Raw genomic sequence first — 67,292 nt, 5'->3', positions numbered from 1 at the left:
TAACATATCTGCTTTCCCTTATGAAAATTATCTTGCAAGATTGAAGAGATTAGTAAAGAAAACCATCATTTGTCTTGCAACAGATAATTCGACGCCTTTCAGAAGGTTTGCATCAATTTTAACTCAACAAAGGAATTGAACAGATCAATATTATGTTGAAAAAACTCCATTCTGATGGGCCACTTCCATTGCAGTTTCAACCTTGTCATACAATACAGACAAATTCAAATGGAATCATTTTTTTCTTTCGACAGAAATGCAAGACCGATGCATCAAAGCCCAACATGACATTTTTTCATTGTTGAAAATATTGTTGAAGTTGGTTCTGATATTATCTTAATATGTAGGAAATTCCTGCGTTTGAGTGATTTCTTCAGTTACCCCCTTGAATCCAAGGTATTTGGAATTTTTGAAGTTTCTAAACTTTCTGATATATATTGTTGTGTGGCATTGTCTGATGTAGTTACAAAATGTGTTATGATTCCACATATGGCCAGATTTGTAGCAATTCCAATGACACAAAGGTTATTCTAATAATACCATCTTGGCAAGTCTAATTGCCGTAAATAATTCTAAAATAGTTAAAAGGTTTGATTCAGATTTTCTTTAGAAGGAGGGTGGAAGAATGTTCCTATTTGATTTGCATTTTATTGATGGTTCCTGTAGATTTTTTAATTTATTCCCAAACCATTATAATAGTTTTATTTACTTGAGCATTGCATTTTGATACATGAGTCATTTCCATCACTTTAAACAACTTTACATTTGAGAAAATCTAACACTACAAAAAGTACATTTTTGTTGTAAAACAATATATTATCAATCTAATGGCTATTCCAGAAAATGTTTGTTGTCGCCATATTCACCGACGAAAGTGAAGTAGAAGTCATTCCATGAAATGGATGGTCGGGAAGACTCACTGTTTGTGGCCCCATACAAAAGGCCAGCCAAATCCGGACAGGCTGTAAGGTCTTGTAAAGACCCGGACCACACATTCAAGAAATACCCATGCCGAGTCCTGTATCAGGTGTGGTGAGTTGCACACATTCATGATAGAATAACTCAATTTTGCAAAATGTTTGTATCTGAATTAAATGCAAATTAACAAAATCGATACAGTTTCAAAATATGCAAAGCATTATATCCATATCATTTCTTCTCCGCACAAAAAATAACTTTGTTCCTATCGTTTATTTGTTAATTTGGATATGTGCATTCATTAATCAATAACAATACATAGTGTAGTTTCTGATCACAATCCAATAAAAATACAGATTAAATGTTGGCTTCTCTCAACATAGCATCTATGAAAATGTCACAGTACTGGTGTTGATCATGCACCTGAGGCCCATTAGAAATACCATGGTATATCATATACTACAAATTTGCATCTTTTTTAATTAGATACTTATGAAAAAGCTCTGAAGAAATGCAAAATGGCAGAGACTACATCAGACCTGCAAACAGATGAGGAAACAAGCCATGGAAAACGCAAAAGACGGTGAGTTCAGATATAGCCAAATATATCAAAGTTTCAAATTTCAATCAATTGTGATTAATTACATTGGAAAAGTATATAGTTACTCAGATATTAATGATATAACAGGTTAAATATGTCTGCAAGTTTAATTCACATTGTGTAATAGACTGGAGTGCACCAAATTGTTTGACATCATGATGGTTTTGCTTATGAAGTCACAATGTTAGCGCTTCTATCACAATGGTCTGTGACTTAGTTATGACATTATCACAGCGATATTGTTACAATTTCATGTTCTCTGTGTCGGCGAGTAATGAACAGTATATTTTTCAAAAATTCATCCAAATGTATAAAGCTTGCTAGTATAATCAGTTATTGAGAAATGACACTCAGTTTGAAATTTTCAGACCTACGTTTCGCTACCTGGAGTCAGATACTGACAGTGATAGCACTCCATCAAAGCGCCATAGAGATTCAGTCATTCCCCAGCCACCACAAGCTCCTTTGCCACCACCAACTCTTTTGCCACCACCAGCCCCACTGCCACGAAGGAATCTATTCCCAGATTCTCCTAGCACTTCCCGGAATCAGACGTTTCCAACACCACACTCAAAGAGAGGTAAATAGTAACATTTATATATCATTCCTGGTAAATTAATTCATGTTGAGAAATGGACCTTTATCTGAAATATACTGGGGATGTAGCAAAGTGGTATATCGCCCACGGGAATAGAATCCAGGGCCCCGTTTTACAAAGCTCTCGTAGGCCTAAGATCTCGTAACTTTTCTCATAGCATTCGTACCTCCTATACTGTAACATAGGGAGTACGAATGCTACGAGAAAAGTTACGAGATCTTAAGCTTACGAGAGTTTTGTGAAATGGGGCCCTGGCTGTGCCATACCAAAAGACATTAAGGATTTGAGATCATTGTTGCTTTCTTGCTTGGTTCTTAATTTGCTGGGGTAAAATAGCACAATACGGAACTGCCTGTGGGGACCAGTAGACCCTGATGTACAAGACAATTTTTTGTTTAGAATTTCGTGCTTTGACAAAAAGTATTTTGCTACTCTGCAGTTGACGAGAAGATGCTCCAACTCCTGGAGGAGATACGGGATCAAAACAGGACCAGCCAGAGACTACTCACTCTCATTCTGAGGAAGATCTCCTCAAGCTCAAGTGAGAACATGGATGTGCTCCCAGATGGGATTAAGTTTCCCCTAGAGACTCCCCAGGAACTGACAGCCCTGGAGGAGAAACTGGAAGACCAAACAGTAAAGGATAAAGTGGTACCTTTTTATTCAGCATTAAATGAACTAGCACTTCATCATTTTGTCATGTTTGCAAATTCGGATGGGGCAGTGCAGTGTGTTCAACTTTGGATCATGAGGTCTGGGGTTTGAATACCTCCAGAGGCTTGGCTATTTTGTTTCTACATGCAGTAAGGTTTGGATGCAGTACTGCATTGATATTCAGTGCAGTAACACTATTTCGCACACTGGAGTATCTGTATTAATATGCACCCACCTACAGTAAACAGGATGTAAAGCAACAATTTAAATAAGCACAGGTTCTCTAATAAGCACCTTTTGTGACACATACTTTAACTTAGTACTTTTAACAACATATTAGTAAATTGTTTGCATTTATTTGAGTTGAAGCTTTAAAGCGCCAGACCTAAAAATAGGGGCAGGATCTCGAGGTCTGTTGAATAATAAGTGCCCTGGCCCTAGTTAGAGGAAATGTGATATTGCTGCATTTGGTTTGGACATGAAAACCTATTTAAAAAGCTTAAAAACAAATACATTGGTATAAAGTGTTCCAGTTCATTTTTTTTTTGCAAACTACACAGCCAGCCAGTCTTTATTTTGCAGGTGCAGGTGCCTTACATATAAATCTTGGCAGTTAACCAACATGAAACGATGTAGCACAATCATATTAGCCATAGCACTGACCAATTCCTGGGTGTTACTCAGTTTAAACTGGGTAATTTTTATGTTTGGAAGCTCCAGCTGAACCATCAGTTATGAATGAAATATGCCTGATTCAAATACACAATAATACCCAGATTTTTTCCAACACATGATGTTTCAGATCCTAAACAATCATAAATGGAGACTCTTTCAGTGATATTCCATTATTATTATGTTTCAGTGTGGTCATCTCAGTTCAATTGGGGGAACAAATATCCCAGATGCCGTCAGGCGTATCATGAAGTATGTGCTGGGCCATGCTCTTTCTACAATGTATAACTGGGTGGGAAAAGGAGGAAAGAAGGCAGCTTTCAGCTCATTGTTTATCAAGGATGTCATGATCAGTAAGTTTGCAAAACAATGACACTTAGTAACATTTAGTACGTATAGTACTATCTGGTTTAATAACTTTACGTGAGTGTCAGTTACACTGCTGTTTCCATACACAACTCTCTCTAAGTATTCATCTTTACAACCCAAAATCGTAAGCATCATCATGCCAGAAATATATGTTACAGTCATAAGTTGTTAAATGTCTTATCCAAATAAAACATGTAAAATACTACGTCCTTTTGCGATATATTTCATGTCTAAAATAATGATATCTGACAGTTTGATGATGGAAGTTAAATGACAACGATAACTGTTAAGGGTGAAGCTTGATTGTTTTCATGAAATGTTGTTGTTTTATTATTTCAGGAGCAGTTCGAAAAAACATGCCAGCTGCTACAAATGCTGAACTAGAGCCAGTCATGAAGGACTGGCTCAGATATGCCAAAGATCGGCAAGGGGGGCGGAATGAAAGAAGAATTAAATAGTTCACTTGACTAACTTGTTTTGTTGTTTATATATGTTTCTGATTCCAGAGGTCAGGAAAGAGCTAAATGTTAAAATACGGTTGTGCCAACATAAGGCCAACTAAATCCCTACGTTGGGCCAAGTATGGGCCATGGTTTAGTACAAAGGTCAAGATAGAGCTAAATGTTGAAACACGGTGGTGCCAACATAAGGCCAACTAAATCCCTACGTTGGGCCAAGTATGGGCCATGGTTTAGTGTGACTTTCCATTCATTGGCCCAACAATGAGCCAACATGATGGGCCAACGTGGACCCGATGAGCATATCCAAGTGGGCCCATCGTCCGTTTGCCAACCATGGGCCAACCAAAATGGTGATTATGGGCCAACTATGGGCCAACATATCATTGCTATCTGGGAAGCGTGTGCTCGTCACACCGAAGGGGCGGTGGGGTAGCCTAGTGGTTAAAGCGTTGGCTCGTCACGCCGAAGACCCGGGTTCGAATCCCCACATGGGTACAATGTGTGAAGCCCATTTCTGGTGTCCCCCGCCGTGATATTGCTGGAATAATGTTAAAAGCGGTGTAAAACTAAACTCACTCACTCACTGTAAACAGTTAAGTCTGGGCAAGAAAATCCAGTGAGTGACATTATGAGTATCTGTCTACGCAATTGGGATACGGCGAGCCGACCACCTGATGTTAGTGGTCTTTTACAAACATGGGTTGCTGAAAACCAATTGAAATGGAATGCCCCGAACCGGGTATTGATGGTACACAGATGACTGCATATTGTAATTAAAGTTAGGATGTTTTCAAAAGTACGTATTTATCAGATGCGGAAATCGTCTCAATTATACTATTGTAATCCTCCACTCTGCGCGTCACAATATAACTCTTGTTTAAAGCGTCCGCTCGTCACGATGAACACCCGGGTTCGATTTCTCACATGGGTACAATGTATGAAGCCCATTCCTGGAGTGCCTTAATGTTGCTGAAATATTGCTAAAAGCGGCGTAAAATCATACTCCCTCACATCAAAATACAATTTAGCCTGGGACAATAATGGGAAAGATTACCGCCCGTAACCCCCGTTTTATTTTATCATTCTATACCTAAGAACAAATGTTTTTTATATTTAAAAAATTAACACTAACCCTTACCCTAACCCTAAACCACACCCTAACCCTAAAACCCTAATCCTAACCCTAAAATCCTGAAATAATCCTAATAAATAGAATACATTTCAAGTTCGGGTTACGGGTGAAACTCTTACCATTTTAATAAACTACTTTCAGGGCAAAAGGGGGGTGCGCACCCATTTTCAGTTTTCTCCACCGTAATATTGCTGGAATGTTGCTAAAGGCGGCGTAAAACCATACTCCGTCACTCATTAATAATAGACACAAGGATTTATGTTAGATAATTTATTACATTCAACCACACAAGAACCTGCCTTGCAATAAATACATTCATACCATTCTGTGATAACGATCATCGCGAACATAAATATCTGTCGAAGTAACTGAAGTTGACATATTTTGAAAGAAACTTTAAAACAGTTCAGTCTTGTAAACAGGAAAATAAAATTTTGTACTATTCTCCAAAACATAAAATCTGATAAAACGATAACATGGAAACGAAGTACATGTGATGAGTGACTTCAGTAGTCCATGGACATATAGCCACTCAATCTTGAGACTGTCTTCACAAGCCGAGACCTCCCATGTTAGGAGAGCCAGCGTTGTTTGAAGGGAGTCCACCTTGACCGAATCCTCCGTTCATTCCGGAGGGGAGTCCCTGGTTCATTCCCTGAGACAGTCCGCCGCCCAGTCCCTGGTTGAATCCACCTCCCATTCCGTTGTTGCTACCTGGGTTCTGCATGCCGAGAAGTCCCTGGCCGAAGAGCTGGTTCTGGTTGGTGAATGGGGTGGTTGCAGGCTGACTGTCGAAGCCGATCTTGCAGCATAGAGGGATGGCGTCCATGCAGGTAGACCCAGAGATCTGGTGAGAGGGACACAGAGCCAGACCACGACCGGTCAGCTCCTCGAAGGACAGGTTCTCCACGGTCTCGGAGGAGGTGGCGGTCTGTCCCTGGTAGATGGTGACGGGGGTGCCCACGATGCCGCGGGGAGTACGGGACTGGCTCCACCAGGAACGGTCGGTCAGGATGTCGCCGAGAGCACGGCTGGAACACACCTCTTCAGTGCGGGAGAATTCAGTGACGACCAACTGGAACTGACCTTGGAGAGTTGAAGCAGGGTTGGAGGCGATGACAGCTGAGAGACGCAGGCTACGGGCTCCACCGAATCGGTTAAATATCGGGTTGTTGAAGTTGTTGTTGCCAAGACTGAAGGTGACCTTCATATCATCGCCGTTGGAGTTCTTGGCGATACAGGTCTGGTACAGGGTGTTGTCTTGTCTCAAATTGGGATTCAGCGGTTGGAACACATTGTTTCCCCATCCTCCTCCACCAACTGCACCAGCACCCATCCCTCCCATTTGACCTTGACCTTGAGCAATTCCAAGTGCACCAGCGCCCATTCCTCCCATTTGACCTTGACCCATGCCCCACCACTGGGCACACACCTGGTGAGAGGCCAGCCCCAACACCACACACACAGCGACGACGAGTTGATGGACCATTTTACTGAAAGACTGAGGCGGACAGTTGCAATATGAATGGGTGTCGACTCTCGGGGCTTATATACTCCCTAATCCAAGGGTGCAGGGTACTAAAGACGTGTTTATCTGCCCCCGGGGCACCGACAGGGTGCGCCGAGCACAAGTTCTCTCGGGCCTGTTCCTAACTTCCTTGATGAAGCGAACCATCCCGTCCCTTGTTAATTAGGGACCGAGCCCTTTAAGATTACAGGAAGAGTTACATATATTTTGTCGGCGCCCTTAAACGCAAACACTGTTTTATCAGAAAGGAAGAGCAACGCCTAATTGTTCAGAACACCCAGAATATCCACTGTGGGATTATATTAAATCATTAAACCTCGTGACAAATTACTTTTTCCCTTAATTTTTTGGGAAAAAGTATTATCTGGATTTCTTCAATACTGACTTGTTTTCTATTTTAATGGCAAGGATTTCTTATTCATGAGGTTGAGATAAAGAAATGAAAAATTATGTATGATATCCTTTTATAATTAAATAAATATTTTTTTGCAAATATTTTTTAGGGATATTCCATCATTATCACGGCGGGGATACCAGAAATGGGCTTCACACATTGTACCAATGTGGGGAATCGAACCTAGGTCTTCGGCGTGACGAGCGAACGCTTTACCCACTTGGCTACACCGCCGCCCTTCCTCCATGCTGTGACGAAACGGGCATATTGCATCGAAGGATCTAAATTTAATGTGTTATACATAGCTGCCAATCGCTTTGTTTGGTTTTGATAAATATAATCAGTTCCCGAAATGCTTGAGTGAAATAAATAATTCGTTTTGTGCTTTTCTCCAGAAACCGGCCTGCTGAAAATTATTCTGTCTCAAACTGAAACAAACAAATAAAAAAGACGAAAAAAACACAAAACCCGGCCAGATATTTAGGCTACTGTAGATTCACTAGACATTTTCACATGTACACATTAATCAAGCACCACCCTATTTTGAAAATAAGATGTGATGCTACAGAGAAGTTAGGGTATAGCCATCAATTTAATCAACCTATAGTTAAAGAAGCTTTATCCATTGACAGTTTTACAAATACCAAAACCTTTTGTATTCTTTATGAAAGAATATGTTGATGAAAATGTGATGGGACTGAATTTTTACCCAAAATAACTATTCCTCTCCTGCTCAAACTACACTATTAAATTAAGTTTTGACTAAAAATAACAATTCTGTCATATACCAAGATGACATTTACACATCAAGTATGCTTCAATTATGCATAATCAGGAAGAACCCGAATGTCAAAGATGCAGACCTTTTTTTCCAACAATTCAGATTATTAATTGACAAAAACTGAAAAGGCCACATTAATAAGATTTTGGAATAAATCTTTATGATTTTGAGTTTATTTTATTGAATAAACACTTCTCCTTGCTGGATACCGATAGTTACAGCTAAAATCGGTTTGTTTTGTTTGTAAAGCAACTTTAACTGCATTTTAAGATTTTACTTTTTTTTTAGTTTGACTAATTTTTCCTAAATCTTAGTTTACAACTTTCATCTATTCACAATAAATAACGAATTTATAGGCCACATAACAATCAATTATTACTTTCACTTTTCAAAATAAGGTAACTTGTTTTCGGACAGAAAAAAACCCTGTTTCAAATAAAGACAATTATCCTAATTAAAGTACATGGTAATTTCAAGTATGTTTTCGTTTTTTGAAATGTTAAATGCTTTGCCTGTATCAAATATGTCTCAAGTATACTATCAAATAGCGGTTAAGTGCATAGTTCCATATAATTGTTTGGCTTCTAAATAATATGTTGATGTTTTCTTCCAATGGTGTTCTATTTGTTTTACGTTACTTGGAAATTGCTATAGATGTTGTATATTGTTTGTTGTGTTTTTCTAGGGGGGAGGGGGGGCACAGTTCGATGTGGTTCGGGGAGGGTCTTGTTTTGTATTGAAGAAGAACCATTCATCTTGCAGGGGATGGGGCGAGGGTTTTATTTCAGACCAGTATCTGTCTTTATTTGAATGTTCCAACATAAACAACTAAAAATGACTAACTGTACATACAGTCTTCTAGAAAAGAAGACATCTTTTTGTCCTACAATTGCGATGCATTTTTCCAGTAACGCAGGGATATGATTATATTACAACCCCGCCTCAGCCCTCCACCCACGAACACACACGCACCACACCATTCGTCACTGCTCGCCCCTTTCCGTAACCTCCAAGATGGCTTGACCGGGAATAACACGAGTTGGTCACTAATGGAATGCTCCAAGCAGTCCCTTTTCGGCTTGACCCGGAATAACACGAGTTGGTCACAGATGGCTCCACACCCCTCCGAAAATCCTAATTTAGCAATGATGAACCGAGTTGTATCCGGATTGACAACAAATTGCCGTAACAATTCTTCGTATATGAAAGTAACATCCTATGTCAATATGACAAAGCTCAGAAGCTTAACGCGCCTCGCTTGGTTATCTAGTATCCATGTCCTTTGTTTTGAGGCGTGTAACAAATGAGTGATACCATCTGAAGGAAAGCATGGACACACGTGTAACGTCATGCAATCACGCCTGAGTTGATCACTTCCACAGTGCTTCTCATTCCCCTCGACCCTCGCTATTCGGCTTGTCCAGGAATAACGAGTTCGTCACGGATGGACGAATATCGAGGTGACGAATGAGCGCATGTGTGATCAGTGTCACAATCAACTGTTTGTACAGTTGTTGATTATGTTTGGAAGGCGAATTATTTCATTACCAGTAAATCACGCTTCAAATTAACTGCATTAGACCTCTTTAGTAAATAGTGTTGGCGGTTGGCGGTAGAGGTGTGAAAATAGGATATACTACAATAAGGAGATAAATATGCCGTTCAATTCCGCTATAATTTTATAATTTTAAACCTACTATTTCTTCTGAAACCATTATCGCCATTCGGGAGTTTCCAATATATTTCATGTCACCGCACATAGTGGAAAAAATTAATCGTACTTCAAATTCTCACAAACAACATATTAATTTCGACTGCAAGAGCGTTTAAGATTATACTGCAACCGATTTCTTAATTTTGGGTGTTTTGCAAGATTCGGTCATTAATTTTTTTAAACAAATAGATATATATTTTAATACGTCAATGAAGGACAGTAGCTTGTATATGATAATATTTATTTCTTACAATGTAAGGGGCGGTTGGGTAGCCTAGTGGTTAAAGCGTTCTCTTGTCACGCCGAAGGCCCGGGTTGGATTCCCCACATGGGTGTAATGTGTGAAGCCCATTTGTGGTGTCCCCCGCTGTGATATTGCTGGAATATTGCTAACAGCGGCGTAAAACTAATCTCACTCACTCACTCTTGCAAAGTAAAATTCAGTACTAAATGATACATCATCATCATCATATTTAGCTCTTTCTGGATAGGTGACGATACTGTGCGTGTGTATTTCTCCCTACTGCGCAGTTTTCAATTTTGACGCCTCTTATGTTTCAACCAAAATATAAATAGGTAACATGTATTTCATTTTTCTCGATTCCTCTTGGGCTCATGTCAACCTTTCTATGTTGGATAGGCGCGAAATTTTTATTTTTTATTTTCTTAAACCCCTCATCAGATGAAAATTTGGTATTACGTTTCTAAATTACCATCAAAGACAAATTTCAGTTCTTCGCACTCAGAAAACACACTTAGGGGTGTAACCTGAATAACCCATTCAGTGCCTCTGTTTTCAAAGGGAAAGCACTCTAACATGTTACGGTTCACTTCCGGGTTTGACAGGGTCAGCTCTCTGTCAAGGTGAAGTGAAGGGATAGCCCCAAACTCCATTATCTGTATGACTGAGTTCGATGTGACACTAGCGTTATAGTAATAGAAGAAGTCGAATGTAGAAGACGTTATGACACTTGAGGATATTAGCAAAGTATTGCCGCTGGTGGCGTTCCTGGTCCTGCAAGGAATCCAAGAGGTGAGGATATCGACATATTCAGTAATTGTCACCATTCGAAACTCAGTTGTATCATGAAGATGCTTGCTCATAATAAATATGATTCATTTTGCTTCTGAAACAGTATCACTTGCCCTGTTCTAAATAAAAAAGCATCTATATCTATGATACAGGCCCAGACTGAATTCTGAGACGAGAGTGTTTCTTTATGAGTCACATTACTGTTTCGATATACAATTCGTTTCATCATAAGTGATTGTTTTCGGACGTCAGTGTTTACTCGAGGTGTGTTGCCCGACACTGACATTGAAAATACTTTGGTAATGGCTTGTGTTTAATGTAAAGCCGTCATTTGTAAGTTAGTGACATGTCTCAGAGTTGTTGCTGCTGCATTTTCATGTATCGATAATTGGTGAGAAACAACGGATAAGCGTCCAGAATCCATAAGAGGTGAGACATGCACTATTTCAGCAAATGCAGAGTTTTACCTCGACTCACATTAAACACGGGGTCCAGCGGACCCCCATTTATTAGTTTTAAGGGTCCTTGCAGGCAATATGAGGATCCTGTGAAGTGACAGTATAGAGAACTGTATGTTTGGATAATTTCTTGGATCATATCGACAGGTGGATGAAATGGTGCCGGTAACTGCTTTGAAAGAAACAACCAAACTCTTATCAAAATCATAGATGGGATATCGGTACAATGAATAATATGGACGCAGTGAATTTTATTCTGCACATTTTCTACATTTGTGCCCATTTCTGGTGTCCCCGCGCTGTGATATTGCTGGAATATTGCTAAAAGCAGCATAAAACTAAACTCACTCACTCACTATATTTGTGTGTACTGGACACACATTTGCACGACGCGTCAAACCCTCACTCACTCTATTTGTTTGCTTGACACACATTTGCACGACGAGTCAAACCCTGAAACGTATTGCTATACAATATATTAGCAGCATAATGCGTAGCTATGTACTTGACTGTCTTTACTGACTAACATTTACTGGTTGCTAATACATATATACAACAGGTAGCTGGTATATTATGAACAGCTGTGAACAGGTACTGTAGATACTGACAGACAGATTGACAGTAGAGACAAGAGTCTTGGATATGTTTCTTATTTTTGACCTTGTAATGGCTTCCAGATAGTGAAAGGGGTCAGCAAACAGATAAGGAGGTTTGACCTAGTACTTGTAGATATTATTAGTGTTTTTCGTGTACAAGGAGCAATAAACGTGGGGTGATTATGATACATGTGACCTCTATATGGGGATTATTCCCAAAATAGGAATCACAATTCACGATTTGACATCTCGCATTACCCATACTGCATATACTAATATTACTATGGCCATACTTTGACATGTGTGATATATACTTCTCAAGAGAATTTCAACGTGTTATGCATGAAGGACACCCAATTTTAGCGTGTGACAGCAGTTAATGTCATGGCCATGGCCTTGAGTGTTCTTTAGTTAGTATATAATTATGTTGTAAGATAAGGATTCTAATTTTATCCTTCTGTCCTTCTGGATCATCAATCATGATTGATTTCTGTTGCAAAAACAATATTTTAGATTTGAACATCAAGTGTACCATGTTCCAAGTGTGTGTGTGTGTGTGTGTGTGTGTGTGTGTGTGTGTGTGTGTGTGTGTGTGTGTGTGTGTGTGTGTGTGTGTGTGTGTGTGTGTGTGTGTGTGTGTGTGTGTGTGTGTGTGTGTGTGTGTGTGTGTGTGTGTGTGTGTGTGTGTGTGTGTGTGTGTGTGTTATATCGATCATAGTAGTTAAAGCATTTGCTCATCATGCCTAAGACGGGGTCGATTCTCCACGTGGGTGCAATGTGTGAAACCCATTTCTTGTGTCCCCTGACGTGATATTGCTGGAATATTGCTAAAAGCAGCATAAAACTAAACTCACTCACTCACTTCAATGCAGCATGTAAACTACCAGTACGTATTTAACTGGTTGCAGATGGGGTTGAATGAAGCAATAGAGATCTCTTTGTGCCTTGCATTATAACGTGGATACCAAAAAACAACGACTATTTCATTTCAAATATTTCTACTCTGTGTAACAGTCAAACAACTTTCTTTTAACACTTTTTCTAGTTTCAGTAATTAACAGATAGTTTGCAACAGTTATGTAAGGACTGAATCAGTTACCATGGTAACAGTTGCTTTGAATAAAAGCTGTGGAAGTGTTTAGGTATTAATTTTTTCAGGGGTCAGTCAGTCAACAACTCCTCACGTCATGCATTACGGGTTACAGAGGTTAATCAGACTTAAGGTGTAAACAGCATGACTAATGACCTATGTGGATTTAAGACATTGCCTTTGTGTTATACATTGTGATAAGGAATATTATTATTGAGATCAATTATTGCAGGATCATTGTAATTTGTACTGTGAATGAAAACCTCAATTAACTGTAAACATGGTATGGCCACAATATTACCAGCCAGGATATGTGTATCTGAGTCTGTGATGCGATCCACCTCGTTCTAGCTGAAACACTGCAGTCTGAAAATGTATGATGCCTAAGACATATACAGTGGAAACCGAATAAGTAAAATTTCAAGGGACTCGCCAAAATTGTTTACTTATCAGGTATTTTACTTATCCAAACTTATAAAAACCTGCAAATGACAACCATATGCATGTATATATATATGCATATGTAACAATGAACAACTTATCAGGGCTGGCCTCCAGTTGTCAGTGTATTGTCAACTGCTTGACGCCAGCGAGCTGTAAACAGGATGTTTGTTTGACTGGAGACTGACGCGCCCCTCATGTCGGATTATGTGGTGATAGCTAATTTAGTTATCCAGTATCTTTTGTTAAGTAATTTACTTCCAGGGACCGTGAGAAGACGTTTAGTTAAGCGGTATTGTTTACTTTTCCGAGTTTAGTTAACCGGACTCTAATAGTGATAATTAATGAAGAAAGTTGCCGGGACCAAAGAAAAGTGTTTACTTATCCGGTCTGTTTAGTTAAGCGGTCTTTACTTAGGCGATTTCCACTGTATAATGCAACAATGTTTTATAAAATGGCCCCTTAGGCTGTTTTAATGATTGAAGTAATGAGTTATTGTGTTTGTTTTAGTTCATGTTAACAGGGTTCACTTGTGGTATCAAAAATGGCTGGCCTAATGTAATTCATCAAATAAATTTATACAATTTGAATTATGTAATGGAGGAGAGAAAAACACAGGTATATTCTTTAGCAGAGCCAGCTGGGCAGACCTAAATACAAGACATTTCACATTGCAGGAGCGAGTCTGGGGATCTATATTAACACATTTGGTCAGCATGTCCTGCAAATGTTTTGTTTTTATCATATGTGTATTAAATGTTTTAAAACCTGAGACAAAAACCTTTTTACACTATGCTTCTGGACGTTCCATCCTCTTATTTCATTATATAATGTTTTATTAATTATGAACATGCATTTTATTCAAAAGCAATATGAAAGTGAATTAGCCATGAACTAAATCAGGGTTAACTGAAGCCAACCTAACACTGTCCATAAAATATAGTTGCAGGAATGACCAGAATTCTTTCCACTTTTTTCAGTGTATTCTGAAACAAATAAAGTTTTATCTCCAGCTCTCTACATTATTTTTACAAAATTATCGGATGCTCTGTTTCTTGTTATGATGATGGGAGTTCCTGTATTCATAGTCTTTATGCCAAGACTGTGACAAGTATCACAGATTACCGCCGTCTCAGCCAACATCTCACAAAATCAATCAGCTGATCTGTTATGTGCACATTGTGACAGTAGTGTTGAGTACACGCATTGTACAGTTGACGAGCAACAGCTTGCTGCTTGTGAACATGTTGACGGTTATGTTGCATATGGTCATCACGAGCCGGTATGCGTAGCAGGTGTGGCTGTGATGTGTTGATATTTGTCATTATTCATATCGTACATACCCAGGGTTTTACACCGCCTTGTAAGGCAGTCATGATGACTCGCTATATTTTTGGGGGTTCAGTTTCTAAATTTGTGAGTCATTTGTGACGAATCGATCCCAGCTGTTTTTGACAAGCCCTGCTATGTTTACTTGGTGTTCAAAACGGTCAGTGACATTGGCGATACATATAAATATCTGCAGCTGATTGGCTGGCGTTTGGTCATGCCATTTACATGACAGAGTTGTCTTGCTGTTATCTCGTCGTTGTCTCATAGTGGAGTAGCAGTCATTTAAAAAAAAAATGTCATAAATACTTGGTTTGAAGTTAGATTTTCTATACGATTATATTTCATAAATTTTATCTCCTCTGAAAAACCTTTGCAAGTAACCTTTTTTCATGAAGTCAGGGGTCGTTAAATCCTGTTTAAAGCAGGCTTAGGGTAGTCTAGTGGTTTATGTTGGTTTGTCATGCAAAAACTGGGTTTGATTCTCATTTTTTGTATAATGTGTGAATTTTTTTTTTTTCTTCTGATTTTGGTAATCTTAGAATCTTTACCACCATTTAGCCATGTGAGCTTAGAAATTCATTTTCTGCTCTGCATGATTGTAAACCTAATGGCACTGTTTCTAAAATTTGTAGGTGCTTGCTTGTCCTGTTTGAATTAGGCAAGAAATTTAAAATATTAACAGTTACTGTCAGTTTATGAGTTCCGGTTTGGATCAATATTAAGCATTAAGGGCTTGTTCAGAATTATTGCCCTCAAATGCTACTAGCCAGACGACAAACATTGGGTTTATACTTGTCCTTGGCACAGTTAAGTGGTGTGTCATTGATTGGCACACCTAGTACCGATATATTGATGCAAAAGTATGCCGGACTATGTGAATAAATTGAAAAGAAAACCACTCAAACGTTTGCATCCTGCCTGCGTAAAATACATTCATTACAACATGTAACAAAATGGTGGACAGCTTTGAAGTCGTCAAAAAATGTGCAGGAATGTCATAATTATGGGCCTATTGCAGACTCCAAAACTCGAAGTCAAGTAAGTGTGGAGCACAATGTGTGAAGCCCATTTCTGGTGCCCCCCCACCGTGATATTGCTGGAATATTGCTAAAAGTGGCGTAAAACCGACTCAAGTTATTTTTATTCATTTGTAAATAATTAATGGATGGGAGAAAGCATGCAATGTATGATTATACTTATTGCAATACATGAATCAATATTGCGATAATTTGCGATATGAAAGTCAATACCAATCAATGGCTGACCCTCTGTACAACCTCCCTGCATGTCGTCCATTGTTGACTGAACAAATGTCATTCATACAGCCCGAGTTTCCAATTAATTATTGTCTGAATATCCAAACCAGTATTTTTAGTAGACAGCATTCTCTTCCCACAGAGGTTACTTGTCATTTCTTCCCACGAACCTCTGTTCTAATACAGCCTTTTCAAGAGGGGTGATAATTCGTGTTGCGATTTTTTGCCGCTAGGGGATTTTACGAGAACCGGGAAATATGACCGTATTAGAACAGAGGTTCGTAGGAAGAAATGACAAGTAACCTCTGTGGGAAGAGAATGAGTAGACAGTGGCAATGAAAAATAGTTTTCACTAATGATGCTGAATCGTGTTGCAAGGCTTGAATCCATGTATCGATAATTGTCTTTAATGACCATAGTTAAAGATGTCAGACACATCAGCTGATGATAGGGGATTATCAGTCTAGTATGGCATGGTCTGTTTGAAATAATGAGAAGGATTTGTTATATTTACAGGGAATTACTATGGTCTTTCTGTGTGTGAGTCGTCACGATATGACTGAAATATTGCGGATGTGACATTAAATATTAACTCACTCACTCACTGCGTGTGAGTGAACCCGTGAAGATCCGGGTTAGAATTGATCTTCAGTAACCCCTGCTTGTCGTAAGAGGCAACTAACGGGAACAGGTGGTCAGGCTCGCTGACTTGGTTGTCACATGTCATCGGTTCCCAATTGTGCAGATCGATGCTCATGCTGTTGATCACCTGATTGTCTGGTCCAGAATGATTATTTACAGACCACCAACATATAGCTGGAATATTGCTGAGTGCATTGTAAAACTAATTTCACTACTACTGCATCATCAGTGTTGTCTACTACTGTATCGTCAGTGTTGTCTACTACTGCATCATACCCATGAAGGTCCGGGTTAGAATATTGATCTTCAGTAACCCATGCATGTCGTAAGAGGCGACTAACACGATCGGGTGGTCAGGCTCGCTGACTTGTCATAGGTCCCAATTGCGTAGATCAGTGCCCATGCTGTTGATCACTGGATTGTCAGGTCCAGACTCGATTATTTACAGACCTCCGCCATATAGCTGGAATATTGCTGAGTGTGGCGTTAAGCAACAAACCAACCAAACTGTCTGGGTGAATAGCTGCGTGTTGCTATTTCCACGATTAATGTGGTCTTTTCTGCGCTTTTCTGCACAGTGGGAAAATTTTCTTTGGTAGGCCTGTAGAGAGGCTTTGTTATGATTTCTTTAAAGAGGTTGTCACCTTCACCTTGTCACAGAGCTTGAAAAGAGTATTGGAAATTCTCACCAGATTTATGTGGTGTGGTTTATGGTGCTTTAAGCACGTTTAGCGTTACTGTGTAGACTAACACTAGTTTCTAAAAATATTATATTGATGGGACCGATTAACTGTTTCAATTGGAAAGACGCCCCAGTGAGAAGGGTGATTCAGAACCTGATTAAAATCTAGGCTTGCTTTTAAGGCTTTAACAATGCAGAGAGGGCTCACAGGGGTGAAAATAACCCATTGCCCGACGTCCGAGTCCAGCGCTTTTTTCTGTCAGGCAAGCAAATTTGTATATCACGCTGTACCGGTGTCCAGCTGACTTTCCAATGTTAATAATGTTGTTTATTTAAAAAGTTAACAAGAAAACGGCCGGTATTGACAAAAATGATCAGGGCAAGTGATTTTACATGTGCCGCTGTACCGGAGTACACTAGCAATTTTAAAGTTATTTCCACCCCTGGCTCAGCAGAAGGGAAAATGATGTGGTTGAGGGACTGTGAGACAATAGTGGAGTCTTTCCGGGTGATTGTTAGTTGGATGTCATCAGAACAAGGAGTTCCATGGATAACAAATTCTTTTTTCCATACACAAGGTTTGTCACTTGTCCATCAAATGTGCATACAAACATAGCTGGTTATAATTTTAAACATTTGAATAGCCATTGCAGTGAAATTAGAGTTAACCATTAGAATGATTTCAGTTGTTCCAGAGACTGGAACGTGTACATTCTAAGTGAATACACTGTAAAAGGAACCCACCACTAGAATAGGGTGGCTGGGTAGCCTAGTGGTTCAGGTGTTGCTTCATCACGCTGAAGCCATGGTTCTATTCTCCACATGGGTACAATGAATGAAACCCGTTTCTGGTGTCTTCCACTCCGATATTGCTAGAGTATTGCTAAAACTGGCGAAAAACAATACTCACTCTTGTCTCCAGAATGATTCAGCAAGTCGTTATTCCCTGAGGTGGGCTGTGATGTGCTCCATTGGTATTATGTTGTCAAGATAACTTCACTTCTAAGGCTGAATGGGGCGGTGGGGTAGGCTAGTGTTTAAAGCGTTCGCACGTCACGCCGAAGACCCGGGTTCGAATCCCCACATGGGTACGATGTCTGAAGTCCATTTCTGGTGTCCCCTGCCGTGATGTTGCTGGAATATTGCTAAAAGCGGCGTAAAACCAAACTCAGTCAGTCAGTCTAAGGCTGAATGCTAGCCAAAAGGGTGTGCTGGCTATTAATACAGCGCATAGAGATCAATTATCATAAGCTAAATATTGATCAGTTATAGATAAATATTTGAATGGTATCTTTGAGCAAAAATGCAAAGTAAAGTCAGAAAGGAATCGACACATTTCATTTCCAATGTTAATGGTAATCAGCAATGGGTCCTGAACATAATCTAGAAGTGGCGCGTGAATATAGGGGTATGTTTGTGTATTATGCGTTTAAATGATAACGTTATTTTATCACAATACTTTATGCAAAATATTAGTGATGACATAATACAATGTATATATTATCATTCATAATTATTCCCGGGGCGGTGGGGTAGCCTAGTGGTTAAAGCGTTGGCTCGTCACGCCGAAGACCCGGGTTCGAATCCCCACAAGGGTACAATGTGTGAAGCCCATTTCTGGTGTTCCCCGCCGTGATGTTGCTGGAATATTGCTAAAAGCGGCGTAAAACCAAACTCAGTCAGTCATAATTATTCCCATCTTCAATATGTTCAATTACTGATCTTTTTATCACTGAGAGTGGGTGAAATGTATTGTGATATATAAGGTAATGTGGTGATTATTTCCCAATTGACAGACACTGGACAGGAAGGTTAATTAGGGTAACACCTACAGGTAAAATGGAACAGTCCACTGTGCAGTGAGTAGAGGAGGGTGAGCCTGAAACAGGTTCATTACTGAGAAGCTTGGTTGTGTGTAAATAGAACTTTGTGTGATTAAATGATAATCAAAAATGTTTTGCCCTCTAAGATAAGATTAATACCAATCAGTGTTCTATTTTCAAAGGGGCGATGGAGTAGCCTAGTGGTTAAAGCGTTCACTCGTCACGCTGAAGGCTCGGGTTCGATTCCCCATATGGGTACAATGTGTGAAGCCCATTTCTGGTGTCCCCCGCTGTGATATTGCTGGAATATTGCTAAAAGCGGCGTAAAACCACACTCACTCACTCTCTATTTTCAACAATATTTTCTAAAGATTTTAGCAGTTTATGCCTTTGTATAGAAAACAATGGACATTCAAGGAAGTAATGAAAAACATTCTCACATCCATGGCCACATTGATATGATGAGTCATTTTTTTACATTTATTCTAAATAGATCATAATTACGTGTACTCATCATATGTTTAATCTTGTGTGCAAAACATTTAACTTCCTTATTCCATATGAATAATATTACCTCGGTCTTGTATATGGTTTCATCACTCATAACTGGCCTGTGAAGATCCGGGGTAGAATTGGTCTTCAGCAACCCACGCTTGCCACAAGAGGCGACTATGCTTGTCGTAAGAGGCGACTAAAGGGATCGAGGATTGTCTGGTCCAGACTTCGATTATTTACAGACCGTCAGCCATATAGCTGGAATATTGCTGAGTCGCGGCGTAAACTAAACTCAAGGTAGGGTACATTTCTGTATACAGAAACGTACCTGGGGTACACATCTGTAGTACCAGTGCTGACAAGGACACCTTCGGCTAAATTTAATCCCTTCCACATAAAGTAGCATTACCATTGCTGCCAGTTTAGCATTGAACGTTCCTACCCTGTTGTTTAAAAGTTGAATAACATGTCAGGTAACCACGGTTACGTGCCTATTACTGCTGCATTAAGAAAAAGTTAGGTCATAAATTCACTAGTGGTCCAGTGAACAGATATCGGGGGTCAAAAGGACACGGTAGATTGTCACCATGGTTGGTTTTGCCAGATAGCAGAGATTACCTTTCCATATCTGATGTAACAAGGTCAAAGAGGTCAAGGTTGATTATATACTCATGGAAACAAATAAGGGAACACATGAAAGTACAAGTGTTCCTTTATTCTTTTCGAAGTTTCTTCACAAGCTTTGTATTGCACTTGGTGAAATTCTGTAAAAGAATAAAGGAACACTTGTATTTTCATGTGTTCCCTTATTTGTTTCCATAATATAATAGGAAAATGGCCCAGTAACCTCATATGTCTGAGTCATTGTTTGTTAAACCTTTATATGACCAGCTATTTATGTGCGGTTGAAGTAGACATTGTATGTTTCCTCTGCAAGCAAACTGCGGAAGATAACTGGAAATCTTTTTCAAATTTGCAGTTCCTTTTTTGTTATTTTTATTTAATTCAGAGAAATTCAATGCATAAAACAAAGCTTGGAAACCTTTTCATGTTTATTGGTTCTGTTGTCAGTTAAATATAGGTTATCTCTACAGTTAGCTATTATTAAGAGATTACTACATGACAGTTTTCCTTTCGCCCATCACATCAGTCCTAGGACCGAAGCCCCGAGCGCTGATATGATAGTTGAGGGCTGATATGATGGGCGAAAGGGAAACTGTTATTTATATCATATATCCCAACATGAGCTGAATTCGACGTTCTGGTGATTTCGACGATTGCATTGCTCGCGCTATATTGGGTGAGTACGTGTGAGATCGGAGTGCACAAACAGTTTCACTGGTAGGTCGGGTGCCCAGTCGCTGTCGTGAGAAGTTTTATTGACAATGGAAATCGGGAAGTAAAGTTATATAAAAAGCAAACAAACATCAATATTATTTACCCGAGATCGTTAATACCACTTAAGATGCAAAATCAGTTGCCTTTATAACAAAAAATAGCAAGTTAAAATTCAGTAAGATCAGTCGTCTGCTGGTGACAGGCAATATATAAATAGGAAGCCACGTGGTCACAACACTCCCTCGCAGTACATCGTCGAAAACCCCTGACACCGTGATACCATGTCAAGGGATGAAACTCCAAAATGATCTAGGCTCCATCTATTGAAGTTTCGAGCATTTGTGTGTATTCATTCCGTACCAGTTTAGTAGCCGGGCAATACAGCTGATATAGATTTTCGGCACTAGGGTTGATATGGCTGATATGCATTTTCGGCCCTGATGGTCAATATGGACATGAGCCGACATCCAGTATTGCGTGTGCAAAATGGTCCATATTATTGAAAGGTATATGGTAAAGTTATACATCAGATGACGTAACGTGTATGCGAGATGGGTCTCTCCTTATGCATTCAAGTGACTACCTGAGAGTTAGTCATATTTATTGGTGACTGTCTGACCCCAGAAAATAATATTCTGCATATCCAACACAACCATGTCTACATGTGGTATCTATGAAAATTATAAAACAATAATTAATAGTTTTACAAGGTACTGAATAACATGAATAAAAGTAAAAAGGAAACAAAATAGTCAACTTTTTTGACAAGCTTATTCATCATAGATTCTAGATTGATGTCTTTTGCTGCAGCCTTGGAGCTGAATATTAATCTCTTAGCAGGTTTAGGTCATTTGCTGGAGATTTTAATCCGAAGTGTTGTATGTACTTTAGACCAGTTCGTAACTCCCATACTTTAACATAGACTTACGACTGTCATAGCGCTACGATCGCTTTGAGGAACGGGGCCCAGGTTTCTTTGATGGGAACCAATAATGTTGATACCTGGATTGTCTGGTCCAGACTCGATTATTGATGGATGATTGGCCCACTCGTCATATGGTTTTGCAGTTGTAGCGTTTGGGGAGCGGTGGGGTAGGCTATCGGTTAAAGCGTTCGATTGTCACACCAAAGACCAGGGTTCAATTCCCCACATGGGTACAATGTGTGAAGCCCATTTCTGGTGTCCCCGACATGATATTGCTGGAATATTGTTAAAAGCTGCGTAAAACTAAACTCACTCACTTTTAATCAATAATATTGATATCATCAATGAGGCCCAGGGGATATTGACATGGATAATCAGTGATAATCAGATATAACAAAGGTGTGACACTAGCTGATAACATGTTATCATACTTACACAGTATATTTGACCGGGGTTCACTGCATCCGAAATATTCCATCCTTAATGTCTATAAATATAAAATTTGCATCCTGTAGGATGCAAAAAAATATTACTGATTGAACAAAATAAATTATTTAATAAATTTAGCAACATTGTATGTTGCATGCTCAACTTTCTAGTCTGGCAAGAAACACTCAATTTTGACTTGTTAAAGATGATTATGATTTTTCTTGAATGTCTGATGTTTTCCACATTGAAATTCCCATTTCTTGGCAGAGACATAATCGGTAAAGGAATAGTGATGTTCCTGCAATATTATTATTATTATGTTTTACAGATTAAAGATAGTATGCAGCAGAGAGGGTTCGGGTGATCCTGGCACATTCAGGCTGGTAAGGCTCATCATCAGCTCAGGGCCCTTGCCCCCTCTACACGCAGCCCAGACAGCGAATGGGACTTCTCCCAGGAAACGCTGCCTAGTCGAACCCACCAAGAACTTTCCGGAGAACATGAAGGCTCCCCAACAATGCAGCCTTCTGCATTACCAGGCGGTGGGGTAGCCTAGTGGTTAAAGCGTTGGCTCGTCACGCCGAAGACCCGGGTTCGATTCCCCACATGGGCACAATGTGTTAAGCCCATTTCTGGTGTCCCCCACCGTGATGTTGCTGGAATATTGCTAAAAGCGGCGTAAAGCCAAACTCAGTCAGTCAGTCACAGTCCCTGAACCACATTATTTTCCCTACTGCCAAGCCCTCCCTGCATTGTAGTCTATCTCACAGTCCCTGAACCACATTATTTTCCCTACTGCCAAGCCCTCCCTGCAATGCTTAAGCCCTAAATGAAGCGAGTCTAGATTCCCTCAGGTTCTGAATCTCTGTCTCCCTGGGCTCCTTTTCAGTTTAAATGGGCTTGTTTGTTACTATCAAAATTAAATATGTTCCTAGAGACTAAGTGTTAGTCTACTGTGGCTGTGATTGTTGTCAGTCCCACAGCCACAGCCATAGTTGGCATCGCAGCCACAGCCATAGTTGGCATCGCAGCCACAGCCATAGTTGGCATCGCACCACAGCCATAGTTGGCATCGCAGCCACAGCCATAGTTGGCATCGCAGCCACAGCCATAGTTGGCATCGCACCACAGCCATAGTTGGCATCGCACCACAGCCATAGTCGGCCTCTCTCTCTGGTGCCTTTTGGTATTTTTGGATTTCTGAATAAAATATTTTTTGTGTTTCCATGCCAACAAGACTGGCTACAACTGAATTTGGTGATAGTGCTCCTTTCTGGAGCAGAATGTAAAACCTTTCAATACTCTCCTTCCACTTTGCCATGTACACACCAAAACATTTGACATAATCATAACTAGTAGACATATTCATAAAGAGACTATTTTTGTCATTACGAGGGATATGGATGACTTTATCTTCTTGTTAATTTTTACAACTGTTTTTTATCAAATTTATACTTTATCCGATAGTGTTGGTAAAACGCTATTTAGCCCCTAACCCCCTTCAGTCTCAAGGTTGTGTCTACAATAGATAATGATAGTCAGCACAGCAGATGTGCTTCGGTGAAGTGCCCCATATTTGTTTATGGAGATTCGTATTTCTGTAGTGTTAATGGATTCCTTACATGTGATAGGATAACGGTAAACATTGCCATACCAACATATACAGGCATCAATATCTCGGCGCCAATCTTGGCACCATGCTCTATAGAGACAGACTAGACTTCCACAAGTTTATACGGCAGTTATTTTTGTGGTTATTTGAGTTTAAGTTTGTGAATATATAAGTACAAGTTGTCTCTATAAATGACATCCATACTGTCCTCTTATCTGCAGTTGCTTTTTATGACAACAGAATTACAATACATTCGTATTTTTACTGTAACGGCTTGGAGCAATGCTAAGATGAATATTCCAGTCTTGTCGAACCAAGACAGAATCTGCTAGTGTTATATTGTTTCACAATATATTGAACCTGTGGTTGTGGTTACTTGCTGATCTGTGTGTAATGGGAGATATAGTCAAAGTGAGGCTGAATGAAAAAAAATGTTGTGGTTGAAACCGTTCTGATTACACCTCTTTAAAATTTTGGGTAGGGAGGTAGGATTTTTTAGCATTTAGAAAAAAAACAAATTGTGTCAAGTACAAACTAATAACATATTTATCAATGTGAAATTGTTTATTCAGTCAAGCTTGAGGCCATCATGACAGTCAGGTAATCGGAACCACAACAGGTTGTTTTTTAAGGCCAAGGCCTAGATTTTCAAAGCTCAAAGTCGTAAGTGCCATACATCAACATTAACTTACATTAGCTTCGAAAATCTAGGCCCAGATCTGTATCATGGTTTAGTAGGGTCAGTTGAAGTTAAACAACGCTTGTCACGGAGAGTCCTTGGATGGGTGAAAATGTTAGGCAGTTTTGACTCCTGAGAGTTGTGTGGACTTTAGTCCTGCCCACACCATTGGTCTCACAGGTACAATGTGTGAAGCCATTTCTGGTTTCCCCTACTGTGATATTTGCTAGATTATTGTTAAAATTGTTGCAATAACTTTGAGAGGAAAAACTAGTCTGTCGAGGTCTTTTCTAGTTTCTAAGGGGTTGGAAAGGTAGCTTAATGGTTTACGCATCTGCTTGTCAAGTTGAAGACCATGGGTACAATGTTTGAAGCCCAGTTCTGGTGTCCCCAGCCATGATATTGCTGGAATATTGCTAAAAGCTTTGACATACAACACCTAAATTCAAGTAAAAACATTTTTCAGCAAGTTCATGAATGTTTGATTTAAGAGATCTCGAATAAGGAATTTGTGAAGGGGCCCGGACACACTTTGGATGTGTGAATGAATCATACTAGTTATTGCCGCATGCAGCTTTTAGTTTAAACAACAAATACTTAATGTCATGACAACTATTACTACTACTATCACATTTCAGAGTGATGCTAATAAAATATAGAAATATTTCCTGTCTTTTACCAAAAAACTACCCGTGAAGATCCGGGTTAGAATATTGATCTTCAGTAACCCATGCTTGTCGTAAGAGGCGACTAACAGACTCGCTGACTTGGTTGACATATGTCATCAGTTCCCAATTCAGGAGATCGATGCTCCTGCTGTTGATCACTTGATTGTCTGGTCCAGACTGATTATTTACAGACCGCTGCCATATAGCTGGAATATTGCTGCGTGCGGCATGCAGCTAAACTCACTCACTCATGTACCAAAAAGCAATTGTACTATGGACATGCTGGATTCTCCGCAAAAAATGTTTGAACATAATTTCTACTACAAAAATCACAAAGAGGCATCTAATGTCTTTATTAAAAGTGCAGGTCAGTTTGACCAGATTGTGGATGTTTGTAGGGGACTACACTGTTTGTGATGTTCCTCTTAAACTGGCTAGTCACCTGATTTGTTTTAGGTCACCTGACACTGCAGGGTGTCAAGCTCCGCTATGGATCGGAAACTCGGGCTGTCTACTGAGCACGTTGCTGACGTACTGACAGTTTTATTTCGGAAAAAGATCCTTCCTTAAAGGGGCATTGTTTTTTTATTGCACTGGATCAACAAGGATTTGCTTGTGTTGATGCAGTGAATGAAAATATCAGATCTCAAACGAACGTCAGAGATTCTATTATCATCCAACATCATTCTTAAACCTTGTATATTTTGTTGACAGTAATAGCCTCTGTCATGAGTGTAAGGGACTGAGATGGTGTCCTGATATAATTATGATGTGCGTCCTACTAAGGCAAGGGAGTGAGTTTAGTTTAACTCCGCTTTTAGCAATATTCCAGCAGGGCTCCAGATAACTTTTGGGGGTGTGAGTGTACTTACACATCATATTGCAAGTGGAGGTGTACTGAGAATTTTGAAGGAGTACTGACATGTTTTTGTGTGAGTGAGTTGAAGTGGTTTGTCTGGACAATTCATCAATCACTATTTCCAACCATGTATTTGTATTTGAAGACGCGTGAGAAACAACTGAGCGACTGTGTGATGCGCGAAATGTCAGGTCCGACTTGGTATAAATAGGAACAGTGTAGTTTTTATCCACTCGAAAAATAGTGACGCATATCATTGCATGGCAACGTAAGTGATTCCTAATGTCGGGGTTTCCTTATGTGTCAAATCGTGTTCCGCAAAGAAACTCTTGACAAGTATTTATCCGAAATATTTTTTTCCCATTTGCACGATACGCATGGAAATGAAATGTTAGACGTACGAAGGTATTTATGTGCATACACGATACGCTTGAAATCTTATATTGTGTCATACTTAATTGATTTTGAGGTGTACATTACGCCTGTAAGCCCCTTATCTGTAGCCCTGATTCCAGCAATATCATGGCAGGGGACACCATTGATGGGCTTCACACATTGTACCCATGTGGGGAATCAAATCATTTTTGGGTGTGACGAGCGAACATTTTGAACCACTAAGCTACCCCACTGCCCCTAACTGACTGTAAAAGTCCACTTTTCATTCTTGCGGAGCTAGGCTGTAACTGGGTGCCTCGATTGTAGAACCACCAGTGGTTATTATGAGTTACGTCCCTTTTATGTCCTTCCAATTGACCAATCAGATTCAGTGTTGCATTTGCTTCACTGTTAGAGCCCAGTTTGATCGATCTGATGATGATCAAAAACTTGAAACATGTCTTCGATCAACTCATTTGATCATCTTGATTAACAACTTCAAATGATTTAGAAATTATCTGTCGATACAAATTTGACAATACACATATTCTGCAAATTCTGCTGTTTACAGAAATCTGCACAATAGTTGCTATGTGAGTTAGTGAGTTTAGTTGCAAGAGGCAACAACAGAATCGGGTGGTCAGGCTCGCTGACTTTCGTTGACACATGTCATCATATCCCAGTTGCGTAGGTTCATGCTCATGCTGTTGATCACTGGATTTTCTTACCCAGACTCAATTATTTACAAACCACTGACATATCGAGTATTGCAGCGTCAGACAACAAACCATCAAACATAACTTCAACTGATTTGAAATCTTGGCTCTATGCACACACCATAGAGATTACAACTACCGTATTTCCTCTAATATGTGCCCAGGGCCTAGATTTTCGAAGCTCTCTTAACGCTAAGATAGTCGTAAGTTAATGTTAACGTATGGCACTTACGACTATCTTGGCGCGCTAAGAGAGCTTCGAAAATCTAGGCCCAGGAGCTTATTTTTTTAACGGACTTCCAGACCCGGCACTTATGAACAGCCCAGCGCTTTTGTGCTTACTGGGTGTAATTGCCATAATTGTTAGTGAACTGCTTTACCCCAGACGCTTATTAGAGGAAATATGGTATTCCTAATACGTTTCTGATTTAAACAGGGCTCCAGATAAGTGCAGTAATGGCATATGTACGGATAAAAAATATGCACAATACAGGGAAATAATTTTGAAAACGAAGCAGATACGCACCACAGCAATGGTGTATGATCTTAGAATCATTTACAGACGTATTTATCTGAAAAAAAGTATTGTTTTATTGTTTATTGACCTGTTTACACAAGAGTAGCAATGTATGAAACGAAACACAAGATTACTGAAACTCCATTAATTTCCATTCAGTACTCTAAATGTACTCTTTAGTTTTACCAGTACTCCTATATTGAACAAAATAAGGAGTACGTACTCCTGATGTTGAAAAATTATCTGGAGCCCTGTTTGAAGCATCACAACAGTTCTCTATCAGGCATGTGTATTGTGTATAATGCTTCCTAATGGGTAATGATTGAAATGTCAAGCTGCAGCAAAGACTAAGTGACTACATGGCTAGAAACCCATCATAAGTTTCAGTCAACAGTATTTGGTGCTGTGTTACCATGGTTACTGAATCTTGTTTAGGAGGAACATATCCTACCGAGAGGGCTGATATCAGATATCCGGTTACAGTACACATGTCAATGTTTTTAGTCACGTGTGTAGTAGATTATAGATACAAGTCGGCAAGTATATACGTCACTTGTCTGTATATACAACAGAGCCCATTAAGGGTGTGGCGTAATCATCCTCTCCGATCAGTTCTATTTGAGTCCTTCTCATTTGTCCACCATGTGTGTGCTTATTATCAACATACCAGGGGAAATGGACGGCAGGGTAGCCTAGTGGTTAAAGAGACTGCTTGTCACTCTGAAGACTTGGGTTTGATTCCTCACATGGGTACAATGTGTAAAGCCCATTTCTGGTGTCCCCTGCCGTGATATTGCTGGAATGTTGCTAAAAGCGGAGTAAAACAAACTCAATCACCCAAGGGAAAGCTTTGTAGATAGGGTAGCTGAGTGGGTAAAATGTTTGCTTGTCACACTGAGGACATGAGTTCGAGCCTCACTTTGGTACAATATCTGAAGCACACTCTGGTGTTGCCCACTGTGATATTGCTTGAATATTGCTAAAACTCCTCGCCCATTCTGTCTGTGCCAAGAAATGGGAAAAACAATATCCATAATTCCTTTGAATACCTTACAAACTGGTCTTGAATTCCTGATTTGGTTGTCATAACAATATCAACGCTAAAGGTGACTTGCTCCAGGGCAAAGGTTTGTTGTTACCATGGATGCAGTGCATAATGGTTTGGAACAAAGGGAAATCTTATTAAAGAAATGCTTAGCAAATGACTTCATTATTACAATCCATTATTCTTAGGCTTAGAACATCAGAGGAAAATGTTATTAACAAAATAATAAACTAGTAACTTCATCAGTGCAGTCTACCATAGTTTAGCCATCCATATTTTGTTTGTTTTTCATCCCATACCTCTACCAGCAGGAGAGCAGACGGGCAAAACTACTAACTGAATATATTCTCACTTTTCAGGATTTTAAGTTTTAGATCATTTGGAAGTTTATATAGTAAGTAGATAAATAGTAATTTAATTTATATAGTACGTAGATAGTTGCTTTGGAAACATTTTTGTATGTATGGATATGAACAAAGATGAGTTAGTGAGGATGGTTTTACTCCACTTTTAGCAATATTCCAGCAATATCATGACGGGGGACACCAGAAATGTTCTTCACACATTGTACCCATGTGGGGAATTGAACCTGGGTCTTGGCGTGACAAGCGGACACTTTAACCACTAAGCTACCCCACCAACCCTGAACAAAGATGAAACTGACCTGGTCTTTGTTTTAAGTGTGCAAGAACTTTTTTCAGACATATATTCCCATGAGGGCGAAAAATAATTAATTAAGTGAAAATTTTATTATTTTACAATGGAACGAAAAATCAGGGCAGGTGATAAGAAACACATAACTTTTCAGGCATCCTTGTAGTATCAGGTCAATGCAAGACGTTCTGGGAGGGGTTTATACTGGCACGTGTTGTGATTGACCTCAAATGGGATTGTGTTGAAAAATCATCAGCTACTTCAGCAATGCAGTTTATAAGCTCAGAATTTTCAGCATCACTTCTAGTTTTCTTCCCTCTACTGGGTAGCGGGGTAGCCTAGTGGTTAAAGTGTCCGACCATCACACCTAAGACCCAGGTTCAATTCCCCACATGGGTACAATGTGCAAAGCCCATTTCTGGTGTCCCTGCCGATATTGTTTTTAATCGTAGCATATATGTTATTTTAATGTATGGTATGGCTAGATTTGTCTTAATTGCTAACGACTGAAGGGATGGTGTAAATCCAGCTAGGGTCCATGCAGGAAGCAAGAGTACTGTAAGTCCCCATGGTCCCTAGTATGGTGATCTACCTTCAGTTGTTGGCGATATATAACCTGTTTTTATATTGTGTTGTTATCTATAGTTAAAATGTTTTAGTTAATTACTAGTAAATTGAAATCTGTGATACACTAGTTGTTTTACTGTCCTTTGCTGACAATTTGTTTATAATGTACCTTTATTTATTGTAAAATTAGACTGACTGACTGAGTATGGGTTACACCGTTTTTAGCAATATTCCAGCAATACGGCAGGGGACACCAGAAATGGGCTTCAGAAATTGTACCCATGTGGGGAATCGAACCCGGGCCTTCGGCGTGACGAGCAAACGCTTTAACCACTAGGCTACCCCACCGCCCCTGTAAAATTAGAACTTGTTTGTAGTCCCGAAATGGCTGACGATGTGACTTAAAATCTTAACTCACTCACTCACCCTGCCGATATTGGTGAAATATTGCCCTCTCCCTCGCGCTACATCAAGCTCCCATTCTGACCAAATGGTACTTGTTAGTACCAAAAAGTATTCATCATTTACAGTTTGCATTTTCACCTGCTGTTAGGAGTACTACCTTAATGGGATGAGGCTCTGTAACTTATTGATCTCGGTGAGAAAGAAGATGACTGATTAGTGTTTAGTGATATGGGCGTTGTACTGTCGTGTCATCACTCTTTGGGATCCAGGTAAAAGATTATTAGCAACAATCCAAGCTTGTCATTGTTGAACAGAACAATGTTTCCGTTTGTCCATGTAAGTGTTGAAACTCTGGGGCCATTATCTTATGTGAAGAGGAAATAAGTTTTACGGTGTTTTCATTGTATTCGTAGATCTATCAGTTTGTCTTTAAATTCAACATTTTATCCTTTTATCTGTTTTTTTTTCTTGATTTATTTCCGTTTTTGTTGCAGGCTTTAGCTGAAGACTGTGGGAATGGAATCCAGTAAGTATAATATTCATGTTATTTGTTAATGAATATTCATTGGAGCTTATATATATAATGTGTGGTATTCATATATATTCATCAGCAATGAAATTGTTTCCGTAATGTTTTCTGAAAAGAGTCCGTTGTATAGTTCTGATTATATCATAAGTATGTGTTTATGAATCACTATGAAACCATCATTTAAAACCAAGTTGTTAAAAAGTAAGCGTATCCTGCTCCACTGGCATCCATCATAAACACATGCACAGGCAAGTCAACTATTCACTTGATAAAGGGACATAAGATATAAGTCATAAATATATGAATTAGATATATTATTCTGTCACTGATGGATCATAGAGACGTCTGCCATAGTTCTAGCATAAAACATTTTGAAAGTTGGAGTAGACTGAACGCTGTAACTTTGACGAAACAACTCTTAACAAGAATCATACGACACTTTGAATCCATTGTGATGACTGTTGTTAGCATAGTACTCTATCCAAAGATGAATTATATATTCATACACAAAAATATAGATGTCACCCCATTCAGGATTTAACCGAGAAGATCCGGGTTGAAATGATCTTCAGTAACCCATGCTTATAAAAGGCAACTAACTGGATCGGGTGGTCAGACTCGCTGATTGTGTTGACACATGTCATCGTATCTCAATTCGCGTAGATCCATGTTCATGCTGTTGATCACTGGATTGTCTGGTCCACACCCGATTATTTACAGACCACCGCCATTTAGCTGGAATATTGCAGAGTGCGGCGTAAAACTAAATTCACTCACTCACAAATTGCAAATTTCTAGATTTTTCTAATGGCATCTGGCACTAGCGATATTTACTGTGACTGTAACAAACGTGTCACCTGCTGACTTCAGACAAATAGTGTAGTCAATAAGGATCCACAGGTGCAGAGTTGTTATGATTCTTCTGTCATGCCAGGATGGGCACAAGGATTCGATCTGATTATGATCTGACTGTTGCTTATCTGCCACCACCATATTGCTGGAAAATATTGCTGTGTGCAATGTTAAACAACAAACAAACACAAATTGACAAAACCTTCTGCAAATCTTCCACACTTTGTCATCTCTTTCAGGGGTGGTGGGGTAGCCTAGTGGTTAAAGCGTCCTCTTGTCATGCCAAAGGCCGGGTTTGATTCCCACATGGGTACTATGTGTGAATCCCATTTCTGGTGTTCCCGCTGTGATATTGCTGGAATATTGGTAAAAAGGCGTTGTAAAACCATTCTCACTCACTGTAACCTCTTTCAGCTGTTTCTCGCCCTACACTTGCTGTTCCAATGTCAAGTCCTGCTGCTACGACCGCGATGCCCAGGACAATTTCCGCAGGTCATACAAACTCCATATCTGGAACATGTGGTATTTCTGGTAAGAAAAGACAATTTTAACATTTTAGATAGACATATTGAATAGTCTTAAAATGACAATTTTGGCTTCTTAATATACGAATTTCCCCATGGGAACATCCTGTTTGGTAGTAGCACAGCGTACAACTAGAATAACAGCTTTTGTATCACAAAGTGCCATGTTTGATAGGTGGTGAAGAAATACGAAGAGAATTTTCATGTAATAATTCTTGTTTTTGTGTGTGCTGTGTTTATGACATTTGTATCCGGGTCAAGTTAAGAGATAAACAACCAGGATGACAAAATGGAAGCTCAGTACAACAGTGACACCAAAAATGAAGCGACCAGTGAAGATCCGGGTTGGAATTGATCTTCAGTAACCCATGCTTGTCGTAAGAGGCGACTAACGGGATGGGGTGGTCAGACACATGTCATCGGTTCCCAGTTGCGCATATCGATGCTCCTGCTGTTGATCACTTGATTGTCTGGTCTAGACTCGATTATTTACAGACCGCGGCCACATAGTAATATTGCTGAGTGCGTGTAAAACTAAACTCACTCACACCAAAAGTGAAGCATACAACTTTATAGATGACAACTTCTTGTTTTTGCATAGAGTAATGTTTCAATTTATCACAATGTTCCAATTACTGTGGAGCGCAATAATGCAGTGGTAAGGCTTCTACCTATCACGCTGAAGGTCCGGGTTCGATCCCCGGTGGAGACACCTAGGTTCAGGCCCCGTGGGCACATTTGCATAGTATCCTTGGACAAGATACTTAAATCCTCAATGTCTCAGTTCACCCAGCTGTAAAATGGGTACCCGTGAGGATGTGCTGGAAATGTGATCTGCATGATGTCAGTCACTGGATTGTCCCTGGTGTCCCCTGCCATGATATTGTTGATACTAGGTGGGGTAGCCCAGTGGTTAATGTGTTTGCTCATCACGCCGAAGACCAGGGTTCGATTCCCCACATGGGTACAATGTGTGAAGCCCATTATTGGTGTCTTGTGCCGTGATATTGCTGGAATATTGCTAAAAGCTGCATAAAACCATTCTCACTCACTCACTCACTCACTCACTCACTTAAAATTGTGTAAAACTCACTTGATTGCTAAATGTGGTGTAAAACCCAACTCACTTGATGATGCTCACAAATTCACAATACATTTGACCGTGAAGATCCGGGTTAGAATTGTCTTCAGTAACCCATGCTTGTCACAGGCGACTAACGGGATCGGATGGTCAGACTCACTGACTTGGTTGACACATGTCATTGTAACCCAGCTGTGTAGATCCATGCTCATGATGTTGATCACTCGATTTTCTGGTCCAGATTCGATTATTTACAGAATATTGCTGAGTGCAGCGTTGAACAACAAACCAACCAATCAACCATATATTAAATAAGGAATTTTAGACATTCTTAATTGGGCGTATTACTTTTTACACATGTGTTATATGAAATCTGAAAATGAAATGAAAAAAACCCAATGCAGACTGCCGCCATATAGCTGGAACAGGGCTTCAAATATTTTTTAAAAAGCCACTTGCCACAGGGCAAGTGACTTTAAGAAAGTAACTTGTCCTGACTAATTATCCACTTGCCCTGATTTTATGACATAATTATGATGATGTAATTATGAAAGAAGAAATCAACATGGTATTTGATGTTAATGTTTACTGGACTATTTATTGAAAAGTGATAATTAGCAAAGAAAGATAACTCTACTTTATTATCATTGCGAAATTTAATAGCTACATTTTGAGCAGATATGAAATTAAATCAAAGTTTATTTGCAGTTTGAAACCATAAGTGGAAATTATCTAGTAGCCCACGGACAAGTAAGATACCATTATTTGATTGCCCGAAATGAAAAATGACTTGTCCCGGGCGTCGGGCAATGGGATTTTTTAACCCCCTGTGGAATATTGCTATTGTTAAAGAACAACACAATACATTTCTTGGTGGTTACCCTCATAAACCACCAGGCCAGAGAAGCTAAAACTTCAGATGCTAATTCTTGTTTTTAGGGCACCTGAAGTAGCTTTGTGGTTAAGGAACAGACCTGGGTTTGATTTTCTACAAGTGTACCATATTTGAAACCCATTTTTGGTGTTCCTTGCTGGTATGGTACTGGAGTAGAGCTAAACTCAGCTTCAAACTATTGTAAAACCTCACTCACTTAACTGTTGACGACATAGCCCTGAGAGCCACACTGCCATTTTCTGTGTATATTTTCATTGTTGATACAGGTTTGTCATCATCTTCATCATGATGTCCTGTTTTGGTGGGTGCGGCTACTACCGCCGTCGTCGCATGGCAACACTTCACCAGCAGCGCCAGCGAGCACCGATTACCACAAGACGGACCAATCACATACGCAGCAGCAGCGGCAATAGAACCTCTCAGTCATACTTGGCCTATGTCGGCCCAGCTGCATCCGAACCACCAGAGATCTCGTTTCTACCTCCGCCCTACTCAGAGGTCAGCCCCTGCATATTTTATGGTACTCTGCCATATTTATTGGGCAGAGTTGCCTCCCTTAGACAATACTGTTTTCTAGTTGTCACTCATAATATGCAGACTGATAATCAATTGTAATCGTAAACCCCACCTCACTCGTGGGCAACAATGGGACATGTTGTGCAAACGAAACAGGCATCGATTATCTGTAGTCACAAGTCTAGGGGAGATAACTCTCATTTGTTTTAATTCTTGCCAGGTGCTCCATCACAAGTCTAGGGGAGATAACTCTCATTTGTTTTAATTCTTGCCAGGTGTTCCATCACAAGTCTAGGGGAGATAACTCTCATTTGTTTTAATTCTTGCCAGGTGTTCTGTCACTAGTCAAGGGGAGATAACTCTGATTTGTTTTAATTCTTGCCAGGTGTTCGTCACTAGTCTAGGGGAGATAACTCTCATTTGTTTTAATTCTTGCCAGGTGTTCGTCTAGGGGAGATAACTCTCACTAGTCTCACTAGTCTAGGGAGATTTGTAACTCCAGGTCACTATTTGTTTTAATTCTTGCCAGGTGTTCCGTCACAAGTCTAAGGGAGATAACTCTGATTTAGGTGTGCCATTTTTGTAATTGAAATGTAATCGTTAATTACCATGCTCAACGTGACTAATTAGAAGCTGTATACCACTGTTATGTTGTATTGCTGAGTTGAGAGCCGCCTTGACAAGAAGGGCATTTATGTTAATACAGTTATCGTGTAGCGAAGTGACGTAAGTTTTATTAAATACCGAGATCCTGACAATCGAAGATTGATCAATTGACCGAATACTTAATGAATCACTCCAGCACTACTGTTAAAACTTAATCATTGTTCAAGTGCGAGATTTGACTCACTTATGATATGTCAGTACCTCAAACAACTAAACAAAGTTTATTTGGACCACAGATAATGACAAAGTTTACATGTTTTTTGAACTTTCATGCAATAGTATGTGGGGTAAAATATGGCAAGTTTTCACATGCCATGGAACATCACCAGATTCAGAATTTTCTCATCATGTCTACTAGCATCCAACAAATATATATTTGTGCATAAAATAAGCACCACCCTGTGTTTTTACCAATTAATTTTGTCTGAAATTAAATTCTAAACTCTTTCCAAAAAATAACCTTTAGAATTTGATAGAGCAAACATTTAACATTTCAAAAGCAAAAACATCATTGAAATTACCATGTACTTTAATTAGGTTAATTGCCTATATTTAAAACAGGTGTTTTTCTGTCCTAAAAAAGGTTACCTTACTTTGAAAAGTGAAAGTAATAATTGATTGTTATGTGGCCTATAAATTCGTTATTCATAGTGAATGGATGAAAACTAAACTAAGATTTAGGAAAAGTTACAGTCAAACTAAAAAAAAGTAAAACTTTAAAATGCAGTAAAAGTTGCTTACAAACAAAACAAACAGATTTAGCTGAAATTATCAGTATTCGGCAAGGAGAAGTTTTTATTCAATACAATAAACTCAAAATCATAAAAGATTTATTCCAAAATCTTATTAATGTGACCTTTATCATTTTTTGTCAGTTAGCAATCTGAATTGTTGGAAGAAAGTCTGAATCTTTGACAATCGGGTTCTTCCTGATTATGCTTAATTAAAGCTTAATTGATGTGTAAATGTCATCTTGGTAAATAACAGAATTGCTATTTTTAGTCAAAACTTAATTTAATTGTTTAGTTTAAGCAGGAGAGGAATAGTTATATTGGGTAAAATTTCATTTCCATCACATTTTCATCAACATCTTCTTTCATAAAGAATAGAAAAGGTTATGGTATTTGTCAATGGGTAAAGCTTCTTTAACTATAGGTTGATTAAATTGATGGCTATTAGGGGGGCGTATTGCAGAGAATTTCCATATTGCGATATATTGCGATACGAAAGCATGTATTGCCATATGTATTGCAATATATTGCATGAAGTATTTTTACACAAAAAACTACTTATAATCGGGTTAATGCTTGATTTATAGAGCAAAACACAACAAAATCACTATGCTTGATTAAGCTTTAATAACAACTCTCGGGTCTTACTTTCCCAACCATAACCGAGGAGGAGTGCTTTATTATACATATAAACCGTCAATGATGGATAATTAGATGATCATGTAATGAAGCTACATCACAGTAACTGAAGCACTAGTAAAATCAATTGAATGACAGTAGGACTATAAATAGATAATTCAACCGTTGTTCTTTGTCGGCCCGGTGGCTGTGAGGTAGAGCTTCCGCTTATGAATCTGTATATACGGTTCCAATCCTGCTAGGGAAAACATTTGCACATTTAAGTTGATCTTTGACGATATTTTGCAATTGATTTCAAACACTAACATATCATCTGAATTTGAATGTTGATGTTAATATAGAGTTAGGAAAAAGTAAAACCTGGGAAGAGGTCTTACTTACAAAAAGTAAAACCGGGAAATAGGTCTTACTTACGAAAAGTAAAACCTGGGAGCAAACAAAAACCTCAAATGCGGGAAAAGAAGCCATGTCTAATATATAGTGAGAAGCAGCCTTCAGGTTTATATGTCTGTATAACTTGTCTGAAAGTTAATATATGCAGGTAATAATCATGTCTTCAGTAACCCATGCTTGTAAAAGGCGACTAACAGGATGGGGTGCTCAGACTCACTGACTTGGTTGACATGTCATTGTATCCCAATTGTATAGATTGATGCTGATGATGGTGATCACTGGATTGTCTTGTCCAAACAACTGACAAGTGGTTAGAGCATCCGCCTGGAGAGTGGAAGGTCGCAGGTTCGATCCCGACCGCGTCATACCAAAAGACGTAAAAATATGGCACTTGTTGGTCCCTGCCTGGCTCTCGGCATTAATGGGTACAACAAGGACTGGTCGGCTCGGAGTCAGTATAATGTGTCTGAGTGGGGTATTCATGCTTCACTGCAGCATGGTATCTCAGTGGCCTAGCACTATAAAACCAGCTTCAGTCTGGGCTAGTACAAGCAGCCGCACGTACACATACACATGCATGCATGTCGTCATATTAGTGAAATATTCTCAAACCCTATTTCACCTCACCAGACAATTATTTACAGACCACCATGATGTTGCTGGAATATTGCTGAAATATTGCTGAGTGCAGCTTTAAGCAACAAACCAACCATCCAACCAATCATTAATCCAGGAGCTAGCATGTACATAATTGTTCGGATATAGACCTGTTCACTCACTGAAGTTACTATGATACTTTGTGCAGGTATTGATGAAAGTTTTGTATTGGTGCAGGTGTCCTCGCATCCAGGCATGTATCCTGAAACCAAAGCTGACCTTCCACCTCAATATTCAGTCATAGCTGCCAACTATGCAGGTATGTTAAGACACAGCTATGTGCCACAGATTTTTCAATAATTATACAGTAATGTTAAGACACAGCTTTGTCAACTATTGGACAGTAATGTTAAGACACAGCTTTGTCAACTATTGGACAGTAATGTTAAGACACAGCTTTGTCAACTATTGGACAGTAATGTTAAGACACAGCTTTGTCAACAATTGGACAGTAATGTTAAGACACAGCTTTGTCAACTATTGGACAGTAATGTTAAGACCACAGCTTTGTCAACAATTGGACAGTAATGTTAAGACCACAGCTTTGTCAACTATAATGTTAAGACCACAGCTTTGTCACTATTGGACACCTGGACAGTAATGTTAAGACACAGCTTTGTCAACTATTGGACAGTAATGTTAAGACACAGCTTTGTCAACTATTGGACAGTAATGTTAAGACACAGCTTTGTCAACTATTGGACAGTAATGTTAAGACCACAATGTTAAGACCACAGCTTTGGTGCAATGGAGAATGGGTCTGTGGTCACTGTCAGTGGTTCAACTATTGGACATTCCTGCCTCATTCTTTGTCAAAACCACAGCTTTGTCAACCTCATTCCAAAAGTTGTGTAAATATCAAAAGATGATTCATGCTTGTTACCTCTGAGTCTCTGTCATGTCTGAATGGGGTGTATATGGTATTCTGTTGCAAAGTATCTTGCACTTTAAGATCCGTGAAGATCTGGGTTAGAATTGATCTTCAGTAACCCATGCTTGTCATAAGAGGCGACTAACAGGATCGGGTGGTCATGCTTGCTGGCTTGGTTGACACATATCATTGTATCCCATTTGCGTAGACCGATGCTCATGTTGTTGATCACTGGATTGTCTGATCCAGACTCAATTATTTAAAGACCGCTGCCATACAGCTGCAACACACCAAGCCATGACCCACAATTCTCTTTTTCCCCACAATTCTTTTTCACTTCCTCTTCCTTTGTCTCCTGACACTAAGTTATCAACCAGCTATATTACCCACAATTTAGATAGTGTGTCACATGATTAGAATCAGCTCTCACTGACTGCAATATGAACTATATGTTCAATTGCAAGACTGACCTCACTGGTTTGATAAACTCCCTACCTGTGAAGATCCAGGTTAGCATGTTGATCTTCAGTAACCCATGCTTGTCATAAGAGGCGACTAACGGGATCAGGTGGTCAGACTTGCTGACTTGGTTGACACATGTCATCGGTTCCCAATTGCGCAGATTGATGCTCATGCTGTTGGTCACTGGATTGTCTGATCCAGACTCGATTACTTACAGACCGCTGCCATATAGCTGGAATATAGCTGAGTGCGGCGTAAAACTATAATATCACTATAATATACTACCCATCAAAATTCTCACCAGTGTAAATGTAACCACTTACTTCAGTCAACTGTTCTAAACTAGATTTTGCAAAATATTCCATACTGTTTAAAGATACCTTTTTCACATAAACTGAGGTATTGTAAAACAAATTTGTAACGTTGAAAAGATAATTGTCATGAGTTCAGTAAATGATGAAACTCTGTGGAAATGGTGAATCCTTATCAAAACTTTACACCAAAACACAGCTGATCACATGCATGATATTTGCACATGCTTTTCAGCAATTTGATGCAGGGTCCATTTTCTTCTGCTCACAGGTAGCCCCACACCACCGATGGCCTTAAATGCTCAGGATCTCGCAGCCGGCACCAACAATATGCCCAAGCCTCCCCCATACAGTGAAGTGGCTGAACCAGTCAGTAATTCAGCCCCACCATTGGCTGAAGCCAGTGCTGCTCCAACCAATCAGAACACACAGCAAACACCCTGTGAAGACTCTTCAGCCAATCAGTGTTCGACCCAGTCCCCTTCAGCCAATGACAGCACAGTCAACTGAAACCTGGATATCAACCATTACACGTTTCTTCTGCTGGCTGCTCTCGTGATTGACTTTCAGTTGATATGATTCATAATTTGGATGTATATTGGATGATGTGATATTTCCAGTGATATTGCCAAAATCCTCAGTTCAGGAAGAAGATCTGATAGAAGGAAGTACTATTTACCTTAAAGCTATTTTTGCTTCATAGATAATCACCAGTCTGATATTGTCCTAATGGTGCACTGAATTCCTAGCCATGTCATGGTGAGGAATATATCTGTGGATTGTTTAAAATCCATGGATTTGCAGAATTCTGTCTGTTTAAACCTATGACATGACCTAAATTGCATTTGCATGGTCACAGATCACACAAGATAAAGCCAATCTCAGGGCGATACTATTTTTCAATTGCTTTGCGAGACCTGTCATTGCGAATGACAAACACCAAAAATGTCTTGAAAGTACTTAGTTGAATGCTACCAAATGCTTACATATATTTTAACACCAGAAAAATCTAAATAGAATAACTGCAATAGGCCAGTGTTTTCAACAAAATATTTTTTATTCAGATTCTTTCTTTATCGAGATGTATTTCCATACAAGCTCCTAACAGTGATGTTTGGTTTGCAGAGCTCACTGCCACCTGTCACAACTCCTTACAGTGCTAGGCTGCCCGCAATCATGCATGGAGCTTGATTCACACCTGACTCAATGTTATGTCCACTATGATGAGAACTTTGTACCCACTTTGTTTGGCAACTTTTGTTGGGTTTATGGGATCCATTCTGGTGAAGATCAGGGTTAGAATTGGTCTTCAGCAACCCTGCTTGTCGTAAGAGGCGACTAACAAGATCAGGTGGTCAGGCTTGCTGACTTGGTTGACACATGTCATCGTATCCCAATGCGTAGATCGATGCTCATGCTGTTGAAAATGTAAGGGAGAAATATAATGCTTTTTCTATAGGTGATAATCTTTAAGCATTCTTGGGGAACAAATGTCTGTGTGGAATATTATTGGTTTTTCACAATTCACTGATATTCCCATGGACACACATGAATATCTGGAATGTCAGGTGGCAGTAATGTAAGCTGAAGAGAAATCAATCATCTGTGTCAGAAAAGCATTTCTTTGTAATTCAACTAAAGGGAGATAATTGAGATCAGAGTTACCTGCCCTTTGTTAATCTTGCTTTTTCCGCCAGTGAATCACCTGTTTGGGAATGCATTTGGTTATCACATCCAGATTAGAAGTTCACTCTTCTATGGGATCATAATGTAATTTTTTTTTTGTATGCATAATTTGACTGGAAATACAGTTCCAATTATTTATGCGTCAACATTTCCTTAAAACCTGAAATCCATTCTCTATGATTGTAAATATAACAATTGCTTCATATGCATTTATCATGAAGTTTATCCTTATAATTTGATTGATTGTGTGATTTAACAATTACACGTTATTGATGTACACAATGTATGTTCAGTCTTTTAAACTAATTTAAGTCCTGACTCGTGGAACTATAACCTTCATATAGCTATAATATTGAGTTCAGGAAACAATGAACATTAAACATAAATAATTTGTCGAAAGCCAATTAATCTTTAGACTCATAATCCCTACTTTTAACCAGATATTGTGCAGTTTATCAATTCTGTGTTTATAAAGAACACTTGTTAAATGTTTGGATTGTAGCTTCTGCTGAATTTCTCTTCTTTTTATCTTGGTATTAGTGGTGATTGTACAAAATCACCAAATGTTTCTTTGGCATAGAGTTGCGGTTAAGGCATTCACTCGTCACACCAAAGACCCGGGTTCGATTCCCCACATGGGTACAGTTTGTGAAACCCACTTCTGGTGTCCACCCACGTGATATTGCTGGAATATTGCTAAAAGAGGCGTAAAACTAAACTCACTCACTCGCTCACTCTTTCATCATGTCTGATAATGATATATATCAAATTGTTTACGCATGATAATTATGAGAGGTGGCTCAGCATTGTTATTGGAAACTATTTACCTACAAACTGATCATTATTGCCTTTACGGATTATAATCTCCTGTGTGTTGAAAGTCAGTATTTGTACCATGTGTAGCCCTAAGTCACAGTTATTCTTTTTACTACTTCTGAGCTTCTTTGACATCGTTCACATCTGGGAACTGAATCACTTCAGGTTTTCAAACCGACGTGCAATCATGTAACGCCCTCAGTCACTGTTGCTTATGTGGCCCAGTGTTCACAGCATCCCTTGAGTTGTGTCCCTTGGCTGTATCTGGGTTTGAATCCCATTCCCGCCAGTTATGTTTCTAGGATTGTTTGCCCGATAAATCTGTACATTGTAAATATGTGATAAACATCAGGGTGCCATTCAACTAACCAATCTTAGCTCTACGCCAATTGTAAACCCCTAAAATCCCACTCTTAGCGTGACGTTATGAGCGGCATACCGTTCCACTAACCGATCTTACCCAAGTCAATCATAAAGTTAAGATCCAAAGTCTAAGTTACTCATGACCAACTTAGGATCGCTAAAATCAATCGTAGGGAAACCAAACTGGGGCTTTCATTGTTCTATGTGAAGAAGAGCGAGCATTACACTGTGAGCGTGTTTTTGAGACCGCTCTCAGATTCTACTCAGATCAGATGATGTGTTTGTGGCGAGGTACAGGATGCCTCGTCACACCTTGTTTATGCTGATCGACATTGTTCAGCCACATATTATGCTAGATACTCAAAGCTTGGTTCCAAAACTACTTCCATCGTCTGCTTTACTTTGCAAAGGGAGATAACTCGGGCCTCACATTTTTCTATCTCTCGCACAAAAGAGTCTCAATCAATAGGTTAGTGGAACGTAACTTTTAGCTAAGACGATTGTAAAATTGGCGTAACTTGTAAAGAATGACCTTAGAAAAGATCGGTTTGTGGAATGGCACCCCGTTCACTCACTCACTCACTCCTATACTTTAGATTTCTTAAGTTCTTTGAGTGGCATTTTAGAAGTTGGGAAGTACAATATAGACAAACTCTATGGTTAACAACTTCTTTTGGGAGTCAATGTATTAAATTAAATAATTGATTTAAGTTGATAAGACATTGTAGTGTTTTACATCGGTAGATATAAATAATAATAATACTGATAATAAACAGGTTCAAAATATTGCACCTGCAGCTGATCTCACTTAACTGACATATCCCAGTTGTAACCCCATCCCATCTTACAACAAACTTGTTTGTGTTTGTGTACATGATTCCTTTTAACTAGACATGTATTTTAACTAATAAATTAATGTTTAGATTTTCATCCCAGTTACTAAATACTGCACCTCATTTCAATTTTTAGGACTCCAAAAATAATTACAAAAAATCTATGATCACTTGTTTCTTTTTCATCCTTTTTTGACACTGGATACACCATATACTTGTCCATATTTGGGAAAAGCAGTCATCAACATTTAATGCCTTAGAGTTTGTTTTATTAAAATCAAATGGTTGTCATTTTTAAAAAATTGGATGAAAATTTAATCATTGGCTTATTTGGGCCTAAAGACTGTTCCATCTTTGAGGACAGTTGTCATTCGGGTTTTTTGTCTTGATGTACCCTAGCTATTGTGCCAGAAGTCGGATTCTCTTTGGCCTTCAAGAGTACTGCGTGTTAAACAGAGGTCTTGCATTTTTCAGTTGAGACTTGTCTTTGTGTGTACGTGTACTTACTTAATTTAGCTATAGATCCTACAGTATCCTTAGCTATGTAATAATTGATATACCCTTATATGCTTCTTGTGATGGTTGTGAGTTTAATTTTATGTGCAATATTTTTAATACTGTAGTTAGCAAATCTGAAGTCACAAAATGAAGTAGCTTTAAACAAGAGGAGATCCTTAAAAGGTGATAAAATATTTTAGATTGTAACATATCTCTAATACACAGATTCAGAGCACCCAGTTTCAAAGATCCTAATTATGTCGATCTATTAAATGTATGACAATTATTGGAGACATTTTTTTTCCAACCAAAATGAAAATTATTTTTCTAATTTGTTTAAAGCTTTTGACTATGTCCCTTGAATTTTTATATTCAATTCAATTACCCTTCACTCTTCCTGATTTAAAAAAAGATCTGTGCACCCCCTTTTTCGAAAGAATGAAGATATGCACCATGTGTTTTTCCCATATAACTAATCACCCCACCCCTCTCTACCGAACCCCTATACAAAGTTAAAAAAAATTAGTGGTATGGATAACAGTCATTGTGTATAGCTTGTCCATTTGTGATACCATAACATTTAGCCAGTGCTTAGTAACAAAAGGATTGACCAATCAGATTAATGACACTGAAATCTGTTTGTCCAATCAAAATTGATCTTTGTTGAATGGTAAGCAGTCAGATGCATTAGTTACCATGGCAACTAACTTCAACCCTGTTAACAACACGTAATCTTATAAGCAGTTCCATATTCTGACATCTAAAGGGTTTCTTTGTAAAGATTTTGTACATTTTTTCCACAGTTATTCAGACAACCAAAATCTATAAACTTAATGTGCAATATATTGTCAGTTTGCACTGTCCAGTTTTAGAGAGAGGATTTACTATTCACATCGCTTGTGTGCTACATTTTCACCATTGTGCTTGAAAAATATTTTTAGAAGAATATTCGTTTTTAACCAGTTATGTCCTTAGTGGCAATTGTATCCAAAGTAAATGGCTATAATATATTCACTTGTACCACTAACAAAGTTTGTTTAGGTTTAATGGTGTTGATCTTACCCTTTGATTGTGGTATTGACAATATATTTCCTGTCTGTTTTTACCAATTCTCTTGTATTTAGATGAAGTATATGGAATTATATCATTTTAATATTCATATCTCACAAAACACTATATATAATGGTACTTTCATATGCTAAAGTTTACCAAATTATGTATTTTGTCTTGTAAATGTGTACATTTTGTCTTTCAGCATTACGTACGTACCTGATATTCCTATAACGCACCTATTTGACATTAACATAAACAATTCTAGACAAACATAGCCCTTCTTGATGAAGTGTTGAAGAACAACTGTTATGTGGTGTTCTTCTGTGGGGTGCCCACTAATCTAAGGGGAGACAATTAGCTGTGCAGAGTTGTGTCACGGAAAGCCATGATTTAAATCCTGGTTCACTGGGATTATATGTAGGTTTGTTGGCGTTATTATGGCGTTAAAACTCTAAAAACTGGATCATGTTGAAGTCAGCAGTGGCATGATGGCCAAATCAAGGTCTGGGTTACAACTGATCTTCAGCAACCCATGCTAGTTGTAAGAGGCGACTAACGGGATCGGGTTGTCAGGCTCGCTGACTTGGTTGACACGTCATTGCAACCCAATTGCGTAGATCGATGCTCATGCTGTTGATCACTGCATTGTCTGGTCCAGACAGAATTAATTACAGACCGCCACCATATAGCTGGAATATTGCCGTCGAATGAACAAACCAACCAAACCATTTCTGGCATTATAACCAGCTTCTCGTCATAGCCAGTTTATTTCTGTGTGGAAATCAGACTTTATAACCACGAGGCACTGTACTTTCATTTTGTCAGTTTGTAATGATGTTGTTGCAGAATTTCTGTCACAATATTCAGGACCCTTCTCCTGGAAGCTAATAACAATACAAATTAAACATTCTTTACTCTTACAACCATTTGCATATGAGAATATGTTGGCCTTTCTAGATATTTACACATAGTCAGCTCTGGGGCAAGCATACGATCCTGAAAGGGAGATAACTCACTGGATATAAGTTACTTTCACTTCATTTAAACAGTTTTTGTTAACAGATTCAAACTTAAAAAGAAAAGTGGTATTTATAATATTTAGGTGAGAATTCGAATAGCTAGGAAATCCAGGCCCATATTGATTATATATTTTCAAGGACTATTTAAGATGAATTCTATGATTCAAAGAATTTTCAAATCTGTGCGAATTCTGTTTAGTAAATGGGTGCTCCTGTTATGAATGTGGACCATTAATGAAAACCACATTTTCTTGAACTTTCTTGCTACACCGTCGTCGATGAGAGATGAGGTGGTTGTGCCCTGTGAGCAGTGCTGTCTTTCAACTATGGTACCTGTTGATTTTGTGACCCCCGTCTTTCTGCGGTTTATTTTCGTGTTGTTCATTTTCATTGTCAGTTTTGATGTTGTATGTTGATGTCCTGTTACTGATTCCTGTTTTCTTCTGCAGTTTAGACACTTTGTTACCATGAATACAGATATTGGTCTGTAGAGCACCTTGTTTTTGACCGTTTCAATTGTCTTCATTCTTTATTATATGGCAATACTGATGATATTATGACGGAAAATAGTCACATGTTTTTCTTATGTTTGTAATCCTCAATGTTAACAATTAATTACGGCCAAAAGTAAAACGTGTGTTTCTGGTTTCCACGACCCTCTCAACTCTGACGGGCGGTGGGGTAGCCTAGTGGCTAAAGCGTTCGCTCATCAAGCTGAAGACTCAGGTTCAATTCCCCACATAGGTACAATGTGCAAAGCCCATTTCTGGTGTCTCCCGTCGTGACCAATTCACTCACTCACTCATCATCCTGAAATTGTTAATTCATTCAACTAGCATAAAGTTTTTGTGCATCTACCAATCAACCAGCAATTTGTTTTAATTTTCAAAGACAAAAAGTGAAAACATTATTTGAAAAATACTGAACAAACTATCCTTTTTCCCCCATTTTTTTAGGGGGATGGTCTGAAATCAGAAACACACATATTCAATTTTTGGCCTTAGTGGATCTATTCAATTCACCATGTCTGCCTAGCCTTAAGAAAACCCACAGTATGCTGACTTTTATTAAAGAGACTTTTTTATATATTGTTATATTTATTCTATTGAACACCCAAATTGGAGTCTTTCTAGTCTCCAAAGTCATTCAGGAAATATACATGATGAACAAAATTCAGAGCAAGCATCCCCAAGAGGAAACGAGCATCGGGTCCTGAGGACATTTTCTTCATCAGACTGTGAACCAACATCTCCACAAGGAGACAAGCATCAGGCTGGGAACCAACATCTAAACGAGGAGACAAGCATCAGGCTCTGAACCAACATCTCCAGGAGGAGACAAGCATCAGGCTGTGAACCAACATCTCCAGGAGGAGACAAGCATCAGGCTGTGAACCAACATCTCCAGGAGGAGACAAGCATCAGGCTGTGAACCAACATCTCCAGGAGGAGACAAGCATCAGGCTGTGAACCAACATCTCCAGGAGGAGACAAGCATCAGGCTGTGAACCAACATCTCCAGGAGGAGACAAGCATCAGGCTGTGAACCAACATCTCCAGGAGGAGACAAGCATCAGGCTGTGAACCAACATCTCCAGGAGGAGACAAGCATCAGGCTGTGAACCAACATCTCCAGGAGGAGACAAGCATCAGGCTGTGAACCAACATCTCCAGGAGGAGACAAGCATCAGGCTGTGAACCAACATCTCCAGGAGGAGACAAGCATCAGGCTGTGAACCAACATCTCCAGGAGGAGACAAGCATCAGGCTGTGAACCAACATCTCCAGGAGGAGACAAGCATCAGGCTGTGAACCAACATCTCCAGGAGGAGACAAGCATCAGGCTGTGAACCAACATCTCCAGGAGGAGACAAGCATCAGGCTGTGAACCAACATCTCCAGGAGGAGACAAGCATCAGGCTGTGAACCAACATCTCCAGGAGGAGACAAGCATCAGGCTGTGAACCAACATCTCCAGGAGGAGACAAGCATCAGGCTGTGAACCAACATCTCCAGGAGGAGACAAGCATCAGGCTGTGAACCAACATCTCCACAAGGAGACAAGCATCAGGCTGTGAACCAACATCTCCAGGAGGAGACAAGCATCAGGCTGTGAACCAACATCTCCAGGAGGAGACAAGCATCAGGCTGTGAACCAACATCTCCACAAGGAGACAAGCATCAGGCTGTGAACCAACATCTCCAGGAGGAGACAAGCATCAGGCTGTGAACCAACATCTCCAGGAGGAGACAAGCATCAGGCTGTGAACCAACATCTCCAGGAGGAGACAAGCATCAGGCTGTGAACCAACATCTCCAGGAGGAGACAAGCATCAGGCTGTGAACCAACATCTCCAGGAGGAGACAAGCATCAGGCTGTGAACCAACAGGCTCCAGGAGGAGACAAGCATCAGGCTGTGAACCAACATCTCCAGGAGGAGACAAGCATCAGGCTGTGAACCAACATCTCCAGGAGGAGACAAGCATCAGGCTGTGAACCAACATCTCCAGGAGGAGACAAGCATCAGGCTGTGAACCAACATCTCCAGGAGGAGACAAGCATCAGGCTGTGAACCAACATCTCCAGGAGGAGACAAGCATCAGGCTGTGAACCAACATCTCCACAAGGAGACAAGCATCAGGCTGTGAACCAACATCTCCAGGAGGAGACAAGCATCAGGCTGTGAACCAACATCTCCAGGAGGAGACAAGCATCAGGCTGTGAACCAACATCTCCAGGAGGAGACAAGCATCAGGCTGTGAACCAACATCTCCAGGAGGAGACAAGCATCAGGCTGTGAACCAACATCTCCAGGAGGAGACAAGCATCAGGCTGTGAACCAACATCTCCAGGAGGAGACAAGCATCAGGCTGTGAACCAACATCTCCAGGAGGAGACAAGCATCAGGCTGTGAACCAACATCTCCAGGAGGAGACAAGCATCAGGCTGTGAACCAACATCTCCAGGAGGAGACAAGCATCAGGCTGTGAACCAACATCTCCAGGAGGAGACAAGCATCAGGCTGTGAACCAACATCTCCAGGAGGAGACAAGCATCAGGCTGTGAACCAACATCTCCACAAGGAGACAAGCATCAGGCTGTGAACCAACATCTCCAGGAGGAGACAAGCATCAGGCTGTGAATCAACATCTCCAGGAGGAGACAAGCATCAGGCTGTGAACCAACATCTCCAGGAGGAGACAAGCATCAGGCTGTGAACCAACATCTCCACAAGGAGACAAGCATCAGGCTGTGAACCAACATCTCCACAAGGAGACAAGCATCAGGCCACATGTGAACCAACATCTCCATAGTGTCTTGTTTTTCATGTTCCCTCGTCCCCTCGTGCCCTCGTCCCCATCAACACAGACAACAAAACATTCACATATCAAAATCACATTTATTTTAAAGGCACTTGATTTTTCCCCCTGTTGAATATTTCCCTCAACAGTGACTTGTGATTCCAAGTTGATAATACTATGATACAAAATACTCTGAATTGTCTCTCTTCAGTTTCTTTACATAGAACATAATGGCCACAAACACACTGGCTTTCTCAAAACTAAACAACGGCACCACTTCAAAACTACTGAACCAGCCTGAGGACAACATGAATACTTATCCAGTGAAACCCCTTTCATCCAGACAGTACCCCTTGGAACAGTTGTCCATAATTACCAAAATCATTGGCATGGAATGTTTCAGTTATATACACCTAAAAAACATTAAGCACCATTACAAGAGGCAATTTCTTGGAAATGACCTATGCTAATTTATTTTCAGAAGGAACAGTTTACAAAGTTACAGCCCCTGGAAGTCACTTTGTAATACAGAAACTATATTATAACTATTCCATTAACGCTGTCGACAACAATTGTGCTTGCTTCCCCAGCATCCACGTCATCAAGTTATATATACTACTCAAATTAAGTTAAAGAAAATCCCATGTTTTCATTCATCATGGACATACCAAACACTAGTCCCATAAGACAAAGTGAAAATAGATCAGCTTTTCCTTAACTTTTGTATGGAACATATTGTGACATCTTGAGAAATGGTTCGGGGAAAACACTGAATTTGAAAAACAGTTCATCATGTACCTTACTTCGTGTTTAAGAAATCAATGTCACACAGAGTTATTTTCAACATGGATTTTGAGATTATCACACAAATATGCGTGCCTGCTTCTACTAATGTGTACTATTGCCAGTGTGGGTTCGAATCCCGGATTGGACTCAAAAAGTACTAGAATCTGCAGTTGACTGAGAAAGTGTAATCCCAAACATAACATGTTCTACTATTGCCATGTTCTGGACCACTGAGTAATAATAACATGGAGACAGTACCAACTGAGCTGATTAGCCAGGGTACCATCTCTTAACATCGTAATATGATACAGCCACGGAACAAACCACCAACTTGCTTCTCTATCCGCTAAGCGGAGGTGGTTTTAATTTTTTTTTTAAATGAATTCTTAGTTGTTGATGTATAAAAATAATGGATGGCGCTTAATGTTTTTCCAGATATATACATCGTCCATGGGTTTCACTGCACTATTTCTGTCAGACTGACACGCATGTTCAAATATTGTTATTCATTTGCTACAATGTGCGTAGTAACTTCCAAATTGTTTTTCCTTTTTAAATTTGGCAGCATGATTCCCTTCTACAGATGCTGCCAATGCACCAACAAAAGCAAGTACTAAAGGGAGACAACTCATGGTGTCTGCACTACACCATCCAACATGTATTTCAAATCAACCAATCATTTATCACTCATTCAAAATCAATGTACATATTTACAAATATTTCAGCATATATCATTCGCATTGTCTTAAATAATTTTTCCACATTTTTCAATGCAAATGATTTTTTGACAGCATAAGTAACATGAATATATTTTCTTACATGCAACAGAAAATCAGTCGATCGAACAAGACACTGAAATGAATGTTGAATATCTAACAATGGTATCATGTCTACTTAATACACATAGAAATTCACTTATGACTGACAAATCCACTCAAATTCTAACCCTCAATAATGCTGGCAATAATAAGGGGAGTCGTGTTTCTGGCTACAAATTAAAATAATTTCATACAAAAATATATCTTAAATAAATATGCACATTACAAGCTTTTGATAGAAATACATAACATTTCCGCCATCTCCAGGATTTCACTATAAACTCTCAGTATACTGTAAGACAAAAAGTATATTGCATCAATATAATCTGACATGAAATAGTGCTAAGTTTGGAATAAGTAATAATTTACTAGAAGTACCATAAACATCATGATTGAAAACAAACACGAGGAGCAAATATCAAACTTAATAAATACATAATCGGGTAGACTGCACTTTACGGGTCCCCGGAAGTTTACGCCATTTTGGGTTTACTCTAGCGAGGGTTAGGGTCCCGAAAGCAGGGACCTGTAAAGTGCAAGTGTCCCTACATAATATATTTTCTGATACAGAAACACAATCAGCTATTGAAATACTTGCAGTCATAACATCTGTATTATATAATTTCATTTTTATACTAATCGATGCTTGAGACATATTTTCACTTAAAAATGTAACTTTAGAATCGTGTGTGACCAGTCCCTGTGTCGTGTAAGGAACTATTTTCATATATATATGTATTCTATACAGGATCAGCTACACTGAAAAATGCCTACCGGTATTTATAGGACCCCTAAGTAGGTCACGGCATTTCACGAGACCTTAGTACTTCCGGTGACAAACGTTTCATACCTTTCGAATGGTCTCCTCATTGTCAGTTGACAGTAAGGAACCAATAATCCTTGCAGGAATAAATTTCCGATCTAAACACCCCCCCACCCGCCACCCGCCCCAAATTAGCCAAATATTGACTGTCAACAGCTGTGACAGCCAAGCATGGTTATAAACTTGTCTGGTCTAGTAAAGTCATATTTGGCAGTTGCACGATTTGGAACTAGAACTGGTTCTGGGAAATCTGGTACCGAAAGTAAGCTGGGCCCCGTCTTACATATCGCAAGTTGGCGCAGACTAAGAGAGCTGGGAGCTAGCTCAGTACCGGAAGTAGTACTTTGAGCAAGCTGACTGCATCGATGTATAAAGCTTACAAGTAGTTCCTGTGACTGATCTCATTAGCATATCTAAGCTGAGTGCGGTGTTAAACAACAAATAAACAAGCCTATCTAAAGAATCGCGATACCAAATTTATCAGATACGGTTATCTCTAGATAGCACTCTCCATATATGATATAGCAATAATCTAACACAGGCAAAATAATCTAGACATGAATATCTATAAAGATTATAAATTTTGAACATTCCTGGATGAGTTTACCCTCGTCACATGTTGACGTACTACTTTCTGTAGTAACCAGTAGTGACAAAAACAATGGTGAGTGACTTTAGTTTTATGCCGCTTTTAGCAATATTCCAGCAATATCACTGAGGGGGACACCAGAAATGGGATTCACACATTGTACCCATGCGGGGAATCGAACCCGGGTCTTCAGTGTGACGAGCAAACGCTTTATCCACTAGTCTACCCCACGGCCCCTAATAACAATGGTAACAATAACAGTCAAAGAGCAGTATCACAATATCACAGTTTCATTTACTTGTGACAGTAAGTAAACCCCTGACATGTTGTGAAAGGTAAAATAAAAAATAACGCATCCTTAACCCTTTGCCTGTCAGTAAATTCACAATCGGCTATGCAAAATATTTGACCTACTATGAAACATTTGACCTAAATGCTGCAAAAGGTTTACTTAGGTTGCCTATAGTACATCACCATAACAATTTTGCTGATCATGGGTTAACGAGACCGCGCCATTTACAGGGACTTAGAAATGAACCACAATTTTTCGAAGAAACATGAACGTTTATAGAAAATAAGCAAATCTGAATCAATATTGTCTGAATAGTGTTTTTGTTATGTCATGGTGTTTCAGATTAATGCGAGAGGAAATCCAAAAGTGCAAAAATGTTTTCCGCTCTGAGAAATGTACAAGCTCGGGAATGGTACTGACAAACCAAGGTTCAGTACATAATTGGGATTTGAACCCTATGCAGCACATTCCATTACCATCCAAGCCCCCCTCAATACAAAAATAAACTGATCCATCGAACAGTGAAACGTCCTTAGTCAGGACACCGATCCTGTGGAAACTTCGACTTCTCGTTGGAATCGTCTACCAGAATATGTTTGAAGGAAACATTATCCCGTAATGATGACTGGCTAATCTGGACATTTGTTAATCCAGAGAATTTCAAAAGGGATGGTACAATCTTCAATAACACTGTATACATGAACAGTCAGTTATACATGCAAATAAACGTTTGTTTTACCCCTAGTCCTGCTAAGTAGATTTGTCTAATGTTTGTCAACAAAAATTTCTCAATCAGTGATTGTTCCATCACTTGTAGAAATACTGAATTCATATATTTTACCCCAATATCAACCTTTTATGGTGAATTACAAACAAAGAATCCTTGCATAATGAAACTCAAATTAATAATTCTCTGGGTTTTTAACATATCACAAAACAGAATTGCAGTTTTACAATGACCCATATACAAATCAGCGAGTATACGGTATTTCATCAATTATAGCAACTTTCAATGTCTTTAACAATAGAACATTGTTATCTGGTAGCAAGGGTGGCTAGATTAAACATTAAACAATTACTGGCTAGATTAAACATTAAACAATTACTGTGGCCTTAATAACATGCATTGTGTTCATATGTCGTTTTGAAGATAAAAAAGTATCATTTGCCATAAGAAAAAAGTATAAATAATAACACTTCATTTTTTTCTGTCGCTACTGTAATAATTGAAAACATACAACTGTTACCAATAAAACACATGCTGTAGCTAATAATGTCATTACAAACTTAATAAATACTTGATAAGATTGAAATGTATTTGTGACAACTGATCGGGACTGCCATATTTGACGTATTTAGCGCCCTGACCACTTAGTTCACTAAAATCCAAATAGGCATTTACTAGGTACCCAGAAAAGAGGGATGTTAATTAGAAAGAGGTCTACAATCGCACAAAAAGTCAATCAACAGGTATCGCCCGGCACCGTAAAAATACTGTTCTACTCCTTGGTTCACAGTCGCCCCGATGAGCTATATTCATTACTTTCTTCAGTTGTAATCATGTGATTCATTTCACTCATTTTAAAGTTAAAAGAGGTAAAAACTTTGGGGGCAAAAGCGATGTGTGAGCTACATATTTCGATTAAGGGTGCTTAATAAGGAGTCACACTAAATATGTCAAGTACGGTACCGGTGTGTCAATCTTCAAGTCATGTCTAAGGTCAAAAACATGTTGCATAAAGCAGTAGAGCTGTCATTAATTTAACACTAATATTACACAATAAATAACACATCGCCAAAACAAAACAATACCCACACACTGTGACAATCCTGGAACAGAACAAAACCTATTTAACAAAACAATTTGGTCCCAGGGGGCCATATTTCCCAGCAAATAGTACCCCATGGAATGTAAGTTGCCATGGAAACCCAGGCCTCCATATGACAATGGTGGAAATGGTAACATTGTATGTACAACATATAATGATATGCACAAATATTAACTGTTAACAAGAAATGAATAAATAATTCCACTTTAAGTCATTTGTAAGTGCACTTGAGTGCATTTTACGCCAGGTTGACCAAGTTTCTATAATTATTCTCATTTGGGGCTAGATGATGCAGCCACTGGGCCCCAACTGAGCACACGTACACCTATAAGACTAACGCTTAGCCCCTGAATGTACACATAATTTTGATAGTAACAAATAAACCATTTTTATTGAAAAGGAGCCCCTGTCAGATGGAAGATTCAGAACCTGGGCAAATCTAGACTTGCTTCATTTAGGGTTTTAGCATTACAGAGAGGGCTGGGCTGTAGTGATAATAAGGTGATTCAGGGACTGTGAGGCAGACTACTATTACCTATACACAGTGCATGTCCTGCACTTCTGAAAAGAAAACGTATGTATTTTACACACTAAACTTCAATAACAGGATGTATGTCATAGTGTATCTTAGTTTTATTATTTTTGTTGTTGTATTAGGTTGACAAAATAAAAAAATGGGAAAGCTTTTGGAAATTAAATGTCTGAATAAGTTTCTCTTTTTCATCTACTAGCTCCACAAAACCATTCTGTCCTCTAGTCCTCATCCAAATTTGCCCGACCTGTATGCTGCTCTCAGTTTCTCATGAACCTCAATAGATATGACTCTAGTTCCCTGTTTATTGTGAGGGGTGTGGGTGAGGGATAGTGGGTGGGGGTAATGGGTGTGGGTGGATGCGCGGGAGAGGGTCGACTGGCTGGTGTGCATGTGTTGGAAGGGGGGGAGGTAGTGTGTGTTGATGTGCGTAGAGGAGGGAGTGTGTTGGGTTTTAGGGTGGTAGTGATAGAGAGGAGGGTGGGCACAGGTGAGTGTGGGTAGTGTGGGTGGATGTGTGTTAATAGAGGAAGGAATGTGGGTGGGTTGTTGCGAGGGTGAGGGTGGGTGAGTGAGTGAGGACAGGTATAGCTGGGAACGGTCAAGGATGGGTGAGGATCAACTCAAAGCAGTATCCTGTTGATGAGAGAGTTTAAGGGAGCACAATCACAGTACACATAGAAGTCAGAACCAAGTTCATGTCAACAATTTGTTTCAAACCAGAATAAGAAATATATCAATTATTCCTTCAGTCTACACTCACACACAAACAATTTTCCGCTGTGCCCAATATCTCATGTTCTACTTTATCTTGAGGCAGCTGAGGAAGATCACCTCACCTGTAAAGTCACCTGAGGAAGATCACCTCACCTGTAAAGTCACCTGAGGAAGATCACCTCACCTGTAAAGTCACCTGAGGAAGATCACCTCACCTGTAAAGTCACCTGAGGAAGATCACCTCACCTGTAAAGTCACCTGAGGAAGATCACCTCACCTGTAAAGTCACCTGAGGAAGATCACCTCACCTGTAAAGTCACCTGAGGAAGATCACCTCACCTGTAAAGTCACCTTATTCAACAAACACAGGACCAGGTCTAACACAGAATCGCAACAGAGAACAGAGGTTTGTGAGCCATGATGCACTTAACGAAAAAAATAATAATAATAATAATTTGTCAGCAACTTCAAACCCTCAATGATTATCAATATGCAAAATATAACCTTATTAGGCCAGACCAATTTTATTTCTTGTTTTACGGATTTTCGTCCTCAGAAAACCTAAAGGCAGGAGGGAAAAAAATAAAAATAAAATCACCAAAGTAATATTCCTTCCAAATACTCAAAGTATTTTACTTTTGGCAATTTATTAAGTGTATATGGGGCAAAAAACAATCTAAAAAGATATTTTCTTGTAAGTTTACATTTTTGGCAGATAAAAACATTAGGATTTGATTTTTGGAGCGGGGAAAATTCATTTCTATGTTTTTTCTGATTATTGAAAAAATATGACAGGCAGATCCGTAAAACAAGAAATAAAATTGGTCTGACCTTACCATGAATTTGAAAATTGTGTAACTAAATGATTTGTGAGCCATGATACACGTATAACCTTGATAGTATGAAATTGCGTAATTAAATGATATTACATACTGCAACAGATGTCCCTCAAATTTATCAGATGCACTCACTTGTCCATCACCTTCACAGAAGTGGTAACATATAAAACACTTTCACATGAAAAAAAATCCCCAAGTTGCTGAAGCATTCAATCATGAAAAAAGGAAATATTTCAAATTGAATCTAGAAAAACGATAAAATACTTTTAATCCCACATATTGATGATAATGTACATAGAAAAATAGGTAGCACATGCTTAAACAAAGACATGCCTTCAAATATAACATTTTCATAAGAATCCATATTCAGGGGCTTAAGCTAAGGAGCTGTAGCCCTAAACATGGACTGAAGTATATATATGTGTCACTGCTTACTTATTCTTCCTGTAATAAACAGGATAGAAGTCCCCGCCCTCATCCCAAATTTGATATTTACATATATATTTTAAACATATACAATGAATCATGTGTTTTTCTGTATTTTCAGCTGAGTGGAATGTGGTTATAATGAAGAAAATATCAGTTGATCCCCTAAACAACAGTCAGTAATATACAGGAAGTCTTTTGTCAGATTGCAGATGACCAAATCTTGATTATCAATGAAGCAAATCTCACAAGATGGAATGCAGCGTTGTACTAGTGTGTTAGTAAAACCTGGGCTGTTTGAGAAATTGTGCCACTTAATTAAGTCATTGTGACCTCTTTGACAGAATATATATTATCAGTTGTCTCCCCTGATGAAAGATGTTGACATAGCATTTTAAGCCTGGAAAGGAGATCAGTGAATCACTTCATGTAAGCCCATAATAAATGAGGTCATAGGTCAAGGTCACACCCACAACTAGGTCATGGTAATTGGTAAGGTCAAGGGCAAATACTTGAAAGTTGCACCAACAAGGATATGCCTTCAAATCATTACAAGGTCATATGCCAATGTGAAGGTCAATGAGTACACAATCATATGTCAAACTTTGCCCATATATGGCTATGTCAGGATTTCCAGATTCCATATAATAGACTGTTCCATTAGTATTTGTGTTTTAATATATCTATACAAAAGTTTTTCAAGCATTTTCTCCTCTTCTAAGTTTTCATCCAACCTTAATGGCCACAGGATGTCATCCAATCACACAAATTATACCAACCATTCACCGATATACATATATCTCCACATGAGGTTGTAAACAGTATGTATCCAACACTCAGACAATCTTCATGATGTTTGGAAATGCACATTAGGCAAGAGTTATCTGCTCCTGTTCAGCGATGAGGTGAGGAGGTCAGCTTAAAAGTTCTGACCAATCACAGGCGAGATAAGATATTTAATTGCATAGTGACTGAGGATACACGACTTCAGATGATGAACTAAGCTTTGTCACGTATAATTCCTGTTGGGGGTTTTCTTTTCCATTGCCAGAGTTGTCTGTCGATGCCGGAACACGGACGCATCTGTAGTTTCTTGCCGTCTATCGACACCTCCGCACACTTCTGTGTGTTTACATGTAGAATTGTGTTGTCCTGTAAGATAAGCAGAGAATTTAAAGGATTGATTTTGTTTGTTTGCTGTTGAACACACTCAGCATTATTCCTGCTGTATAGCAGCGGTTTGTAAATAATCAAGTCAGGACCAGACAATCTGATGATTTATATTATGAGCACAGATCTAAGCTATCGGGATACAATGACATCATTTGTTTGTTTTGTATGTTTGTTGTTTAGTGCCGCTCTCAGCAATATTCCATCTATATGGCCAGACAAGCCTGTGATCAACATCATGAGCATCGATCTACGCACAATTGGGATAAGATGACATGTGGCAGTCAAGCCAGTGAGCCTGACCACCCGATCCCGTTAGTTGCCTCTTACAACAAGCATAGGTTAATGAAGACCAATTCTAACCCAGATCTTCTCGGGTCCCAAACGTTTTGTCACCAATAAACCTATGCTCGTGAGTTTCACCTAAGTCAAATCTCCAAGCCTTGCATCACTCACTCACTCACTCACTCTTCCATGCAATATGCTCACCTCCTTATACTGCCACTCCTGGTTACCCTTCTGACCGTGACACGGGTATATGATGACGTCATCCCCGCCTGAGTAGTCCAAACAGCCGTCATCACGGCGGACCTCGCCTCCCTTGCTCATCATCCAGTACTGGAAATATACAGTATCTTGTTTCATTGGCTGCTTCAGTCAGTTAGTGACGACGAGTGAAGACAATCCAAACCTGCCTCCCTTGACCCATATACTGACACAGGGATTGTATACTTTAATAGATTTACTGTAGTTGCAGAACTAAGTCTTCTTCGCGAAGATGGGTCTGGATTAACCAATCAACTAACTTGATTCCTAAATACTGTTAATCCTTGAATATGTGTGTGGAGTAGATTTCATAAGGTCTAATATTTATCCAAAGGCACTTGCTTCTTGATATAGGCATTTCTTTATCTTAAACTGAATTTTCGCCAAATGTTTAAACTGGTGTTTACTTCTTTCATTAAGTCAGTAGGGGTTTATTAAAATTAGGGTATTATCAAAGGTAGCGCTTTTAAGTCAAAGTAGAATGGTATTTTTCAAGGCAGGGGGTTAACCAAAGTTATCATGTTAATTCAGGTAATTATTAAAGGGATGGTTCTAATCAAGATAGATAGTATTCAAGGCAGGTAAATTTCAAGAAATGTACATGTAGTTATTCAAGGCAGGTTATTATTAAAGGTAGGGTTCTATTGAAGGTAGGGTTCTATAGAAGGTAGGGTTCTATTGAAGGTAGGGTTCTATTAAAGGTAGGGTTCTATTGAAGGTAGGCAATAATTAAGATAGGTACATGTACATATTCTATGCAAGTGGTTATTCAAGGTGAGGTTATTCAAAGCAGGTAATTATTCATGGTATGGAAAGAATGATAATGCAAACATTCAATGCATGTGGTCATTGAAGGTTATTATGTATTAGGGTTCTATTCAAGGCAGGTAAATATTCAAGGTAAATAATAATTCAAGGTAGATATTTATTCAAGGTAGGGTTCTGCTCAATTTAGGGTTCTATTCAAGGAGGTAAATATTCAAGGTAAATAATAATTCAAGGTAGATATTTATTCAAGGTAGGGTTCTATTCAATGTAGATAATGTTTAAAGGTAGGGTTCTATTCAAGGCAGGTATATATTCAAGGTTTGGTTTTATTCGGTAGGAGAATGTTCAATGGTTTACGGTTGTGCCCCGCCCTGTACAGACCTGGTTGCCGCCCTGGTTGTGACAGGGCCACATGTTGACTGCCTTGTGGTAGTTGTGGTGGTCCACAGGGCTGTCGATACACATGGGCTTGGCCTTACTCCTCACCTGCAACACACAACACATTAACTCTCAGATACATACGACAAATACTTCACATAGGCAGGGGTGGAAATAACCCATTGCCCGACGTCCGAGTCCATTTTTTTTTTTTCTGTTGGGCAAGCAAATTTGTATATCACACTGTACTGGTGTCCAGTTGACTTTCCAATGTTAATTATGTTGTTTATTTAAAAAATCAACAAGAAAATGTCTGGTATAGTGGAAAAATTATCAGGGCAAGTGATTTTACATGTGCCACTGTAACGGAGTACACTAGCAATTTTAAAGTTATTTCCACCCCTGATAGAACAAATACTTCACATAGGACAAATACTTCACATAGAAAATACTTCACATAGGACAAATACTTCACATAGAACAAATACTTCACATAGAACAAATACTTCCATAGGACAAATACTTCACACAGAACAAATACTTCACATAGGACAAATATTTCACATAGGACAAATACTTCACAGGCAGTTGTTTAGTCTCACCAAATATGGTGAGTGAGTGAGTGAGTTTAGTTTTAAGCCACACTCAGCAATATTCCAGCTATATCACAGTGGTCCGTAAATAATCAAGTAAGACAATCCAGTGGTCAACAGCATGAGCATCGATTTATGTAATTGGCATACAATGACATGTGTCAACCAAGTCAGCGAGTCTGACCACCTGATCCCATTAGTCGCCACTTACGACCAACACAGGTTACTGAAGATCAGGTCTAACCTGGATCTTCACGGGTCCCCAAACATGGCAGCATTTGAGGAAATTATTAAAATTTTAGCAGTATGATGATCTATTTCAATTGTTGTTGCACTTTTGTTATATACCCATATATATGTATATCTGTCTAGCATAACAACTATGCAATCACTGTGTAAATCCATCTGGTATTCATACCAGGGCTCCGTTTCACAAAGTTCTCGTAAGCCTAAGATCTCGTAACTTTTCTCGTAGCAGTCATATCTCCTATACTGTAACAAAGGAGGTACGACTACTACAAGAAAAGTTAAGAGATCTTAGGCTTACGACAGCTATGTGAAACGGGGCCCAGAATTCCAAAGACTCGCAAAACATAGTGAAGTCAGTTCTTATAAATATGGCAACAATAATAACTTCAAGGTCTGATTATTTAATAATTATTATGCAAAATAAACTGTAATGTTTTGTTTTGTTTGTTTGTTGTTTAACGCCACACTTGGCAATATTCCAGCTATGTGGCGGTCTGCAAATATTTGAATCTGGATCAGCATGAGCATCAATCAATGCAATGGGGATACTATGGCATGTGTCAAACCAAGTCATCGAGCCTGATCCTGATAGTCACGTCTTAAGACAAGCATGGGCTGCTGAACACAAATTCTAACCGGATCTTCACGGGTGTACACGCAAAAAACCAGAAATGAAATCAGAGACATCAATCAGTGCAAAAATGCAAAACTTTTGTGCTGTCTGTTACAACTGGACATTCACTCAGACACAGATCGGCTTTCTGCTCCAGTTCTACCATTACCAACACACAACGGCACTCTGCTCTAATTGCACCAACACAGGGTCACACATGTACCATACTGACGAACTTAATGGATGACATAGCTAGTAAAGGCTGCTAGTCTCACCTCGCCGGAAGCCACAGCTTCACCCGGAACAAACAGATCCGGGTAGATATTTTTGACGAACCAATCAAAACTTTTACAGTTTAGCCTTTTCCTTAAAGCTCTCCTTTCTGTGACATCACCAAAATCTCCCTGAAACACAGAAGATGGATTTGTAGACCCTGATAAATAATAATACATTCAAATATCTACGGTTACTTCTATGCAATTATTGAACAAACACGGTCCAAATGCGTACAATAAATTAATTTAAAAAGGACATTATATTTATACCACAGCCCAGTAAAAGAATTATGCCACAGTCGGTAATATTCCGTCTTTTTCATCCAAAACTGGCTCCCAAAGCAGACATCGCTTGTGTGAGATCAAGTGACATCTACAAGCGACATCTACAAGCGACATCTACAAGCGACATCTACATTGTAGATTCTCACGAATAGCAATCAGGAAATCAAGAAGTTGTTATCCCATAAAGTTTGTCTATAAAATATACTAGTGGTCTCTTCCAACCACCTGATACTGGAGATCTGTTGTCTCCCTTGGAACTATTGACATGATAACAGCCTATAATACATGTCCTACAACAATCAGCACCATGAGTGAGTGAGTGAGTTCAGTTTTATGCCGCTTTTAGCAATATCCCAGCAATATCACGGCAGGGGACACCAGTAATGGGCTTCACACATTGCACCCATGTGGGGAATCGAACCCATGTCTCCAGTGTGACAAGGGGACGTATTAACCACTAGGATACCCCACCACCCCACAATCAGTAGAACAGAAATGTTTTCATTATTGTCAATAATATTTACTCACCAAATCAAAATTAAATCTTTCATAATAATAATTCTTATATTCATCCATCCAGACTTCCGCCAGTCTGACGGAGTTCTTTTTCACGACGTTGACACCTGTCTTCCATTTGTACGGACTCCGTTTCCGGAATATATGTCCAACGTGAGAACAGGGGATGATCTCTAGAGAACCGCCACACATCCAGACCTGAAAAAAACAGCAGTCACAAACTTAGAGTCATAAAGTCATAAACTTATGTTGCAGTCATGTCTTTGATACTGTAGTTGCCATAAATAGTGTCACATCTCGTCGTCTCAATTCAAGAAACATGTTTAGGCCAGACCAAATTTATTTCTTGTTTTATGGATCCATCTGTCGTATTTTTTCAAGAATAACAAAAATATAATAATTAATTTTCCCCGCTCAAAATATAAAATCCTAACGTTTTTATTGGCCAAAAATGTAAACTTACAAAAAGAGTTTTTTCACATTGCTTTTTGCCTCATATACACTTCATAAACTGCCAAAAGTAAAATACTTTGACTATTTAGAACAAATATTACTTTGACTGGTGATTTTTTAATTTTTTTTTCCCTATGCCTTTAGGTTTTCTGAGGACAAAAATCCGTAAAACAAGAAATAAAATTGGTCTGGCCTTAGCATTATTATTACAGAATGTAACTTTGTAAGCACAATATACACTTCACAAACTCATCATCAACTAAGCATTATCTTTAACATTATCATCATTAACATGCTTATAGAAACAAGATTCTTTTCAAGTATAAATCTTTATTTCCATCATTGATACCGTATTTGCCATAAACAGTGCCTCAGGCACCTTAAGGAATTGATGAAGGCAGTACTTATCAAAGTATACAGGAGTTAAGTTCATCTTCAGACATCCAACTGTAGAGAACAAACTTGGTTTCAAAGTTCAGTGAAACTAAAACCTTTCTAATGGTGCTAATGGTTGCTCGGCAACTGTATGAACCTTCTATGCTGCTGTTTTCTATAAAAACTGTGTAATATACACAAGAAACAAAATGTACTGGTGGGTCGATTTTTGGAACTTATACAGGAACACTGTAAGAAATAATTTTAGAATGGTCCAGCATTTGGTCCAGGAATGATGTTTGAAGCAGGGCTTTTAACATGGTGAATACGGTATCACTGTTACCATTAATATCCTAATGAGCAGCATATGGGGGTCCAGCTATTCAGTTCTGGGCACTGTTAGTTTTCTCCATACACGACAATCAAACAGTGATCTGACTGTGGAACTGTTCTCATAAACTTACTCTGAAAGACAGCTCTAAGTTCTCGCCTCCCCATATGTCCATCCCTGGGTCATACGTCCCCAGATGCTCAAAATACTCTCGGCTGATCGCAAACAACCCACCAGCCATTGTCGGCGACCTGCAACATCGAAAAAGGATTAAACCCATGCAAAAACATTCGTACAGAAATCATTTCAGTTACAACATTTCTTCCTTGAATTTTTTTCAGTTCACATGGCCTCTCAGCATTATTTCAGCTTAATGACATCTGAGTCTGGGCCAGACAATCTAGTGATTGATATTATGAAGAATGGACCCCATTGTTGGGGTACGACACCAAGTCACTGAGAGGGACCACGCAAGCCACTTGATATGTGAGAAATGTGAAGCAACTCCAACCAGAAATTGTCATGTATTCATGAGAACTCTGTTAATCTTGACTTCCGATTAAGATCCGGGTTAGAATTCTGCTCGTCGTAAGAGGCGACTGACAGGATTGGGTGGTCAGCATCAAGCTCAATGACCTGTTTGCCATATTTGAGATGAATGCCAACTTTGTTGATCACTGGATTGTCTGTTCCAGACTTAATTATTTACAGACCGCCACCATATAGCTGGAATATTGCTGAGTGTGGCATTAAACAACAACACAAATTTTGTCAAAACATTACATATCAAAGTTACAGTTAAGTAATTACTAATAATTCATCAAAATGTAAATTCTAATTTAAACACACAACTCAATTCACATTAACAGAAGCATGGCAAATTGCAGTGGATTTCAACCATCACAAGACATAACATGGATATAAACAGAACAACTTTAAACAGCAGGACAGATGATAGATTTTTCTGTTAAAATTGAGATTATGAAATGTTTTAATGTGCACACTAGAAGTATATATTTGTTCGAGAAAATTACTTAAGAAACCCGAAAACTGTCAGGCTCCAACCAAATGATATATCATCCATGATCGTCCAGTATATTACATCCCCATTCTTGTCTGATTAATACCCTTGATTTACTCCTCACCAAGATTTTGTCCAAGCCGAATTTTAATGGCATGAAGCAAAACATTACCATCCAATCAGACAACTCTCACGACAAAGGCATTGTTTACAAAGTGGGTGAGTGAGTTGGGTTTTACGCCACTTTTAGCACTATTCCCGCAATATCACAGCAGGGGACACCAGAAATAGGCTTGACACATGGGGGAACAGACACAGAATATATTAGGATAGAATATCAGAAAGGGGAGACAATTCACTGGCTAATCAAGGATGAGAATTCATCGTTCCCGAGCTCTTCCCATCAAACACCTCCACCGCAGCCACATTACACTCATTCAAAGACAGGGTTTTGCAAATTGTGAGTGAGTGAGTATGGTTTTACGCCGCTTTTAGCAATATTACAGCAATATCACGGTGGGGGACATCAGAAATGGGCTACACACATTTTACCCATGTGGGGAATCGAACCCGGTCTTCGGTGAACGATTTTGCAAATTGTGAAGAAAAGATGTGTTCAGTCAGTGCAGAGACCATATAATAGATATATGGTCTCTGGTCAGTGTTAGAAATAAACATGTAGTGGTTCAATATTAGCAGCTTCTTAACTGGACTATTTTGCTTTTTTCCTGACGATGTAATAATGTCTTTGTTATTTACCTGTAGCAAAGCCCAATCACCCATTCAAATTCTTGTCAGCCACTGTTTAGTTTGATAAAAACTTACCAATGTGTCAGTATTTATGGCTAAATGCTTAACTTCATTATAATTGTAATTTGATCACTGCCAATCAAGAACAAAAATCACCCATCTCATGATTGCAGACATAGCCGAAGCCAATTCACATTGAGTTTTCAAATGGAAATGCTCAGGACAGCACATGAAGCAAAACCCTGTGGTAGAGGTCAAACAAAGTTCACAAGGTCAAAAGAAGGTAAAGGTCACCTATCCCCACATCTGGCAAATGAAATGAACGCACTGCAGGACCTATGAACACACATTCTCGGGGAAAGGAAGATAACTGACAATAATAGTCTAGTTTCCACCCTTGCCAAACTATTCTGATAATTCCGAGATTTTGATGGGCTAATGAATCTATGCAGTCAGACTGTGCAACACAATTGATATCCTTTTAGTTGATTGCCATACAGATTTCTGTTGATTCCATGATTTACAAACTAGGCGAGACAGATATTTTCCAAAGATTCTATATAAGGGACCATTCATAATTTATGGCTAGGGGGTGATGATGATTTTCATGGAGAAGCATGTACAATGTGAATGCCCCCACCCCTTAAATTTATGTACAAAGTAAGTGACTCCGCCCTGCATGTCCTGTACAAAATCAATGACACCCCCACCTCTCCAAACCCTTCCCACAACCTTTAAGCATAATTAATAAGTATTTCTATGTACATAATTGCTGACCCCACCTGCCTCCCCAGAACAAAATGGGTGACCCCCCTTAAAATCATCATCACCCCCACTAGCCATTAATTATGAATGGTCCCTAATAGTACTCAAGACAATTAATGCAGTTTGCGAAGTAAGACAATTTTACAACAATACAGATCTTGATTACCTTCAAATTGCCTTGAAATGGTGTTGCCATTTTGTTTAAAGCAAATGCATGTATTTTGATTGGTGGAATCTGATTGGCCAAGAGGAGATACATAGACGCGATATAACTTGTAATAGCAAGAAATGCCAGCCAGTTCGGCAGGGGTCTACCTGGACTTTTGTAGTCAGTTATCTCCCTTGCCTCTGGAAGATGACAAAGGACAATGGGACAGACTAACCTAATCGGTGACACTTTGCTGGTCCTATTAGCAAGCATATATTTGGGGGCAGGCATCCAGTTGAAGGTTAGAGTCCAATCAAATTTGCCAACATGAATTTGACTTTCATCAAACCAGAAATAACTGAAATTTTCATCGTTAATGTTGTCGATGACAGGGCACACCACGTTGTGTGGATCTTCGGCAATTCTGGCAATAAGCGGTTCTAACCAGCCTGCAGATAGATAGTGAAGTACTAAGGTAGCAAGATGGCAAACTGGACTTGTTTAAAGTTTAAGATGTAACACAAGGGAAAATAAAATAAATCCTGAAAGATCAGTCCTCACAGTGCAGTTTTAAACACCTGGAAGAAATTTGGAAACAATCCGAATAAATAAGCAAACAAATCTGTGTTGCAACTAAAATTGAATCAAGAATGAAAGAAAATCTTGTTCAAACTTTGGAATGTGCATCATCAATATTACTGTAGAAGTCTCTAAATCTGGAAAACTGCAAAATTATATATTTTTTACTGAACTTGCAAAGTATATTGTACCTTTAGTTTTTAGATGGTTTATAGTTTTGTAGAATATAAAAAATAGTCCCTCCAAATTATCAAACTAAATTCCATAACAATTTTAACCTATGCTGTCAAAACTTGCTACAATGAGAAATCTGTACGAATAGATATTGAATCACATTGCAGCTGATAGGGAAACAAGCTGCTCTGTTATGCCCAAACCTAAAAACGAAAATAATCAGACATTTTCTCAGAGTGTGGGTCTAGAATACACAATTTGGGGGTTAAATCTAAAGTTTAATATATTTTGAAATAATTATAATACGGTTTAATTAGGATCAAATATTCAAGAAGTCTTGATGTTTGTCAGTCTGTGACAAAAATAGTCTAGAAATATCCAATTTTGGCTTAATTTTCTGTGGCATTTATGTTACTATGAAGGATCTTTTTATCACCTGAGCTTACAAAAACAAACAAACTTTTACTCGACTCAGGCTTCAGACAAGTGGCGAAAG

General features: G+C 39.1%; 3 protein-coding genes and 1 long non-coding RNA gene across 10 annotated transcripts in view; 2 read left to right on the top strand and 2 right to left on the bottom strand.

Moving 5' to 3' along the window:
- Window positions 1–1,436: 1,436 nt before the first annotated feature.
- On the top strand, window positions 1,437–4,270 carry LOC124255137. The gene is made up of 5 exons (XM_046688976.1): window positions 1,437–1,501; window positions 1,888–2,099; window positions 2,539–2,768; window positions 3,634–3,796; window positions 4,152–4,270. The coding sequence occupies exons 1-5, from the start codon at window positions 1,437–1,439 to the stop codon at window positions 4,268–4,270; spliced, it is 789 nt and encodes a 262-aa protein (XP_046544932.1).
- Window positions 4,271–10,661: 6,391 nt separating this feature from the next.
- LOC124255126 (WW domain binding protein 1-like) lies at window positions 10,662–46,938 on the top strand. The gene is made up of 6 exons (XM_046688965.1): window positions 10,662–10,855; window positions 30,954–30,985; window positions 32,255–32,371; window positions 34,607–34,838; window positions 38,120–38,201; window positions 39,858–46,938. Exons 1-6 carry the CDS (start codon window positions 10,787–10,789, stop codon window positions 40,094–40,096), a joined length of 771 nt encoding a protein of 256 aa, XP_046544921.1. The 5' UTR covers window positions 10,662–10,786; the 3' UTR covers window positions 40,097–46,938.
- Window positions 46,939–53,614: 6,676 nt separating this feature from the next.
- LOC124255127 lies at window positions 53,615–56,091 on the bottom strand. Of its 3 annotated transcripts, none has more exons than XR_006892623.1 (2): window positions 55,894–56,091; window positions 53,615–55,862 (listed from the first exon to the last, which is right to left on the bottom strand). It is a non-coding gene; the product is annotated as an uncharacterized LOC124255127 (long non-coding RNA). The 3 variants fall into 3 exon arrangements; XR_006892624.1 differs by having other exon boundaries at window positions 53,615–55,831; XR_006892625.1 differs by having other exon boundaries at window positions 53,615–55,800.
- A 192-nt stretch (window positions 56,092–56,283) lies between these two features.
- LOC124255131 (polypeptide N-acetylgalactosaminyltransferase 5-like) overlaps window positions 56,284–67,292 on the bottom strand; it is a 392,350-nt gene continuing 381,341 nt past the window's right edge. For all 5 annotated transcript variants that reach the window (XM_046688967.1, XM_046688968.1, XM_046688970.1 and 2 more), the window contains 6 exons: window positions 63,493–63,610; window positions 62,213–62,398; window positions 61,400–61,528; window positions 59,673–59,777; window positions 58,467–58,595; window positions 56,284–57,959 (listed from right to left, as the gene is read on the bottom strand). In XM_046688967.1, the coding sequence (XP_046544923.1) occupies window positions 57,807–57,959; window positions 58,467–58,595; window positions 59,673–59,777; window positions 61,400–61,528; window positions 62,213–62,398; window positions 63,493–63,610 (820 nt within the window). In that variant the 3' untranslated portion in view covers window positions 56,284–57,806. The remainder of the gene's footprint in view (window positions 57,960–58,466; window positions 58,596–59,672; window positions 59,778–61,399; window positions 61,529–62,212; window positions 62,399–63,492; window positions 63,611–67,292) is intronic.

The sequence above is a fragment of the Haliotis rubra genome, unplaced genomic scaffold (assembly GCF_003918875.1).
Source record: "Haliotis rubra isolate DU_JTF1 unplaced genomic scaffold, ASM391887v1 Scf594, whole genome shotgun sequence".
Taxonomy (NCBI): Eukaryota; Metazoa; Mollusca; class Gastropoda; order Lepetellida; family Haliotidae; genus Haliotis; species Haliotis rubra.
This window is presented reverse-complemented; position numbering and strand designations above follow the sequence as displayed.

Excerpts from the sequence above, each read along its gene's own strand:
- LOC124255137 (XM_046688976.1), top strand. The coding sequence starts at position 1,437 with ATGGCAGAGACTACATCAGACCTGCAAACAGATGAGGAAACAAGCCAT. Across the intron at positions 2,100-2,538 it reads AACACCACACTCAAAGAGAG|TATTTTGCTACTCTGCAGTT; the intron begins GTAAATAGTAAC and ends TTTGACAAAAAG. Across the intron at positions 2,769-3,633 it reads AAACAGTAAAGGATAAAGTG|TGTGGTCATCTCAGTTCAAT; the intron begins GTACCTTTTTAT and ends ATTATGTTTCAG.
- LOC124255126 (XM_046688965.1), top strand. The coding sequence starts at position 10,787 with ATGACACTTGAGGATATTAGCAAAGTATTGCCGCTGGTGGCGTTCCTG. Across the intron at positions 34,839-38,119 it reads TACCTCCGCCCTACTCAGAG|GTGTCCTCGCATCCAGGCAT; the intron begins GTCAGCCCCTGC and ends GTATTGGTGCAG. Across the intron at positions 38,202-39,857 it reads CATAGCTGCCAACTATGCAG|GTAGCCCCACACCACCGATG; the intron begins GTATGTTAAGAC and ends TTCTGCTCACAG.